A 71691-nucleotide genomic window follows, 5' to 3' on the forward strand; every position below is an offset into this window, starting at 1 on the left:
CACAGTCCTGGGATGCAGGTGCTTGTCCTGGTGTCCCAAAGACTATCTTTTAATTACTTAATTTCAAAATCTTTTAAAATATTAATTTTAAAATAACTTTGGCCCAATCACAAACAGGATGGGATCCCCAGGCCTCCCCCCCATCCTGTACCAAAGCAAGAAGTTGGTGTCTGTGATCCCTCTACCCCAGACGCAGCTCAGATACCCGGCAGAATTCAAACCAGAAGCTACAGGTAAAATCCAACACACCCAAAGGGAACCAGAATGGGTCTGGACTAGCACAAGCCTCAGCTTCTCCAGCTGGGTCTGTGTTTGTGTGATTTATGTGCTCACATTTTCATCATGAAAGGATGGGGAAAGCCCAGGAAGGTGCTCGACTCCTCTTGTGCAATCCCTTTTCACAAGAACTCCTGAACCAGCTGTGGCAGATTAACCAAAACCTTCTTTCTTTGCAGAAATATCCTCAGCCTATGGGGCAGGAGGGGAAATCGATTGCAAAATGCAGGAAGTGGGATTACTCTGAGCTGTATTGTGTGGCCTCCTTTGCTGCTTCAGCCACTTCTTCAGCCCATGGCAGGGGTGGCCAGTCAACCCTGGGACATCTCTGGACTCCTGACAGGAGTGGTTACAAGACAGGGTGCTCCTCTGACCGAAACATGACACAACCACAAGTTCAAAACTCAACAGCTAAGAGACTTTAACACCTCAGTGTTAACTGAAATCACAGGAGAAATGTGGGTGCAGCAGGTCTCACTTGAGTTTCATTCTGCCTTCCAACATCACAGGTTTTGTTGGCTTTAGCAAATGCTGTCCCAGATGCAGGAGGAGGTATTTGCAAACACCCACCAACACAGGCTCCCCATAACCAGTGGGAAGCTTGTATCCCTCAGTATAACTTTTCTCTCTATAGCTGTGGTAAGGGACTAGGCTAATTCCCCCCCTCAGGCTACAGGTAGCTCTGGTGCTATAAAGGCCGCACTCAGAGCATCCTGTCAGGTTCCTCTCCAGGTCACCATTCTCCAGGAGCTCTCAGCAGAAGACTTTGATGCCTTTTACTGAAGCAGCGTACAACAGCCTGACAAAGCACTATGCCCTTCACCCAGAAAGCACCATCCAAGAACGTGATACACATGAGTGCAGGACTCCTGTATGATTTAAAGATGCGCACGCAGTGAATGGTGGTACTTGTGCATGGCACTGTACTAGCTCCTCTACTCAACCTGGACAACAAATCGCATCCAGCACCATATCAGACACCGTGAAGTTCTGTATCAGCACATCAGAGGTGCGTGCCCATCGCTACCACACCATGTAAACACCCTCACAGAGCCAGTACTGCCCAGCAAGTTAATCCATAAGCAGTATTTTGCATCTTCCCTGTAGGGACTGAGCCCTCGGCAAAGCCCTGGTGATGTGCCTGTCACCAGTCCCAGTTCAGACAGCACCTGGCAGCACCAAAACACAGCAAAAGATGCCACTGGTTTCATTTGCTCCCGGTAAAAACGCAGCAGTCAGAAAAGGCCTTTCCTGCAGTGAGGTTCACCAGCTGGAAACACCACAGGCAGGTTTTCCCCAGACTGAGCATGTTGGCCTTGGACAATCCATAAACCACCAACTCCAAGAAGCAACCCAACAGATCACCCTTGTCCTCCCCTCCCAAGTCTACACACAGTTCATAGCGACCTGTTGTCCAGAGGGCATTGTCACCAAGTCTGTGCTAGTCTGCTGTGGATTTCAGCCCCAGAGCTGGGTGGCCATGGCAAAGGGGCTTGCTAACTCACCTGCTGCTTATGTCAGCTTCCACTGGACCATTCTTGGGTAGTAGCAGCCCAGCTCCAAGGAGGAAATGAGAAGGCAATCACCTGAGGGCATGTATTAGCTCACGCTTAATTGTCAACGAAGTGCTGGGCCCGCAGCTGTAGCAATGTAAGCTCTAATTCCTGCAGAACAACCTAGGGAGGCACCTCCCTGGCTTTGTGCTGCTTCTGGAGCCCAGCATCAGGTCCTGTGTGACACTGCTCCACCTCCTGCAGGTGCTCAGAAGGCAGCTGGGGAGTGTGAGATGCGGGAACCTGAAGCTTGGGAGCCCCCGAGGTTCAGTTCTCTGGTTATACACTGAGGTAACCCCCAGCAACCCACCCAGCCCTGTGCTGCTTCGGAGGGGTTCGTCAGGGTACCTGCAGTGTGGAGGACCCAGCACCTAGCAGAGCTTTACAGCACTCTGCAAGCACACCCTGCCCAGTGCAGGGGTGTTTCTATCTGAAGTTGCTTAAATGATGCCAGAGTACTTCAAGTATAGTCACCTAAATCCACCGAGGTCAACCTCTGGTGTCTGGAACTGTTTCCTGAAATACCTGCTGCTTTGTCACAGAGGGGACTGTAAAGCTCAGTGGATGAGTCATTGTGGAGTGCTGGATCGGGATGGCCACAGAGGCAGTAAGAACATCAAACTGCACTGTGCTTGCTTCAGGCCACGTAGCAGTCAACACAAGTGGGTGGCAGCTGCAGAGACCAAATTCCAGCCTTGCTGCTCAGCACAGGCTTATTTGTGTTTAGTAACGGTCCCACATACTGATTTCTGACACCTTCTGCTACCTCTAAGGAAGTTTGGGGATCGCCTCTTTCAGGAATTGCTTCCATGTCTCACACCAAGACACTTCAGGGCAAATGCTGCAGCAGGTTAGCAGTGCCCAGCACCTGGCAGGAGGTAAGTCAACCCAGGTGGTGGCAGTAGGTCTTGATGGAACTAAAATTCTACTCATTAGGGGGCTAAGAAACATGGTGAGCTTAACAGGAACCATCCCAGCGCAAGCTCTGTGAAACACAGAAGAGGGAGAATAATTTCTGTGGCAAATACAGCTCACAGTCCATTGCCTTGTGTAGGTCCTGAGCTTCTACTCTAGAGAATACAGCTCTTAGCTAAAGGGAAGGAAATAATAATGTACATTGGGAACAGCAAGAGATTTCATTATGGAACTGAAAGCAAAAATAAAAGCCTTGTTTTTATTCTGTACATCTCAAACAAAGGCAGCATCAGAGCTTTTTACTATCAGGTGTTGGATTGATGATATTCTACTCTGCTTAATGAAAATCAAGCTGGTTTTCAGGCTTTGATTTTTAATACTTATCCCATTTGCTTTTTCAGTTATTTCATATTAGATCTCCTTAATATGAGGTATTTCTTTTGAAACATGGCTTCTGTGAAGTGTCTTCCAAATGAGATCCGGCAGAAGGGTATGCTCTGAGACACAACAAAACTGAAGAATATGGGAATCAGCCATCAAAACTGAATTTTTCCTTTATCTGGGCTTGCTGCATTCAGTGAACAACAGAATTGAGCCCCAGGGCACAAACCCACAGGCTACAGTTTCACATTAAAAACCCAACTCGTTTTATCAAAACCCTAAATTTCAGAGTTAGAACTGATCAATTCAAAGTGTTTCTACAGGATGGAGCCTGAAGACTTGATTTCAGAGCTCTGAGGTCGGAACCTTTTGCCATTAGCTTCAGTGGTCAGACTGAGCCTGTACTGAAAATAACTCTTCACCAACACACCTCACTTAACAGCTTTTGGTACCAGATAGTGCTTTACACTGAGTGTCTCGAATGACCAAAGGCAGAACTCATCTATATATAAATCTCTTAAAACTATGATCAATGGACCAGGGAACCAGACCAGCAAAGGAGAAGCCAATACAGAAAATAATGAAGTTCTGGTTTTTCTCTTAAAACCCACCACATTCTAAGAATCAAGTATCACCACAAAACCAGAATGAAAAATGTTTCTTCTCCCTCCTGCATTAAGCTTTCCATTAAGTCTTTAGCCAAAAAGACTCATGCCTAACCCTCATTGTTGGAGCTCCATCTAAAACCTAGCACCAGTTCTCTCCAGAGAACACCTCTGAAATAGGAAAAGGTGTAATCCATCACAGCTCAGCTTGACCTTATCTGCAGAGCAGCCAAGAGTGTGTGCTGGGTGGGATTTTTCACCATCAACACTCTGGTTGAGCCAAGAAATGTTTCCAAAGGCTGATGCTGGGACCGCTGGGCAGGGACCAGCACTGATTAAAGCCTGGTCACTCTGTTCCCAACTCTGCCACTGACATTACATAAACTGGGGCAAGTCAGTTCCCATGGGCATCCAAGCCAAACTAGCGCTTGTAGGCTCTCTATGGGAACTAATACTACACACCCCTGATTACAGCTAAATCAAACAAATGAAGTTCTTCAGGACCTCCTGAACCATTCGGTATAGGCTGTTACCCTATTAGGTCTGTTTTCACATGTATGAGTGCTGAGAAAAGGAACTGGAACAGGGTAATGATGTCACACACACACTTTTGGAGCACTCAGTGTTCTCAGAAGTGTAAATAACACCATGAAACACCACATGGGATACGTCAACTGCTTTAATAATAATAATAATAAATTTATTAAGTGGCAAGAAACCACTCTGCTTTGTAAACCGATTTTATTCAATCACAGTCCCTCTATTGTTTTCCTCATTTAACATGAATACATCCTGCAACTTGTATGTGAAAGATATGCGTAGAGAGATGTTCTGGACCACTCTCGCCGATTTTACTGGTCAGAAAAACATTAAACATGCGAAACAGCACCGTATTTTCCATAGGTCTTTCTCATTACATCTCTTTTGTTCTAAGCTAAATTGTCACTGAATAAGCCAAGTCTACAGAAGTTTTTCTCCTTGTCCTGTGTTCAGAGATGTAGTGAGGCCTGCGGGAACATCTGATAAAACCTCACATTTAATAAGTAATTCAGAAGGCTTCTTAAGCAATAGCTGCAGTTGCTTCTTCAGACTAGCGAGAGCTTCTCATGCATTAATGCACTTAGTTAGGTTTTGTGAGGAGCTCAGAGAATGTATCCTTTTCCTGATACAGTTAGTTGAGAATGGACTCTGCGCCACTGATACTGTTCAGCAACTGTGTGCACCAATAATTTAAAAAAACCACAAGTAATCAGGCTGTTTTTATCAGAAACAAGTAATAAATCTTATCGTAACAGTAAAAAAAAAAGGACATGGCAATTTCTGATGTGTGACATTTTCATTGCTTTAGAATGAATCAGTGCAAAGTGAGGTAACCCACGCACCCCGTCACTTAGGGCTGGGGCGCATTAAACCAGGCGCCGCCGTTTGGAATCCCTCTCCATATCTTCAGTGTGAGATTCTCCATTGCACCCAAGAGGGGACACCATGTTCAGCAAAGGGTCTTCAGATGCCCCTCCAAACAGGGACAGCAACAAAGCCACGCCATAGCCAGTAGCTCGTTCACCCTAGGAATAAAAAATAAACCCAAACAATTCACACCTCAGATTGTAGAATCTGAACCTAGCTTTGGTTTACCTCTTGCTCAGCAAGAGCAGTGATGGTGCAGGGCCACAGACAGTACTCAGGGTCCCTGGCAGGCTTGCTCCCATTCTGCTTCTGCATCCTTACTGCTACTGGAGTCTGTCCTGCTCAGATTCAATCAACATCTTGGTTGAGTCACGTGAGAACAGAGCTCCCACTGTCTCAAGGGCAGATTTATGCTAGCACTGCTCAGGGCTGGGAATGCTCCCTCCAGCAGAAGCACGGATTTGCAGTACAAGCTAAGTATGTCTGTTTTTAAAAGGGGGGGGAGTAAACTGGCTTGGCTTTTAGGAAAAAAGAATATACACAAGTTCCATCAAAGGGAGGAGGGAAGCCCTCAAGAGGAAACAAACTTTTTCTCTGCTGCAGGTCAGCAGGCAGGATGATCAGCTCTGGTCAATCATCTTAACAAAACAATGTGGGTGTAAATGGAAGGGTAGGATTATTGCCACAGGCAGAAAGCAGGCATGCTGTTGTAGTTTACAATGATAATGATGTTGCTGATCAAAGCAACCATTAGAATACTTTAAAATCAAAATAAAAAATAGGACCAGATCAAGGAACCAAAACAAAGAAATTCCCAATCCAGATGAAAGGTCAAGGCTTTTCAAAAGAACTCTTCACCCAATTCTCTTTGAATTTGATGGCACAGAATTCAGAGTATCAGCAGGCCTGTACAGTTTCCTTTACCTAGTTTGCCTGCTCAGGAAAGGATCAGAAGTCACAGGAACATACTCACTGCATGAACAGGGGCAGCAATGTCTATATGGACCCAGACCCCAGGCCAGTCAAAGCCAATGTGAGAAGCAATGAAGAGCCCAGCACAGGAGCTTGGAGTATTGTCTCGATCCTGCAGAAATAATAAGAATACAGTTGGTCTTGCAAGAAAAGGAAATGTCAAGGTCTTTTATTCTTGCCTATTCCATCTTATAGAAAACAGTTGTGCAGATCAAGTTCAAACCTTAATGAACAGCCCTAAAACACAGTCTTGAAAAACAACCACGATGTACATCATTTGACTTCATCCCTGGTAGCAGCCAATAACAGTTATTTTGCAAAGCTCCTTTCTGCAGTGTTTTTGAAACTTAACTCTCAAACGCAGCAAAAGCAGCTGCAGCAATCCCCAAGGCCCCCGTCCTCAAATTTCCTGATTTCGGCATTCCCAGTTACAGCCCCTGCTGGTTATACATGATCTGAGGAATACCAGAACTTAAACCATCTCCATTCAGGAATTTAGCATTCACTTTAGGGCCATGCTTGAATGCAAGCAGCCTGAAGATTAAACAAGCCACCCTGTTTAAAACTGACACTAAATATCAGTGTAGTAACATACAGCCTGCAAAACCCCCAGGTAAAAGACCCTGAAGACCATAATGGCCCATTTCTATGAATACATCCCACATGAAAAGCTTTCAGCCAGTTACCGACAGGTCAGCACATTATCTAGAAACACACATTTTCATGTAACAAATGAAATTTAAAAGAAAACAAATCTTACTGCCACAGAGTTTTTCATATCAGCTACAGCAGAGGTAAATTCACTGAAGTGGAGCTCAGGGCAATATACAAGAGGATGGACCAAGTCTCCACAGTTCCTGCCAGCTTTAACACAAGCTTTCTCCCACTCTTCATTATTGGTAAGGACAGCAGCATGATACTTTCCTGTAGCAATTCCCTAGTGAAACAAGAAAATAATCAGGAAGGATTCACCTTAACTGTGCTGGGTACAATAACTCTGTACTGCTCTCTCTCAGCACTAACAGCTGCTTTCCATCTAACAAAACCACCAAGAAAAAAGTGTCTCAAAACTATTCCACAAGAAGTTAGCGTTAACAAGTGTGGACAAAGACATTGCAGCTACTCTGATTCTTTTAACATCTCTGTAAATCCATTCTGCAGGGAAACAGTCTGCATTTGTCTGGCCTATCCAAACCACTGTTCCACAAAAATGTTTCTTTACAGTTACTGAGCAAGCAAACCCTGTCACTTTACAGAGGATACCCCAGCAATGTGTGTCAATCACACAAACAGTTTGAATTTAACATCCTCACTCCTTGGAAAAATTCCTTCCTTCCAAATATACAAAACACAGAAGCCACCATCACATCACTGTTCCAGCAGGGTAATGATGAGAGATTTTCAAAAGGATTGATATTTACACCAATGTAGGCAACATCCATGCTTCTAAAATTTGCCACCATTTCTCCTCCTGATATGAAGATCAATTTATTTTCTAGAAAATTAAGCTACAAGAATCACTGCCCATCAACACAGCCTATAAAACAGGAATAGATTTTAAACAACAACAGCATTAATTTTGTACACTTGCATCATTCTGAGCATGACTTACAACATAAGCCGTTTTATGGACAAGAAAATTCCTGATGACTATCATCAAATCAGTTCTGCTGATTATAAAGCTACTGACTTGCAAACATTGAGCACTGAATCGCTTACATCAGCTGCCAGTGTCATCAGGAAAATACAACTTTCAGTATGCAAAAGCAAAAAAACTGCATGAAGAACGAAAAACCTCCTGCTTGAGTAATGCAGCTATAAATGTCACACACTCATGGCCTATGTCACGTGCACAGAGGATTAGTTTCCTAGGGTTGCTGCTGGCAACTTTCTCTTGCACAAGTTTAGGAACCCACCATCAAGCACAACAGTTCACAACACCTACTTTCCCCCAAAGACTAGAAGGACAGAGGCAAAGAAGTGTATAATGTACAGGCAGCAGAAGGATGCACCCTGTCTGTTAGCAGTTCTGGATCAGTACCTGAGCTCCAGTAAGAGTGGCCATATCAAGAATGATATCAGCTCCAAGATCTTTGCATGCGTAAGCCACTCCATCAGCCAGTATCAGTCTACCTTCTGCATCAGTGTTATTGATTTCCACAGTTCTAGGAAGAAGAGAGGACATTTAATACAACAGTGCTTCAGGCTGGAAGTTAACTCATTTGTCTGGACTAGAATACTGGATGAAAAAGCAGGCTCAAACTTGATGTGCTTTCCTATTTGGCTCTGCAATTCTGGATGGCTCCTTATTCCCCAGCTGCAAGCATCCAGACAGAGCACACATGGAAAATAGTTTTAATAGCACTGTCCTCATGGTCAGGTCTTATTTGTTAGGCCTGTATAATGCCTACCATGTTGAGCTGGGATTTTATGAACTATTGCCATACAAAGAGGTATCATACTCTGCTTAGAACAAGGAGACGGTGGCAGTCTGCCTCTGTGACCATATAGAGTACAGATGGGGACAGAGAAAACACCTAAACCTGAGTGCTTTAAGAAAACTTCAGCTCATAATATGCTTTTTGATGTGTATTTACATACCCAACAGAAAACTCTAAGCACACTTGCATTAACTCACTACTATGGCTGTCTGAAATACTATTATCACTATTCAGGGAAGCAGATGAGGGACAGGCTCACAATCTGCATGGCATTCACACTAACAGAACCAAATCTGGCATTTCCTCTCAATGTTTCTGTGGAAAGGGTAGATACAATCTTACTTTCCAGAGTAAAGAACATGAATGTCATCAGGTCTTGTTGCACGTGGTCCAACTGCATTCTCAGCCAAACAAAAAACAGCATGAAGATTGTCTTTAAAACCCTGTAACAATCATAGGAAAGAAAGAGCTTTTGATTCACATCAAGCTAATTTATTTGGACTGAAATCAATGACGGATCATGACTTCTTGACAGCAATGCCACTAATTACATGTGTAATTGGGAAATCTATGAGGAACATCTTGTACCTTGAAGCTGAGGCCATGAGCTATAGAAAGAAAGCAAGGAGGTAACATCTAATACTGGTTTTAAGAGTTCTCGCTGAAGACTGAATAAAAGCTATATGCATGTGAAAGATAAATGGGGCAGTGACCTAGAAAAGCGCTTGCTAATTAAGTAGTGATCGGTACAACCTTCTCTCAGTGGCAAGGTATCCAAATTAAAACATCTTTTATATGAAATGTGCAGGTGCAACTGGAGAGAGTTGTTTAGTTAAACTGGATTCCCCGGGAAGAACGTGTTCAGCTCTTTACAGCCAGCTCCAGTAAGATCTTTCCCTGAGCTCACCAGGAAACTGCCAAGCTCACCAAAACCAAACCCTAAATCACTGAAGTAACAGTACTCCTGGTGTGAAAACCAGCAGAATGCATCTCCAGTGATGCAATGCTTCAATCACCTGATTTTAACACAACTCTAACACTGACTCACAACAGAGATCACAACACATCCGCACTGTGTGACTCCAACTTTCACAGCCACATAGGAAAGACCCAGCAACAGATGCTTTTAATGTGACAATTAAAAGGCTTGTGAGAGGACATTACACAGCCAGTGAGGATGCTTGGGATTAATTTGTAAACCCTAATTTTTCCACTGTTTTTATTTAGTCTCCAATAACAACAAAGATACACCTGGGGCCATTTGAGAAACTGAGCTCCTTGCCATAATTTCTGCCATGCTGGGGAAGAGCCTACAGCAATAGTGGAAACTTATGGAAATAATAAATCCTAATATGCAGCCATTTGTGTACTGTATACTTTCCCTAAAAAAAACAACCCCAGGTGAACAGATTCCATCTGTGAGAATTTTCTTGGAAAGTAATTTTGATTGTGGCAATCCTGGAATGTGGTAGAAACAACATATCTCTGTGGATCTCCCACCTGCACATAGTTCACTGCCCTTCAGCATCCATCCTGCACCACAGGTCAGATACATGCTACCAGATCTATCCTTTATCTTCCCATGTAAAGCCTGGCTAAAACTGGGATAGTTAGCCTTAAAACCATCAAATTCCTGAGGAAACCAGGATCAGTTTTACTGTTAATCTCTTGATAAAAGTCCGTAGCTGAAGAAATATGGACTTGCTGAATCAGTGCATGTTGTGAAGTCTAAAGGGTAAATGCATCAATCAAAACCTTTCAAAATAACAGGCAGCTTCTAGAAGCCAGTGGGCAAACAGCACTGTTGATGAGATACCCTTCCATCTATGACCTTTTGCTCTTCCAAAACAGTTTGTGCAGCAAAAACCTTACTCTGTTCACAATCTCTCACTGGGCTGCACCAAGTTTTCCTCCTCCAAGTAGGAGACGTGGTTAATCTATTGTCAAAAAAAAAAAAAGAAAACCTGCTTCCAGTATGAGCTGCCTTGTCCTGAATCCCTTCTGTCCATAGCTTTTCAAAGCAGGATTCACTGTCTTAACGTGAGGCTCAACAAGGATTTTGAAAACTCTTAAGTGAATGTTTTTCTCTTCTCCCTTGTGTTGGAAAGTTCACAATGGATAAAATGGATCTTTCTAGGAAAAAATCACTTGCTTCATTTTGCTGTCCAAAGCCTTTTAAAATCACGTTGTAAAACTGTTGAACAGCATTTAAGCAGATACTTTCTGAATTTGGTTAACAACCTCTGCCCCTCTTCCCACTCAGCCTTCTATCCCACATTTCCAGCTCCAGTCTCTGTGACAAAGCATAACAAATCTCTTCTAGATTTATACTGCTAAGAGCATTAAAAGAAGTCTTGAACCAGTATCATTGACAAATTCTTGCCACTGCTTATCTGAATACATTTTCTGCCTGGATTTCATTAACAGGCCTTACCCGAGGTTGTAAAATTAAGCAGTGATAGAATTCTTTTGTTTTTACATATAAAGGAACAGATTTCTTGTGAAGTCTGACGGTCTGTCTTACTAAGGCTCAGTTTGTCCAAACATATCACTGCCAGTTTGTTCGTTGTTCCAGTAATTGCATGTGAAATGACAGATCACTTACTTTCTCACCTACTGATTGTGGATGCAACTTCTCTCAGTGCAGACAACTGCACACAAAACTACTCTGGAAGCAAGAACTGAATCACTGAAAGAACATACTACATCCATGGCTTTCCCAGACCCTCCCAAAGCACTGGCCAAGTTCTAGCTCCTGTCCCTTGCAAACACATGACCTAACTTTCTGAAGGATGTGGTTATGGAAAACAGTTTTGCTTAAGATGCAGCTCACAAATCTGTTTTCAATTTGAAGTCCCTGCAGATAACTGTGAAGTTTACAACCTTTCCACATCAAACATGCTGCTAGGGCCAAGGCACAGAGCTAAACTGTTGAGAAATGGGAATCTGGCACTGACCATCCCCTGGACAAAGCTTCCATCAGATCTATGCATTAATCTGCAGCAGTAAATGTTCTTTGAACTTTGGATACTCCTTGGAGGCAACAGCTGCTCTGTCAGCAGGTTTCAGTCACCGGATTTGTGGAGAGGGCAGAGTTTTATTGGCAGCAGCCACTTCTTTTCCCCAGCTCATATTGTTAAAGCACAACATGCTTTTTTTAAATTCTTCTTATTTCAATACCTGGCTTCTTCTCAGCTCCTATACTATTTTCTGACCACAGGAGCAAACCAACAAGCAGCTCCCCAAGAGCTGCCACTTCCCCAGCAGGTTAATATTAGAACTGGCACAGGATTTGGAATATGGACAGACTTTATATCCCAGAGTCACTCATCCCTTTCTTTGCAAAGGTGTTGACAGCTGCCCCAAATCCCACAGTTTAAACAAAATCAGCCCTGGATAACTCAAGCATAAATCTGACTCAAGGAACTAGAAACCACGGAGGCTGCAGAACAAACCCTGACATTTTAGAAAGACTCCTAAAAAAAAATAAATTGCACTCAAGGAATTTCTCACAATTCTCAAGATCCCAGTAAAGATCTAAAGTATTTTCCTGAAAGAGGGGCTCAAGATCACTAATAGCAGTCGCAGGTCAGAACTCCAGGATTAGACTGGCCTCTATATCCAGGAATGTATCCAAAAGCCAGACTACTCCCTGGCAATGCTGGGATAACATGATATCAATTAACACATTTTACTTACTTGCTTTACAGTGGCTTTGAAGGCACCCAAAATAGCAGCTGCTCCACCACAGTCTCGTTTCATTCCAGGCATCGTAGTCTGTTTAAAGACAACCAGAGGTTTGTAGTTCTTTTATTCTTTAAAAGAGAATTTCACAGCAATGCCTGCTAAAAACTATCACGTTTCTGATGCTTATGTACCTCTGGTTTTGACAGCGCTCAGCTGCAGCAGAAACACAGAACATGTGCATCTGCTTATTGTTGGCTTTTGCCTTAGAACTGGAAAATACTAAACCTCTGCTGCTAATTTGTTAGAAAAGAAAAAGGTTGTTTACAACATTCACACTGAGGCCAACTCAAGTGGGTTTTGGATCCATGTTCAAAATCAGGAATTAAAAAAACTTTGTTTCTAGCTTTCTCCTATCAGTGGGCAATACTTACAAGAGCAAAATACCAGGTAATTATTTAACTGCTCTGCAAGTGTTCCTTGAATCCTATTTGGTCTTCTCCCTAATAATTTGTGTCCATATGGATGAAAGTAAATCAAGTTTTTACCCAAATAAACATGCTTTGGTTTCCTACAGACATCAACTGAATCATTTCCATCAGAAAATAGCACCATAAGCAAAGACAGCAGAAGAACAAGTGCTTATGTACCTTTCCCTTAATGCTGAGTCCTCCAGTGTCATACACAATACCTTTGCCCACCCATGCAATGGTCTGCGTAGCACCATCTGGAGTGTGACTGAGAACTGCCAGGGCTGGAGGATGCAGAGCTGCCTTGCCTACTCCGTAGATACCTGGAAAACATGGAATTAAACCATTTGTGGGGAAGAAAAACTGCAGGGAGCAATCTGTGCCCATTTTCTTGGAATGCTATGGCCAATAAAACTGTTTCAGAAATGTACAAATAAAACATTACAATGGAGATGGCAAAACATTGCAATTAACTGCTAGGAAACAAAGCTTAAGTTCCAACAAGACATACCTCCAAAGCCTCTTTCTTTCAGCTCCTCATCTCGAATAATGGTAGGAGTAATCCCAAGATCCTTGCCAACTTTTTTGATTTCCTTAATCAATAAAAGAAAAAAGATATTGTCAGTCAGTTATCAGAAGGACACATTTGTGTCTTTCCATATATATAGATACCCCCTTAAGGGTTTTGTGTGATTTTTGCATGCATATGCATACAAACACTCACAATTCTGGGAGTGGTGCTGGTTTTCCAGCCTAATTCCTAATGGCCTAATTCCACTAAGACATCCTTCATTTACTATGGCATGAAACAGAAATTTGACCTTTAAGCTCTGCCAATGAAATAAATCTTTAGAGGTAAAGGCCAGCTGTTCACTCTATTGGATCATGATGCCATAGGACAGGAATATTTTCCAGATCTTCATGATAAAACTCATTTGGAAACATGTCAACTTTTGTCCTATAACTTCAGAAACTCTAATCGCCATCAGGCTTAACGCAACATTATCATTGGCAAAGAAGCCAGTGTCATGATCAAATCAAGAACTCATGTCTTCTGACTCTTAGTGCCTTAACCCAAGTGTACACTCAGCCTCCTTCCAACTTAGCAAAGTTCTATGAAATATTAAAGGCCAAAGAAATGGCCTCTGCATCCTTGGGTAGGTTCTTTGATGTGCTTCCCACTGCTGACATACAGGTTTTGCTAAGAGATAACAACACTAGTTCTTGATTACTGCAGTCTAGACTTACAATTAGTAACTCTTACTCATCAGGTGTTATTACGTACCTCCAGAAAGTTATCTGTGTTCATCTCATTGCATGGGGTGTCCACAATTCGAGCAGCCAGCCTGACTCCTTCTGTAGCACTTGCCAGACACTATAAAAATAAGTAAGGACACGTGAGAACTAGCCTTGGTTTGGCTGGTTTTCTACATAGCTTTGCATGTAGTCCTATGCAGCGTACACCAGATGTGTGGCTCCTCTGGATCACATTAATGCTTAACTGCAACCAATCATAGGCAGCTGTATGGTATTAAATAATGTCAACTATGCTAACCATTATTTTTGTATGTGTTACAATTAAGCTATATTCCCCTGTGCTATAATTTCTAAGCAACTGTATTCTTTCCCACAGCAAAATGATATTGCAAAATTAGACGCATTCTCCACTATCAACGGGTGATCAAGAAGGCAATGTGAAGTGGAGAAAAGAAAGATAAGAGGAAGATAATTCAGGAAGTCACAATGATCTTGTAGGCTGCTAGGGCTGGAAACCTGCAGAGATTATGTAATCTACAATATGCAAAACAGCAGTTTACTCACGGCAGGCAGAGCGGCTGAGTGCAATAAAGATTACTGCCATAAGACACTGTACATGGCAGACCCTTGGGGAATGTGGAATATTTCATATTTGTGTAAAACGTGCATGCATCTCATGTGTTTCCTCATTCCTGTGGCAAAATGAACTGACCCCAACCTGGACAGAGTAAAAACCTATCTAGGCAAGAGTGGACAGAACTGTAACAGTTGACAGTGAGCAGGAAGAGGCCATGTCCTTAAAGAAGGAGTCTCCTGGCAGAAAGGCCAATGAGGGCACCAGACACTAACCTTCAACTTTTAACTCCTGTGAATCAATCACTTGAAACAAGACTAGGTGGTAGGAAACTTTGTTCAAGCTTTCCAGTAGCCACACCATACTGAAGACCACACACAGCTGATGGGAGAGTCAAGATAGCTTTTGAAGGAATCTCATATGTTGGGTAGTCATTTGTGCTGAGGTATTTGAAGTTTGGCTTGGCCAGACTGGTGTAAGAACTCCGTACAAGCTGTCTCTCAGCAGATTCAGACACTGGATTGCTTTGGAATAGTGCCCGATTGCCTACAATTACTTTTGATTGCTTTACTTCCCCTAAAGGCATAAGGGCCTCCTTGGGAGGCAAGTTAGCTTTGGGGAAGAGTGATTCACCATTAGGGCCATGCAGGTAAATGGAGGTTACCTACACGCTTACCCAAAAGCCAAGTCTGAGGGAAACAATAGGACTTACAGAAATATGCTGTGCCTGGGTTTGGCTTCCAGGGTACTCAAAAGAACATGGATAATGACAGCCTTTATAAGTGCCTTATAAAACTATGATAATCCCAATAGTCCGCATCGTAAAATACCCTGGACAATGCAGTAGGTGCAAAATACAGCAGCATGCTGAGGGAGAGGTTTTTTTAGCTAAAAAAAAAAAAAAAGGTCCTACCACATGCTTCTTCATCCATGCTGTACATTAGTTGTCTGGTGCTGGTTGAATTTAAAGGGTGAACACTTATCTTGGAGGAAGCCAGTAATAGTTTTGGCATTGACATCAAGGGCAAGAACAGGAGGCAGAAATAATTTCAGCTTTGTTTTTTAAGTTATAAATAACCCAAATGGTTTGGAATCTACCTATCCAAAGGAACTGGTTTTGACACCAGCTATGGTTTTCTTGATTTGAGGCACGGAAAAACTGAGTGACCAACAGCTGTACTCATAGCACCTCTGTCACCTTCCTGAAAACTATCTGGCATCATTTGCTGTAGCTAAATCAGTTCATAGAGTAAGGACAAAGTACGGAGGAAAAAATACTGAAACAAACAAAAAAATACCCTAAGGCTGCAATTCTGTGAATTTCAGATGCAGCAAAACTGCATCCTTTGCCAAATCCATGCCAGAATTTGTAAGGAATTTGTATAACCTCACCACTGACTGATCAGCTAAGTGAATATCCATCTTTACTGAAACACAGAACGTGGAGCACTGAACAGGAGGAGGTTGCCCAACACCTTATGTGCAAACCTTGGAATAGCTTTTAAGTCAGGATCTTGGAGAGGAATGACTTAGCATACTAGAAGTTACCTGATGTGGAGTTTCCTCTTTGTAATAGGTGCAAGGGAAACAGTCTTTGATTATCTGCTACGGAAAGGTGACTTAAATTATTTAACTGTTATGTATAGTTCATCTCTAAGCTATATAATTTTTTAGGGTCTTGTTTTTTGCTACAGCTCTGCTAGAAAAACTCAGCCAGAGTTATATCAGATAGAAATAGCAGAGGCCATATGTGCTTCCATAATAAGCAAGTTTTAGTGACTTCACTGTGATATTCACCTTTACAGCTACAAACAAATTTTGCCCGGGTAAAAGAAACTGAGAAGCCCACACACCAAAAGCAATGTAACATTAAAAGTTAAAAATACACTATCTGCATCTATGATAAACATGACAAGGGAGACATTGTCTTTGAGCTATTTGTTTGGTGTTTTCCATCCCTGAAATCTAAATTTTAAGTAACATCCTGAGCCTTTTCTGCAGTAACATATTCAATTCATGTTCAATCAGCTGTGAGCTGGTCAATTTCAAGGAACTTTGATCTAGGATAGTTTATTAGTTTAGATACAACACCTATTTGTATGCAGCCTGAGACATATATTTGTGCATGCAACAAACAGAAAAAAAAAACCAAATAAAAGATATTTCAAGGAATAATGGAAAAAAAAAAATTACGGAAAAGACCAAAAAATCTTACTTTAAGTGTTGCCACTTCTATTGGTCCATTGTTTTGTCCAACCAGGAAAAACTCTACTGTTACAGTTTTCTTCTCTGTGCGTCTTGATGCACTGGACCGATGCGTGAACAATGGGAACGCCCTGGCCAATGCACAAGCAGAAGCGAAGACTTCAGACCGTTCACAGACCATCTGAAACACAAGCCAGAATACAAACAAGTCAGACACCATCATGGATGTGGAAGACTCCATTTAAAAGGACCTGTGGTATTACTGGTAAAAGGGTGAATAAAAAACTGAGGTGGGTGGGAAATAACTGATATCTGAATCAAGGCATATGTTATGTTTTGCATGGATGGAGGGGAAGTACAACCAGTACCACACCAAACTGATTCTGCTCATTTCCTGTATGGAATTACACTGCTGGACTTGGCTGTGTAGGAATTAGTACATCCTTGTAAGAGTGCTGGACTGCTTTAGTTACACTAGTACAACTAACATAGATTAGCCTACAGATCAAGACAACAAAAACCAGCCTGGGAACCATCAATATGTGTTCATAAAACAAATGAAACAGAGGAAAATTATATGAGAATGTGGCTAAGATTAATCCAAAAGCTTTTAACCATGTACAACATTTTCCTGGAGTTCTTTACAGAAATTACCAATGGAAAGCAGTTATAGGTAAATATCTTCAAAGTTAACTATAGGGGAAAAAATTACTAAGTAGAGTTGTTACTCTTCCAAATAAGTTTTCCAAGTGAAAGGTATAATTACACATTTTGTTACTGACTGTAAGAGTCTTCTCTAACAACCTCAGAATCTGAATTAATCTGGAAAAGCCATAGAAAAAAATAATAAACTCATCAGGCTCATAGAGAAGATGACCAAAACAGTCCAAGAGCTTGTCCTGCAAACGACTCACACTGGAGCATTGGTTTGCATTAAGACTTTTAAAACTCACTGAATAACATAAAAAGGCACCATAAATGGGTTGCACAGTATGGATAAAGCATCCTACACGCAGGCTATGCCAACCTTCTAAACCATGTGCTAACATCATACACCCTAGTTTGAAAAAAGCCACTACTGGTTTCCTTTGCATGGCCGCTTCTAGTTGAAAACATTCCATACACATCCAGCCTTAATTCCCTCCAACTGCCTGAGCATGCATAAGCTGTTATAGTTAGCTCTTGTTTACGTGTCAGTGCAAAACCACTTATAAATGTCAGTATAATTATATCTGTAAAACTTGTCCACCTCCAGTCTCCTTGGAGACAGCTTAAAATCATGAGAAGTTGAAAAAACACTTGACTAGACATTGCACCAGAAGCATTTTCAAGCAGCCACTTACTACAATACATCTGTTGACACCTCCTGGAAGGCAATTTCTAACCAGGCGGGTGATGAACTGCGCCGCAGATGGACTGTTGTGCCGGCTGACCCTGGAAGGCAGAGCAGCCACAGTGGCGTAATTCAGGTAGAGAGGACAGCTGTCGGTGGGGTTTGGATTCAGAGTGCTTAAAGCAGATTGCCATATCTGAGGAGATAAAAAAGGAGTTTGAAGACAAAGAATTGCATCAGACTTTTCTTCCCCTCTCATTCCCACTGTATTCTGAAACTCTTTACAGGATTTTAAGTATTGGAACAAAGAAATTGTGTGCAAGCTTTTAAATGCAATAACCTCTTGAGTAAAACAAAACAAGGAAATACGACAAACCCGTTTATTAACCAAAAATCACAAATGCGCTTTCCACTGCAACCGTCTCTTACAAGCCACAGGAGCTAAAATGTAAAACCACACTATTTAATGCAAAGGCTGCTTCAGAATTTCAAACTGAGAAAATTTCACTAGTGATAAATATATGACTGATTTCCTAGTCTTCATTTACTGCTTCACACAGTAATTTAATTAAAAACAAATACATAATAAAGAGGCTAAATACTGTTGTGAGAGACCAGGGAGCGCAGAACAGCCTCACACACACACAGCGGCCCAGAAGCCGCGATGTAGCCTGTTTGTGCTGCCACCAGCCACCTGAGCCCCCAGCAGCACCGCCACCCCGCAGGGCTGGCTCGGCCTCCCGCTCCCGGAGAACCGCAACCGGCAACGCCGCCAACTGCGGGGGAGCGGAGCCGCGGTGCCTCACCCACGGCTGGGGAGCAACTGCACGGGTCCCGCCGCAACAACAGGCTCCGGCCGCTGCCCGCCGCCGCTTCCAAGCCCGGCCCGCTGAGCCGCGACCGGCTCATGTCACTATTTGCCCGTTAAGGGCCGTTCCGAGGGGCTTTCACAGGGCAAACCCTGGGGCTCTGGGGCTCAGGGCCGGCCCCTCGCCGACAGGCCCGGCGCCGCGCAAGCACCCGCAGGCCGGGAGAGCCCCCGCCTGCCCCGCACCACGCGGCCGCTCGGGGCCGGAGGGCGCGGCCTCGAGGGACCCAGGGGGCAGTGCCGGGCGGGGGCCGCGCTCCCTCCGCGTTGGGGCCGCCGTATCAAGGGGGTGAAGGCGGGGACGGGGCCACCGCACTCCCGCCGGGCCCGGCCTCACCTCCTCGGTGACCCGCGGCTGCAGCTTGCCCCGCAGCTGGGCCCAGGGCAGGCGGTGCAGGTTGTGGAGCTGGCCCAGGACGAGCAGCGGGCGGCTCTGCGGGTCCGCCTCGCCCGCACTGGCCTGGAACTCCAGCTGCACGTTCGCCATCTTCCTGCCCCCGGACCGACCCTGCTCGGCGCGGCTCGGCCCGGCCTGACCGCGCGGCTCCGCCCCAGCGCCCGGCGCCGGCTCCGCGGGGCGGGCACCACAGCGGCGAGGGCGGCCCCTGGCGGCAGCGTCGGGTATCGCAGGCGGGCAGCGCCTAGGGACGGGCTGGGCGCGGGACCCGGATGAGGCGGAGGGAGCGGGCGCGGCCCTGGGAAGCGGGGAGTACCCAGACCGCTGTGTAACCGGCCCCTCCCAGCGGGGCTCTCCCGCACTGTGCTGGGAGATCTGCTCTGGGGAAAGGCTTCCTGCCAGGCCTTCATGTTTGAGCCGGGTTTCGGAGAACGCACGGGTAGATCGGGGTTACAGAGGAAAAGGGTAATAACACCCGGTCATGCTCCTGAGCAAGGCGCTCGTCCTGCTGCAGGCATCAAACCGTACGGAGAGGGAAAGGTCCGAGTACTAACTAACCCAGCTATCTCAGGTTGGACAGCACTTTGAGCAACCTGCTTTAGCCAAAGGTGTCCCTGCCCGTGGCAGGGGGTTGGAACTGGATGAGCTTTAAGGTCCTTTCCAACTCAAAACTGGCCTATGAAAGTCTATACTTGTCCTTCATAATACCATTTTGGGATGGAAAGTCTGCATCTTGTAAGTGTGAAGAAGTTACAAAGGGATAACAACGGAAAAAGCTAAATTCCCCTTTTTTGTTTCTCATGAAGTTAAATATCAGACGAAACATACACCAAAAAAAAAAAAAAATTAGAGAAACAGGAGAAATTCTGCTCAAGCCAACAGCTTTATAGGTTATTCCCACCAGGTGAGGAGCCAGATTCTCGGCAGATGCTCTACCATTGCTGTTGTGTTCCTTTGTAAGGAATCGGAGGTTAAATACAATCCAAGAAGACTCCAGTAACCATGGAGAGGCCACAATCTGCAGGACAGAGTGCACCAGCTTTCCCTGCAGCAGCTCACGGAGGTGCTTCCGAGGAGGACAGCAGCGCAGTCAGTAGGTTCAGGCAGCTCCAGTGACACCCGAGTAGTCAGCAGCCACTAGTAAAGCCCAACGCTCCTCACTTGCAGCAGCTTTCATGGCCCAATGGCAGACAGTACCCCTGCTGCAGCACACCACGTGGAGATACTCTTACAAAGCACAGCATAAGGGTTTCATTGAGCTGAGGACAGGTATTTAGACTGACCCACAAGCGAGACCCCTGCAATGATTTAGAAGCCTGTTGCAGTTTGATTTTTTTTTTTCCCCTCAATATAATCAGCTTCAATAAAATCCCAGCTCAGGTCACACAGGACAATTTACAACCGAGTTTAATCTCGTCTGATGCATATTAAAAATGCACATCCTCTTACAGAATTTGTATAGAAAATATGCAGCCAGTTACTTCAGTGGTGTTAAGATACCATGGGCATAAATCATGCATCTTCAACAATGCAAGCTACATCGTGCTACAGAAAGTGACTATTTTTTTCTGCAAAGATATCCTATGTCACTGCCAGTTTCATTTAGTCATAAAGAACTAAATGGAAGCATTAACATCACATAAGTATGTTTCAGTCTATACCTTTTTAAAAAAATGAGTATTTGCTCAGTTGGGCTGGAAGTGTTTTATTACTTCTCTGAATTCATTAGCCATGATAAAATGTCAAAAGCACCAGTCAAGACAGAAATAAATAACACGTTAAGGAGAAAGTTGCAAATACAGTATATTAAATTATAGCAATATGCTGCTTCACACCAACCGATGTATACAGCACACAAGGGAAACAGTAGTTTTACTCATGATCATTGAAAAGATCCATTACCAGAACAGGGGAGCTGCACACCCAACTACAAGCATCCTTCTGTCTTTTACCAACTTCTTAATTTAATCAGTGGTTTCAACTGGCAGTTTAGGAAGTCCAACATCCCCTTTGTCTAGAGGTAACAAGAGTGGTACAAAGCTTTTCACGAAAAGCCAAGGCTTTCACATCTTTGTAGTCTTCCTTTCAGGTTCATTCCTACACCGTCAGTTTAAAGCCTCATCTTAAGTCCTCCTTAATAAAATAAACTCAGGGCAAGCAACATATACATTTATATTATAGTATTATAAAACTGCATTTGAGGGGCTTTGAGCAGAGCATCTCTGCAAGTTTATGGGGAGCACTCTATCAATCAGAAAATGAAGGAAGTTACAGCCCCTTTGGGGAAGAAAAAAAATCCCTACAGAAAAGCTATATTAAAAATGATAAGGCCTCTACAATTGCACACCACTTCAGGCCTGAATTAAATCAGGAGTGTTATATTACTTTGATGTGGCCCTAATTTCAATTTTATGGCCTACAGTAAAGTTTTCCACTGAAAAAAAATAGTGAAAAAACCCCCAAATTCTCTACTGAAGGCCTAGTAACGTGTCACTTGCATGACACCTCTCACAGTCAGTAAAAGACCATAAACATGTCCTCTTTCAGGCAGACATGTGAAAGAAAATCTTCTGTCAGGAAAAATGGATGCAATATAATATGTAGCAAAGTCAGTTCTTATATAAAACCCGTAACAAACAGGACAGATGCACTGTAAAATAAACAGCTTATACAACAACTAAAATCTGATACCCATTATGGTGGGTCAGGTTGGGATTCTCTTTTCAGCTTTCTACTCCATTTTTAGGTTTAACTTCAACACTGCTTTAATGTAATGTCTGTACTTTAAAGTAAAAAAAGGTACATGAAAAAAAAATATCTGATCATTCTGGTGAGGAAGAACCTTCCATGATTACTCAAGCTCAGAAAATGTTTTAATTAACTAAATGTGTTAAATTATGCCACTGATTAGATCTCGTTATTTAAAAGATCAAGTACTGCTCTGATTCTCAGTAATGGTATAGTATCTAAATTAAGATCACAGGGGCTGGATTACACTCTGGTAGCTAAAAGCTTTCTGTTTTAGCTGTCTATGCAGTTCTCTGGAGTTTTTGAGTCTGGAAGAAAGGAGATTAAAGTCAAACATTTTTGTGCCTTAGCATATTTTTCATCTAGATCCATTTTTGTTATCTAGTCCTCTGGCTCAGTAACATGGTTTATATTTGAAGCCTGTAACAATTGTGACATAAGAATACAGCAGACAACACGTTTTTGTTCACAGTAACACACTAATTACTGTACTCACTGGTAAGCTTCAATTTTGTAATTATTTTTAAGTACTGGATTTCCAAATAGCTCTGCATAAAGCACCAAATTCTTTGTGTGGGAGCACCAAATTTCCTGACTTTTTCCATATAAACCTCACAAACACCTCACAGACCACCAAACTTGTACTTTAAAGAATTCTACAGAAACATTGCACAGACTTTGCACCACAAGGGCTTATACATTCAAAGGCAGCTTTCTGGAGTGCAGGCCCATCCATTCACATTGGGGAAGAAAGTTCACAGAAACTCCAAAAATGAGAAAATGAAATGATACCTAGTGTGACTTGACACCAATAAGAACAACAATAAGGACAATTACTAGAACAAACAAAATTAAAATAACAAGCATCTTCCGATTCTTCTTTTGATATTGCTCTGCCTATAGAAACAGAAAAGAAAGAGTTAATACCTAGATTTCTGCAAAGCTATGAAGTTCACTAAACAAGAGCCTTGGAAGGAAAGTGCATGTATCTCAGAATTGTTCTTTGGCAACCTGACACATCTTACAATGTCTATTGCAAGCAACTCTCACAAAGTAACTCTGGTCTGCACTGAAGGCTCCAGGGAAGGTAAGTGTACACTAAAGTCACATTTATCTGTCTCAAAGAGGAGGCTGTATAAAGAAAAATGCATCCTCATGTTGGTTAAGCAAATTCTTCTCAGCAGCACTAGAGAGGGCCCTGTGCCTCCACAGGACACCTGAGCTACACAGAAGGGTGATACTTCACTTGGAAGAACACCTGGTATGTGAAAGTCTGGAGAGTAAAAACTGGAAAGGTGTTTTAGATCGTTTTTCTGGTATAGATTCCAGTATATTTGAAGCACATGAAAATTCACAACAAAACTTCATTCTTTAATAGGCATTTCTGTTGTACCTGATGCAGCTGTGCACTTTCATTTAATTTCAATTAGAACTGAAAGCTTTCTTTTTTTATTTTATTCTCAGTTTTCTGCTTCATTCCTTCTTTCTTCTAATCACATCTTCTCCCTTCCCTCTTTTTTTCAGGGGAATTAAAAGGAGGCAATGTGGAGAAAACTCTCCAAAAGCTAAATGAAAGTCTGCTAATAGACGCTAAACAAAACTTGCATGTAATTATTTTTAAATTAACAAACCTTCAAAATTTAAAGGCAAAAAATAGTAATTCTTCTCCTTTATAGTCCCTAGAAAGTAAATATTTATGATCAGATCTGCTAAAGAGGTTTTGACCTGGGACTGTGTAACACTCAACCTCTGTGATTATTTACTTAATTAAGGCTGTAAGCATCAAAGCCTGAAAAATTATCACAACTGATTCCAATTTTCCTGTGAAGCAGGAACTGGTAACTAGTGATTTATTATCACCAGCCTTCTGCAGTGAGTTAATACTGTTCCTGTGGAAATGCTGTCTCAGTAGTTTGTAGTAATTATGCCAATCAAATCAGAAAAGAGAAATGACATTAGAACTATATCCTGGGTTCAGCAGTAGTAGTCAATTTTCTCCTTAGTAGCTGGTTCACTGCTGTGGTTTTGACTTTAGTCTGGGAACGGTGCTAAAGAAAGCGTTGCTTTTTGCTTCTTATTCAGTATGTTCAAGACACTGAATCAGAATAAAGCTACCTACAGTATTACAAACAGCAAGCTATCTGTGTTTGATATTACTATTCAGACCTCTCTGTGTGTCTTCCATGACAGGTGAAGAAATGGCTATGCTGTACTGAAAACAGGTATATATTGCATCAGAATCCCTACTCTAGTCAGTCAACAGTCCACTCAGGGGCTTGCTGATGATTCATCAACTACCACTAACTAGAACAGAATTGGTTCCAACTAATTCATTTATTTCCAGTTCAGTTTGTGCAAATTGATTGCAATTACTTTAAGCTTTACTCACCAGTGGTCAATGCCTTATTTTAGTGATCTCCAGTCTACTTTTATCTATAATAAGAATAAACCTATAACCAATTTATTCCACTTTTCCTGAAATGGTACTTTTTGGCTCTCCATATATTAAAAGTCTATGATAATATGAAGAAGTTGAGTGTGTAGTAATAAGGTGTCCATGTTTCTAAAACAGAGTGTTTCACTTAAGAGGTTTTTGCATAAATCTCTTACTCAGTGTCCAGCAAAGGAAGGACTGAACTGAGCTGACAAGTCAGGACTTAGCTTAAAATCAAAACAAAAAAGCCAACAAAGCAAAACAACCACACGACTGTCTGTTCTGCTGCCAATTCAGACTTTTCAGATGTTCATCGTAAGAACTTCACATTAAAAGCATAAGGCCAGACCTAATTTCTAACATGTGACAGATGGTAAGAGAAAACATTAAAAAGTATTCTTGATGCTCAAATTATTGAGATAATGTTTTCAAAGGAGTATGTATCAACTCACTGAGATCTAAATGAGGTACCCAATAACCAGTCTTATTTCACAAGTGCTGGGCTCTCCAAATAGAAAAGGAATTTCAGACACAACCATCCAGGTCAGCAATACAAACATCAAAGCACACCACTTGGATGCCCAGAAAGTTATTTCAGAAATTAACACTTAGCATCAAGCACAACATTAACAGAAGCTACATAAAAAGCTCCTACTACAGTGCAGCTGGACATTTTATACAGCACAGCAACCATTTCTGAAAGGGATGATGTCCAGTTGAAAAATAACTGAATAACTTAATGGCTATTAAATTATAAAATATTATTAGGTATGCAAGGCAGCTTAAGTATTCTGTGAGCTTACCTTATGTAGTTGTTTTAGACCCTCTTCAGTTTTCATACATGACTGTTCAACATTGTAGTCAATTCTATCTAGAACTGTTCCCTGAATAAAATGAAGAGAATGAGCACCAAACTGAACCTAAATGAACTTCATAAAGTGATTTTTATTATGAGCAGCAGAGTCATTAACAACGCTCACAGAAAACAGCTAATGATCTGTGTAAACTACAAACTTTTATGGGGGGTCTTCTAGCTTGGTCTTCATTAAACAAACTCCTTGCTCAAAGCCTAACTGGCAGCTCTGTCACCATCTCACATCTCTTCCCTTAATCACCTTACTTCGAGTTCAGGTGCGAGAAATATGCAACAGAACTTCTGCATTCTATTTTTTTAGCTTACCAACTATAACCAGTTGAATTTTTATCTATGTATTTATTTTCATTAACTCTTTTGGCAGATTTCAAGCAAAGAAAATCTTAGCCTGAAGAGGTAAATTCAGAAAAGCGAGAAGCATATGAAAACAGGATGTTACAACAGGAAGAGTCCAGAAACCTTAACACTATGAGAAAGCTCTTACTTCTTACTAACACTGTGATTTCAATGTACCTGTTCTACTATCATTGCTCCCAAGTCCCTAAATATTTCATTGAGATCGGAGATTGACTGTACAATCTGACGGATTTCTCGTTCCCGCTCTTCCACCATTAATGTGTTTTGCTCCACCAGTGCTAGCTGGTCATCTGTAAAACCCTGTTGAAATAAAAGATTTGTATGTTGAACTAACATTAACAGCATGAAAACACTAGAAATCATTATGAGGATTGTCAGATTTTGTAACACAACAGTCCTTTTGGAATATCCTTAGCAGACCCATATCTAAGAAAAAAAATGTATTTTGAAGATAGTTTTGGGGTCACTAAAAGAACACGGACAGCTATTTATAGCTTGAGCAGAGAAAATACATATCTTGCATCCTGCCCAAACACATGAACAACTTTTTAAAATACAATCTGTCCTAAAGCAGTGTTTTTACTAGAGTACAAAACCAATACATGCAAGTGTCTAGTATTTACAGAATACCTCCTGATTGATCTGGGTTAGAGAGTCCCATTATGCCAAAGTGTAAAGACACAGCAGCAATTCTGATTCCTCAGTCATTTTGTCTCCCAATGCCATTCAAAACTGAACATAATCCTTCCCCCATAACTCTTATTTAGAAATAGGTGAAAAATCTCTTATACACAAGATTAGCTGAAAAACTGCCTTGATTTTTTCAGTAAGTTTTCAGTTAAATATTAAGCATTATAGTTAATAGTATTTTGCGGCACTATTAGATAGGACACAATAGAACAGATCCTACCATTGCTTAGAAATGCAATCCCCAAACTCTACAACAAAGTAAACCAAAGTGGGTCTGGTACAGTTCCACAACACAGCAACTTAACTGTGCAGAAATAAATCACTACACCATTATTTGCAACAACGTGTAATACTGAAAATCATTGGTTACACTTGAAAGTTCACTTTAAAGAATGTCACCTTCCATCCAAACTCAGAATCACACACTTTTCTAGCAAATACCCTTGCATCTGACCAGAAAGATGGTATGATAAAGGACATCACTGTATTTACAGACCTTCTATTGTCTGTCAGTCAGGTAAGGAGAATTCAGTAGTCAAACTGAGCTCCCTCACACTGCAGCACTGAGGCTGACAGCACAATCACAACAGCAATACTAATTAGAAAAATGTGTCACAGAAATCTGCAGAAACAGAATTTCCATGTAGCTTGCTGCTCGTGACATACTATTTTGATATTTTCATACTATGATTAAAGGTACATTAAAAAGTTTCTTTGTATTGAACTTGTGTTGTAACAACTTACTCTATCATAAAGTGTATCATCCTCCCCATCATCCATCAGTGGGACTGAGGTGTCGAAGAAGTGTTTGGATCTTTCTTCTCTACTCTTCATGCCTGTAAAAGACAAACTATGTTTGAACATAATATTTACACACACTAAAATCAAGAGTAAGATCTGGAGCACCAGACAGAAAAGCACAAGAAAGAAAAACGTGGCTAATAAATGACAAATAGCAGTATCTAAATTTTAACTGTAACACAGGCTTACAACAAACCACAGCAAATTCAACCCAACTTATAAGTATTAAATCAGTGATTTTAAGTCATTGCTTTTTATGAAGTTCAAAAAATTAAGTTAAAAGCCTTCACGTATGATCACTCGAGGCTGTTTTCTAACACATTCTCTTAGGAACATCCCTTGTCTGAATTGTGATCTTAAGTTCTTCCTCCCATGGTATAAATGGCACAGGTGGATATACTTTATCAGTATTAAATTTGAACATTAAATTTTTGTGGGTTTCTCCCAAGATTACTTTAATCTTACTTAGTTGAAAACAGAATTGCACACAATTTTAGAGTTTTTAACAGAGAATATTCCACTTCCAATCTCTTTATGGATACAGTTTTTTAATTTATCTTTAACTACCTTTTGAAACTTTATCTATCACAGACTGCCAATCAACAGCAGATATGGTGTCTGTTGACCACTGCCTGCTTCACCAGTGTAACAGAAGTAGCTTTGCGACCACAGTTTGAGAAGCAACCATGCATTAAAAGTGTGGATGGATGAAATATACCGGGTTTGATATACTTAACTATGAAGTTTCTCCTTTAGCAATATGAAATAGAGGCAGAATAAAGCAGTTTGAACATGGGCTGTGAACCGGAAACTCCCAGATTCTAACCCCCACTGTAATAAACTTCTGGTAATCCTGTGTGCATCATTTAACCTTCTGTCATTCAGTTTTCCCCAACCAAGAAAATCAGCACACCTTAGCTAGTGGTTTCCACAGAAGATGCCCATGTATTTTACCGTATCTCATATATTACTGTATCTCTTATGCTTACGTTTGAGATAGTCAGACTGTGCATGCCTGAAGTTGGTGGATAGGTCCTGAAGGGACTGTGCTAAGGAAGACACTACATTCCTGAGAACACGTGCTTCTTGTTCTGTACAACTACGCGACCTGCTCTGCAAGACCTGGACTGCTCTCTGACATCTGTGAAATAACTGAGAAAACAATTCCATTAGTAAAACACACACAATAACACACACAATAACACACACTTTAAGTATCACATTGCAAAAGTTCAAAATGGAAGAGTAATGTTTTGATTCCTAGATTTTAAGAATAGTTTTCTTACTGCTCAGTGCTATGTTTAAGAAGTATGGAAATACAGAACATAAATGAACAGACAACCTAAAGCTAACAGGGTAGTAGAGTAACACAACTACTTCTGCCCAGAGACATTTGCATATGTATGTATTTCTCTGAGATATCTGAAAAGGTGATTTGGTTAAGTCTCCCAGTCCTATTCCAAGTAAAAGAACAGGTCAGTAAAAGAACAGGGAGGTTAAGTGACTTGTTGAGTAGTTTACTGAGACAGTGAGTGTAGAACCAAGCACAGAGCCCAGGAATTCTGGCTCACTTTAATACTGATTATAAAAGAAATGCTTTACTCAGAGGGAACCACTGCCTCATCAAGATGTACTGCAGATATGTCAGGCTGTAGGTTCAGAACTGAAAGCACTCTGTACCTGTGTGATCTCTTGGGTTGTTATTTCTATTGCCCGTTCTTCTTCACTGCTGTCATCCAGTGTTGGTCTGTTTAGATGTTTATCATGAAGACTGGCTAATTCTTTCATCTTCTGTTTAACCCTGGCGATATCATACTGAATCTAAACCAGAAAAATCAACAATGAAGTGACTTGGCTGATATTTCATAGGAAAAGGTTCTGACAAATGCTAGACAAAAACAATGACAAGAAGTCTGTATCACATAAAAAGCAGACCAAAGATCATTAAAAAAACCTAAACACATAAAAAACTGACTTAGTAGTAACTGAATACACTGATATGCTGTGAGAATATATGAATTTGCTACTTTTTAAACCTACTCTTACTAATCTTAAGGCAAGACTGCTGTTTTCAAATATGCTTCATTAAATCGAAATAGTATTTTTATCATTATATAATGATAAAATTATAATGATCCCCTCAATGGGGTCAAACAAAAAGTCTACTGGAAGGGCTAATTTTTCTGTATGCTTTTAAGATTCAAACTGAGAATCACTTTGCTTTGCTAAGGAACTGAGAAACTTCCTGCAGTCTCAAGGCTAAATGCTCAGCATATTTATTCTAATGGTCCCAATGTATTGTTAATACTGGGCTCCACTGATGATGCACACCCAATCTGCTGGAATTTCTGACCCTAATCTCCCTTTATTCCATTTGCATTCTATGGTTCAAGATAATCAGACACAGCTTGCCTGATATTTTCCTCTAAACAAATGTGTCAGTTTAGAAAACACACTGATTCCAATCTTGCTTCTAATACTACTTTATCATAGAATTTACAGCATTAAGAATGTAACTGACAATGCTAATATAACCCTACATGAGAAATCAAACTCTGTTGGATTTGCCACACAACTTACTTCATCTGCTCCGTCAACCCATTTGGGAGGTAAACGTTTTGTTACTCCGATTGCTGCTTCGGGATCTAAACTTATTCCTGATACCAGTGCCATGCGATCATCAGCAAGCTGCAGAAGGTAAGAAAAGACAGCAAATTAATTGTACTTAAATTAGATCCAAGTCCTTGAGCACTAGGAAAAAATGCACATATGCCTTCCCATAAAAATTAACCTCAAAAATCTGTGCATGATGCAGGTATGACCAAGCTCTACATCTCTTGGTTTGTCCCTCTATGCCTACATCCTCCCACTTCCTACAGGATCTGAAAGAGGAAAGTTTATCTTAGACTAAGTTCTCAGTAAATTTTCAAGGAGAAAACATGGTACTGCAGTGAGAATTCAAGTAATTCTGATGTTGCTACACTAGATAATGATTAACAGCCAAGGGATCTCTAATCAGTGGTGTATACTGGGCCAGGCAAGTTTGAAAATCTCACTTGGGAAAACCTCCAAATAAAAACATTTATTATATCTCCAAGACAGAAAAACAGTATCCCATGATTGTTCTCAACCAATGCTGCATTTAGACAGACATTCACCTATGAGGCAGCTGAGGAACAAACACTCTTGCAAACTGACATACAACTAAAATTGTTCAATTATTTACTGGAAGTTAATAGCCAAGGCAGTGATGAATCCGCACTTCCCTATGATACATGCTTGCTACTGCAGCTATATGGCCTGAGGCAAAGAAACGTGCAGGAAGATAGGTGGATAATTCTCCAAGAAATTCCAGAGGTTGTCAGAGAGTAAATAAGACAATGTGCCTTATACATCCATCTTATACACAGCTTTCAACAGAGCTACAGGAAGGCTGGAGATGGGGAAGGAGTAAAAGAAACCCTTTATCCCAAGTAACAGCCATAATTTGAATAACTGAGGTACAACAAATCACGTGTTTACACAATTGCAGACTGATGCACACTGATGTACAGCAGTTACAGATGGGTGTATTTTTTTGAATATTAAAAGCAATTCTTTCTTGAAAGCCCATTTTCACCCCTGACCTTTTTTCCTGAGCAACACTTTGTACAATGTACGTATAGCATAAAAAATAGTTAATAGCGGCATTGTACAAAGTCACTATATCCACTATATAAACAGTAAGCCAGACTAGTAAGCCATACATGTATCTGTTAATGTAATATTACAAAACTGTTTTCTCTATGCAGCCTTGTTCATCTACTGTACGCAGAGACACTTCATCCTATATAATGAAATTTAATAAACTGGAAGACTAAAGAAAGGAACATTTTGGCTTGATGTACACTTGATGCACTATGTCAAAATACAATGCGAAAAACAATACCTCATCCAGCTCCTGAAGTGATTTGTGGATCCCATCAGCCCCATCCAGTTAGACAGCAAAAGGTAAAAGGGAAAAAAAAGAGACATAGGGCAGATATAGGGTATGGTCATTTGGGAAAATACTGATTTATTTAAGCATGATGGTTTACCAAGAACAAAACAAACTGGCTTTTAAAACATGACAATTCAATAAATACATCATGGTACTGTACTTTTTAAGTCAGCATTTTGCTTGATGCACTAAGTTTTAAAGAAAGTATTTGAGTTGCTTGGTAAACAGAAAGCACATAAGGGATCAAGTTAAGAGTTTGGTTTGTATTCCAAAGTAACTGCATAGTGAAGTTTCTAGTTACTAATATTTCAGGTAGAAAAACTGCAATAGGACATACTGAAGTGTGACAGGAAGGGCAATTTGACTGCAGTACTCAACATCCACTGGTGAGTTAAAAGGTTTGGTTATGATTGGAGGAGGCACATACAAGCTTTTGTAAGACATTTATTGACAAACACCCCAGTTATAACTGGATAAAACAGACAGCAAAAGACAAAAAGCGAAAGCAAATGTAGTATATGTTCACTTATGGACATACTTTGATTATGCGCTAATTTCAGGTAACATTAATCCAAATACATGTGAAAAAATACAAAAGGCAACTTCTCCATTCATCAGTCTTTGTACTATATGTGTATGTTGTATGTTTGAGCAATAGGGTATTTCACTAAAAGATTAACAAAGCAAGCATGCCAGATCTAGAACAAGGACAAAATTATTGTGGTTAAACAAAGCAGCAGGCTTCAACTAATGATCTCTTTTATCCTACACCAAGCTTTTGAAATGGGACTGTACAGTTAAGAATGATTATCTGAGCTTAAGTAGTGGTTGACTGTCCGCACTAGAATGTATCTTCCAGGGCAGAATGCAGACAGCTCTCATAGTACAGGATTTCTTCAGAAGAAGCCTGGAGACCAAACTAAGATAAGCCAAAGCATATGAACTAGAATTTGCAACACTGCCCTGCTGGCATGAAGCAGCTCTGCTCTGGGGATACCACCCAAGAGAAAAGAGTGGTAAGCACCACCAAAACCAGTGATAAGCACCTTAGAAATGTGGAAAGTGAATAGCTCCCGCTGCCATTTTTAACTTCTTGCTAAAATAGTACACTTGTAAGTAACTACAGAACTCCCAACTGTCCACCAGGATCAAGACTGAGCCATTGACTAGCTTCATCCCCTGCACAAGGGCGTTAATTTCCAATCACCGCTACCTTTCCTTACATCTGAATGAGCATCCTAGAAAATGGCTTCAATCATTATTAATGAACACTGCAAATAAACGTTTTATGTAAGTCCCAAGTGTTACTGCACTCGCTGTTGTGAAAAAGTGTAGTTTCAGGGCTCAGTAGTCTGTATGCAAGTTTAGCACTAACTTTACTCAGTGTATTTTAAAAAATCCAAGGATCTAAAGAACTGACGTTGCTACTGGCAAAAAAACATGTTAAGAAGTAAATGCAGTGCCAAATTAAACATGTATAATACACATTACTATTGACATCTCCTGCTCTGCAAATGCAATTTAATACGTAGCTTGTTAGTCACAGGTGTAGAGTTAACAATGAACAAAGACCATTCAAAAGCAATTCATCAGTTGAAATAAAATTTGCAGCACAAAGTACTGCTTTTTCTAACAAAAATGGATTAATGCAAAGTAATTTAGAATGATGAGACTGCCAGCAGATATATACTGGTGCCTATTACAGATAAATGGTACGTTTGAATGGAAAGTGTAAAAAACCCAGCAGAACTGAGCAGTCCATCACAGGCTGACTGGCTCAAACCTTAGAAGAAGCTGCATAAGCCGCCTCTGAACAAATGGCTTTTTGAAGTTTCTGTAATGAGGATTTACTCTAGAACCTCCTGACTCCCCTCTCTCACAGAGGACTTTCAGTATTACTTGTATTTGGGGGCAGGAAATAAAAAGGACAACGAACATCAGAGCAAATTATGGAAAAATTCAAGCAATGGGAATAATCTACACTAGTGTATTTAAAAGTGCCCACGCTGAAGTGAATAGAAGAGTTCTGGTCTATAAAATAACTTCGATTTTTTTCTTTGTGGAAAGGAGACTTCAGAAAGTGCAATGAACAAAAAACCTCATGTCAATGCTAACATGAAGTTATTAGAACAATAACTGTTTATTATTCATAAGGTGAATTTGTGCTCAGCACAAAGATCTCTTCTATTCATTTTACATGAAGGGTATAACGAGGTGGGGAGAGAGGGAAGGGGAGGGGGGGGAGGTAGCGAGGACGGTGGGGTTCTGAGGAGAGGGCTCAGAGGAGGCGCTGGGGAGACCCGGGACGGGCCGGGGGGAAGGCTGGGGGCAGACGGGAGGAGTGGGCACAGGGTACGACTGCCTGGCAGCCCTAGCGCAGCGGGGTACAGAAGGATGAAGGGAGGAGACTCACCGCAGCAGCCATGCTACGTGAACTCAGAGGGCTGGAGGAGCCGTAACTACTCACTTGCTCGGCCAGCAGCTGCCGGCTCTGCACCGCGTTGTTCCGCAACAACAAGAACGCGTCCGTTAGACGCCGGGTGGCCATGGCCTATCGCCCCGGGGCCCCGCGGCCGCTCTGCGCCTCGCTGCCGGGCCCCCGGCCCTAGCTCAGCCCGGGGCCCGCGGGCCGTCTGCGGCCGCTCCCGGCGAGGCCCCGGGGGTGGCTCAGAGCACCGGGCCCCGCCGGCCGCCGGCCCCATCCATCCCCCCCGGATCCGACCGCAGCCCCAGCAGCGGCGCGGCTCACTTCCGCGTTGTGCATCGCTCGACGTCTTCCGGACCGCCCGTTGGCTGCCGCCGCCGCTCCGCCCGGGCCCGCCGGCCGCCGCACAGGCGTTCCGGCCCTCCTGCGGTCCGGGCAGACACCACCACCCACCTCTAACCCAAACAGTGGCGAGCCCCGCTTAGGGCTGACTGACCCTAGAGCTTGGCAGGGGCATGTGGGGCACGTGTGCTTTATGTTGGTGATGAGAGCCAGGAGACGGCATCCTCCGTGTCTCCACACATGTCCTGGGCTGGAGCTCTGCCTCTCCTGGGGGTAAACTTGCTCAAACGGCTTCATGCTTCCATAGCTTTTCCGGTTAAGTCGCTCCATCTTACTGCTGTGGAGCATCCTCAATTGATCCTCAAAAGGCACAAGTCTGGTTCAAAGCAGAATACAGTAGCATGACCATTTTGCTTTGGTATCTTTTATTTTTGTTGATATTGTGAACGTTGCCACACCTTCCCCAAATTTCCTTTGCTTCCAGTGAATTTTCTGTTTTCCAAAAACCTCTCGCAGCTTTTTTGTGTTGCTGACTCCAACCACTCAAAAATCGGGGTGTTCCCTGAAAACGAACAAGCCACTAAAAATCATGTTGGGTCTGGCTTCCTGAAGGAGGCTTTTTGATAAGGTGCACTGAAGTGATCTTCCCCCCTGATGCTGTGAAAACAGCAGCGGCCACTGCCCGGCACAGCCAGGGCAGCTGCTGCACGCTGGCCATCAGGTAGGAGCAGTGCCTGCAATCACATCCACTCTGCTTGGAAATGTTACCTCATTTTAGCTGAGCCGCTGGGCAGACTCACACTGTGAAAAAAGAATTCCTTTGCTGTTATAAGACATTTGGGCAGTTTTCTTAAGCAGCCCTTCTGCCTTAGCAGGAGAGACCCCCCCAAACCAGAATGTAGCAAGGAAATGAGCTCCATTCATACACGGGCTAATGCATGCATTTCATTTTCCGTGGTCTGGGGAAATCTGTTTTCATTTTGGCTGCCTGACAAATGCTTTACAAATACATGTGCATACTCCATTTCTTCATGCTAATTTTTAATCTAGTGTAACAGGTTTTTATACTATGGGAACAGTTTCAGCTAATGAGCTTCCAGCCTGCTCTTGCACTGCTGCCATGGCTTAGGCCAAGAGGAATTTCTCCTGCTGTCAGAGGGCCTCGTGATCTTTTAGCTCTGGATTCACACTCTGGAAAAACTGGTTGGAATATCTCACACAGTTGGATGGAGAACACAATCCCAATGGAAAGCCTGATGTGCTGGAAGTTGGTAAACAGCAGAAATAAACAACTTTTGCTTCCTGATTTCTGACAGCTTAAAAAGGTTTGAATGTTGGGCAGGCTTGGAATTTAATCTATAAAAAGTATCTGGGACTTGTACACGGTGAATAACCACTTCAAAGTGGATATTAGGAACAAGCAATGGGAATAGAAGGAATGGAAAAAAAGATTAATCAAAGAAAATGATGTCTTAGAAGTTAGGAAGTGTAGGAGTAAGGTGAAATGTGCCAGAAGTAAGGCTGAGTTAGACCTTGCAAAAGAAATTAAAACAAATAGCAAAATGTTCTTCAGTTGTCCATAGCAAGAGATGAAGGAGAGAATGGGTAGAAGTGATGAAGGGGGGAGAGGCAGGACACAAATGAATGCATAATATATAGTGGAAATGTACACAGAGGAAATTAATATGTGGAGATAGAAATTATCTCACCCAAGTGGAACAAAGCACAAAGATCATAATGTGATGATAATTTGGACTGTGGGATTGTTATAGGTCTCTTTCAACTGACATATTCCAATTTCTGACCCAGACATCGAACAGCACTGGCCTATCAGGATTCTGTTTGGCTGTATAACAGCATCCCTGCTCCCTGCAGGAGCAGCCCAACACAATTGAGAGCAGGAAAAATTGTTCCAGTGTTTAAAAAGAGGAAAAATAATCAAAGGGTAATCCAAGTAAAATGTGAGACTTCTGGATAAATTTAGCAGGAAATAATAATACCAGACACAATGGCAGATAGAAATGGGCTAAAATACACTTACTGAAGGTGGGTAGTGCTGGATTAATCTGATGACTTTGAAAGGTAACTAGTTTCCAAACAGAAGAAAGCTAGTAGATCTCTTCTGTCTGATAATTAATACATGTAGGCTGGAAATGAGAAGAAAATGTTTAACCTTCAGAGGAATGAAGTCCTCTTATATCTTTCTTATAGGCGTGACAAAGTGAAACAAATGCATTATAAGGTAGTGCTCAATCTGTTCATGAAAAGGATCGTATTTTCCCCTCCTGAGACAGCGTATGTCCCTAAATATATCTTTTTAAGCACATGCTGTTAATTTTTTGGACTGTTGTTTCTTGATGGTGAAGCTCACTGCCATGGGTTTGGAGTTTCTGTCTTCCTGCCTTTAAAATGCCTGCTCTTTTCTGCTGTCCCTAAGCAGTGGGATAGCAATGTTGCCTGCATTTGCACATTCCTGCACCCACTGCCTCCCACAGCCAGGGTCTGATCCAAAATGATGGGAACTTTCCAGTTACCACTGTGGCATTTAGATTAGGCTTCTGGAGGAAGACAACAGCTTTTAAATTGTGTTCTCAAACTCCTGTCTCACAGTCCAGACCCTGTATCACTACTGTTTAGCTGCCCAAGCTAAGTCAAGGGCAAACAGAGCTTATGCTTCAGTGCTCAGATGAAAATCAATTTCCATGACATTTTATCTTGAGTAATTGAGTAGATACACGGAGGAGGTGAAATATTGTGGTTTTCTGAAAGCTTCTGATTGCTCAGAAGGCTGAACAATCAGCTTGTGCCAAAGGCTGCATTAATGAACCATTAAGTACATTTTGCCCTGGAAAATCCCACCATCCTTTGGCAGCTGGGACACTTGGCTGCCAGAAAAAGTTCTTCTGCAGGAAAGCTTCTAGAGGAAAAAATCAGCCAAGTGGCAGGGTTAGCCCTGTCATTTGTAGAGGTGCATTCTGCATGGAAATTGAGGGGCTCTTGATGAAATAGACCATATTATTGCCTTTATCCCGTAGCAGAAGATTTTCAGGCTTCAGGGCTGTCAAACTCTCTGTTTCCAGAACTCACTGAACCAGGATTTATTTGGCCAGTGAACCGGGAGTTTCCCGAGCTTTGGCAGTGGGTGTGATTCTGACAGCCTCTCTGTAGGTGGTGCTGCAAGGCAGGGAGATGTTAGGAAGGCTTACCTCTGCCTTTTTTAAAAGGCAGTCCCTTGGTTTCTTTCTTAACCAGCTCTTGATATTCCAACTTCCTTAAAAGAAAACCAGACACAGTTGCCCATAATTTCTTTATTTTGATGAGCCACAATGTGAATGCACCCATTGGAAATATAAGCAGAGGAGAGCTGTTATTTTCTCTGGGTTCAAACTGTTGATGTTGTGTGCTCTCCCTAGAGCTCTCCCTAGAAAACTTCAGTCGAACAAACTGACTTTTCATATTGACCTAACTTTACCAAAATAACAGCAGATTGTAGAATCTAGTGAATTAGAGAAGAATACCTGAAAAAGAATATTAAGTTGGTCATGCAGAGGCCCTAAGTAATCGATGTTTAAATTACACAGAAATTCACATCTCCAAGTGGGCGCTGTCCTCTTTTACTCTACACTTAAATGTTGCCTTGGTCTTCTGCACACTGAAAATGGTAGAATGGATCCTGCAAACTTGTCTATACTCTTCCTCTGCTACTGCAATGCAATCAAACAAGGTGAATCAAGCCTTACTTCAAGCTGGGGAGGCAGCGAAGACTGTTGTGTCTGCCTGGAGGGTTGGAAGGAATATTTTACTCAAAATTCAGCTGTAAAAGTTTGACGTTTACAGGCAGATGTACCACATACGTGATTAGACAGTCAACCTTGTTCAAAGGCAGATGTGAGAGTTACAGTCTATGAGCTTGTACCCCAGTCTTGTGACAGGCTAATAATGCCCATGGTACTTAAACAATGGAACAACGCTGTCATCTAATATTGTGCAAAATTCCTCTCCTCAGCTGTGCACTATATTAAATCTTCCATGTCACCATGGTGTTAGGTCACCTCTGCAGCAAAGATAAAAGCTTGCTCATTGTAGGCATTTATATCTCTGCTTATCCTAATACCTCTCCAGTAGTCACGTGAAGATATTCTGTATTTAAATTGATGTGCCAAACATAAAAAATTGTTACAGGTATCTTTCTTTTAAGATCTAAAGGTTTTAGATCAAGATGGGATACCTGTCATGGATGTATGTTTTAGCTGAGTGAAAGGTGGGGGGCTGGATATACACCAGTCGTTAGATGTTCATCCACAGAAATAGCACTGTGAATCCAAGATGCTTCTGTCCCCTAGTTGTTTGCTATTGACTACAGCAATGATGTTACCCTGCAATTTAGCCAGCACAGTACGCTCTGTGACGGCTTCTCATGTGCTTTAGTGCAAGCCGATCAGTTTAGTTACTCATATAGCAGCTTTGCTTGCGAGGTCAAGCCACTGCAGCTGACGCGCTGGAGTGGAGGGGAGTTAGCATGAAGCCACTCTGCAAGCCCACATTCAAGGGTCGAACTGTACCATGTGTGGAGTAAGATAGGAGGTAAATGTGTTGTTTGCATATTGTGGCAGAGTCCCTCAGTACTTCAAGTACACCCATACATGAAAAGATTGTAATCAAAATAAGTAGACAAGGGATGTATTATTATTCCTCTTTTATAGATGGGGAACCAAGCCATGAAGAGATTCAGTGAGCAGTTCCCCTGCAGACATGCATAATGTAAGAGCTGGCAATAAAACACAGGATTCATCATTACTGCCGTTTTACAGATGGAAAACCCAAGTCACAGGACAACAGTGGCTCGCTCAAGGTCACGCAGGGTATTTATAGCAAACCCAGGACCTGAATCTGGAGCTGCTGAGTGCTGGTCAGCATTTCCCAATGGAATCATGGATAAGGAGATTAATGTCAATAGTTTCTCCAAAAGCAGCAGAATTTCAGAAGGAGAAGGAAGACTGTTCCAGAAAAAGATGCCTGTGCTTGTTTAGAAAAGAAGCTTAGACTCCAGTATGCCCAGCAACTCATACCTGTTTTCTTGTTACCCTTATTAGTGGCAGTATTTCATTTACGGAAGGTTTTATCTCTTTAAATCAGGCGTGTTTTTTTCAACTAATAAAATTAGAGAAGGCAATTCAGAAAGATCTGTTACAGTAGATCATGGTCTGACATTCATTCCAGCAATAACAACTGGTATCAAAGCAAGATCTTGTTTCATAAACGTAGGAAACAAGTCAGGCTAATAAAGACATGAATTGGTTTTGGCACATTACAATGTAAAAATAATCAATGAAATAGTGAAAAAAAATCTAGTCAGAAAGTCTGCATAATGAGTATTATCTTGCATAGACGTAGTCTGACTCTGCTTTATAATGAATAGCATTTAGCCATAAATCATTCTGAAACAAGAGGGAAAGAAGGAATGACCCTTTTCAATGCCATTTGGAAGCAGCAGAGGGCACATAAGAGCAGATTCCTGTTGCAAGAATCTTCACCTATTTTTTGGCCTACATCTTCCTGTAGCGTACCTGTAAATACGGATTTTCTTACTGAACTTGTGCCAAGTGGCAAGCAAATGAGTATCCTCTGCGGAAGAAATCTTAGATTTCCAGACTGGTTTTCTGTTGCTTAGGCCTGCTGCCTGCAGCTGATGTATTGTGCCAAGATACTGCTCTACATGGTGTTTATTGCTATTCTCAGAGGCGCTTACAAATGGGAAATGCTAGAATCTGAGATAAGTACAAAGGTGATGTAAGAGCATAAGGAAGGAAAGTAGACTAAGCAAAAAAAAGAAGTTTGTTAGTGGAAGCAGGCGGGAGGTGGGGTCAGAGCTGCAGTTGAGGATGGCCACTAGGGGATGATGAAATCCCCTTTCTGCTTTCAATAGTATCACAGGAAAAAAGAAAACTGAAAAAAAGAGCAAACCATACATCTGAAATCAAAACAAGGGGATGCAGGAACAGCAGAACAGAAAGGAACTGCTCTTGTTTCTTTCTTTTAGTTCCTGTTGCTCAGACAAAAGAATTACAGTGTCTCCAGAAACACTTTTACCACATCTATCAACTTCCACGTCACAGAACAAGGCCTCACAGGAATATGTCCTATTGTTCCCAGTTTGAAGAAACTGAGGCAAATGAGCGTGATGCTGATTTGACAAGGTCCTGGTTTCAGTCTGGGTAAAGTTAATTTTCTTCCCAGTAGCTGGGACAGTGCTTGTGGTTTGGATTTAGGATGAGAATAACGCTGATAAAACATTGATGGTTTAGTTGTTGCCAAGCAGGGCTCATGCTAAGTTAAGGACTTTTCAGCTTCTCATGCTGCCCTGCCAGTGAGGGGTGCCCAAGGAGGTGGGAGGGGACACAGCCAGGACAGCACACCCCAACTGACCCAGGGGATATTCCAGGCCATATAATGTCATGCTGAACAAAAGAACTTAGGGGATTCTCCTCAGGGACTGGCTGGACATCGGTCAGTGGGTGGTGAGCAATTGCATTGTGCATCACTTGCTTTGTATAGTCTTTTACTGTTATTATTTTCCCTTCCTTTTCTGTTCCATTAAAGTGTCTTATCTCAACCCATGAGTTTTACCTTTTATCCGGTTCTCTCCCCATCCCAGTGGAGGGTATTGAGCAAATGGCTGAGTGGGGTTTCATTGCCTGCCAGGCTAAATCACAACAGACAATCAGTTTTTCTCCCAGCTATCCTTGTTTGATCCCTCTGAAGACATGGATGTCCAAACTTGGATGACTCATGCAGCCCAGACTCAACTAGTTTACCTCCCCCTGATGTCCCAGTGGCTGGCTTTAATCCAGGACCCTTCAGCTGCTGCTTGTGGGCTCCAGCTGGTCTGCAGTGGGTGACTATCCCTTTAATCAACCATGCCCTGAATTCCCCACTCACCCTGATTGCTGGGACAGTATCGTCCAACCCACTATGAATGATGGCAGCAGTGGTCAGGGTGGGCAGAGATTTATTTTGGTGTGCCACCTCCATGCTGCTATGTATAGGTTGATCTGGGAGGCTCTGCAGTCTCCAGGGTGTATGGCTCCATCTATGTGCTCTGCTGTCCTTGTTGCGTCCCTGCTGGGAAAGGTGGTCCAGGGACCTTCAGCTGTGCTTTGCAGGGCTGGTCACATATTCTCATGCTTGGAGTGCATCCACCATTGACCACAGAGGACCTGGGATTCTTGGAGCCCTGAGCCAAGCTGCAGGAAAAAAAGAGGCCCATGTCCAAATTGTTGTACCTGAGGGCGGGCTGGATCCAGCCTGTGCCAGTCCATGCTGGCTGGCCACCTATTTTCCTTACATGAGAATGTCCACCCTCGCCTCTTTTTACTGCATCCCTCTTAAAATCCGTAGAAGAGGCCATAGGAACCACTCAGCCAGCAGGAAACACTGAGTGCAAGGACCATGGTCTGATTTAGGGTTCCTGAATCTGGGTTATCCTTGGTGCGTCAATGTCTCAGCTAACAGCAGTGGCTTTCCCCACCACTGCAAACAAGACCATGTGAGAGACCAGAAGGTGTTCAGTAGCAGAAGGCCAAGGTAATAGTCCAAATGCTGACCTGCTTTCCCTGAAACATAACTGTGGAAGATGGCGAGCTGGGAGAAGTGAATGGGACATAACTTGGCTCCGTGTGTTTTTTTTGAGGTATCCTGTCTAAGTAGGCTCAGCAGCTTTGCCTATCCCCATTGCGGTTTCCTGACCAAAGATGAGGTGTGAGGAACTGAACCGCGTTCCCTGGGAAGAGCTGATAGAGCCTCCCCTGCTTCTCCCCCTCTTCTGGTGCTTCAAACCAAAACAGCTGCAAACTTCTTGTGGCTGGAGATGTGCTGAGTGGCCTGGCAGGAGTTCAGGGAGAGGTAAAGGAATCCCACCCACCAGTAGCAAGGGCTCTGTGCCACCACCAGCCCTTGTGTGCCCTAAATCCTGGCTTCCTGGAAGTTGCTATCTCCACAAATACCAGCTGGCCAGCAAGAGAAAGTGACTTGCATCACTGGTCTGTGTTGTACCGTGTGAAATACGAGGTGACACACAACACACTGGCAGTAGGCAAAGGCGTTGTCTGCTGATGTGGTGACACGCTTGAGGCAGAACTGGAGAATTCGATCCCTTCCTGCCCGCGGTCTCCCAGGCGCTGTGGTGAGGCGCTTGACTCTCTGTGCTTGGGGATGGCGAGGGAAAGCGAAACACAGGGGCCAGCACCATCTGCACTGCAGGAACTCAGACGTGCCAGGTTGGCAAGTGCCCGCAAGGCTGTTGGGTTTGCTGAGCTTGGGTTCTAGCACAGCTGGATTATCCCGGCTGAGCACAACCCAGCCAGGTTTGTCCCTGGTGAAGCTTAAGGGAGGTGAAGAATGCTGAGCTGCTTTTCGCAGTGTTATATCAGAGACAGCTTTGGCCAACAGCTAGTCTGGCTCCAGATCCAGCTCAGAAAGTCTCCCTGCTGCACTGATTGCCAGTTCCCCCATCCTCCTCCCCACAGGAGCAGGATTCATTCCTATTGAACTGAAGAATGACAGAGCTGCATTTGTGCTTGATTCTCCTGATGTGCGGTCCAGGCATGACAGAGACCTGTGAACACTTTTCTGTGCTCTCTGCATTTGATTCTTTACCTTTATCTCCCTTATTTCTGTTTCCAAATAACTCTTCTCTTTTTTTTAAAGCAAGATGGCAGCTGTGTCACAGAGCTCAAAGCCCTGGAAGAGGCGAATTCATGCTCTTCTGTAGCTTCATTGTTGGTTTCAATTTTCATGGCCCCAGTACCAGAATGATGTTGTCTATAGAGCAACCATGAAGCTATATCACTGTGGTGAGTGCTGATAGTCGTAGACTCAGAACTACGTATCTAATCCACGCGTGGTCTGGCAGCAGAGCAAGCACATGTGGGTGGCAGCAGACGCAAACTGCTGATGGGTGAGAGGAGGAATCTCCCTTTTGCTGGGGTCTGTTATCATAGAATCATAGAATAGTTAGGGTTGGAAAGGACCTGGAGATCATCCAGTTCCAACCCCCTGCCATGGGCAGACACCTCACAGTAAACCATGTCACCCAAGGCTCTATCCAACCTGGCCTTGAACACTGCCAGGGATGGAGCATTCACAACTTCTTTGGGCAACCCATTCCAGTGCCTCACCACCCTTACAGTAATGAACTTCATCCTTCTATCCAGTCTAAACGTCCCCTGTTTAAGTTTGAACCTGTTACCCCTGTCCTGTCACTACAGTCCCTAATGAAGAGTCCATCCCCAGCATCCCTATAGGCCCCCTTCAGATACTGGAAGGCTGCTATGAGGTCTCCACGCAGCCTTCTCTTCTCCAGGCTGAACAGCCCCAACTTTCGCAGCCTGTCTTCATACAGGAGGTGGTACACTCTCCTGATCATCCTTGTGGACTCCTCTGGACTTGTTCCAACAGTTCCATGTCCTGTTTATGTTGAGAACACCAGAACTGCACACAATACTCCAAGTGAGGTCTCATGAGAGCAGAGGGGCAGGATCACCTCCTTCGACCTGCTGGTCACGCTCCTTTTGATGCAGCCCAGGATACGGTTGGCTTTCTGGGCTGCAAGCGCACACTGAAGCCGGCTCATGTTCATTTTCTCATCAACCAACACCCCCAAGTCCTTTTCCGCAGGGCTGCTCTGAATCTCTTCTCTGCCCAGCCTGTAGCTGTGCCTGGGATTGCTCCAACCCAGGTGTTATGAACCACATCTTGGTGTGATGCCTCCTGTAGCTCAGAGCAGTCCTGCAGACACCTGCCTCCCTCCAAGTGCCACTGAGGAGTCCCTGTTCCTAACTTGACCAGGAGCTGGGCAATCACCTTTGGCTTCCAATGCAAACTTTGTAAAACCAATGTCAAAGCCAGCCCAACAAAGCCACACAATGAATACTAATTTATGTTAGTTCTAGCACAGCACTTGCACAGGGAAATGAGAATCTCTGACAAGTCTGCAGCGCTCCCTTGGGTGGATGAGTAGACAGACACTCATCCAGAAGGGTTTCTGGCTGTTTATATAGCACAAGTGTCTTGAAACAGATCTGTTTGCTCTGAAGAGCAAAGGATTAATGAATAACGTGCAATTAAAGCCTGCATGGGAGGTAGCGAGTAAGAACAGTTCCTGCTCTGCTCCCCTTCCAGAGTTGGTTTCAGGTGCACGTTAAGGAGTGCTTGTTTAAACTAACACCTCTCTGTTCTTTAGAACAGTGTTCTCATCAGGGCTTTAGAAAGGCAACTACACAATACGCTCCTCAAAGCGCATGGGCCAGCCATCCACAAGGTGCCTCGACAAGCACACACTTGGCAGGCAGCAGTGATGGCAACTGAAGGGCTGGGGGTTGATGCTTGCAGCCATCCCCTGCTCGAAGGAAAAGGTTTTCTCCTGGGGAGGTTTGTGCCTGAGCCTCCAGAGACACAAGTCCAACACCCTGCCCAGTGATCTGTGCTGACACACGTTTCCTGGGTGACCTCCAGCGAGCTGCTTGGGACTCCCTCAGACAAACTGTGCCAAATCTTCCCGGGGTGGCGAAGATACAAGCCTCTGTTTTCATAATGGAAGGGGAGAGAGGCACAAATGTCTGCCAGGCCCTCAGCCTCTCCTCTGCAATTCCCAGTCTGCTGTATTACCTTACACTGATGATTTAATTTATGGCAATGAACTGCAAACAGCAGTGGCTGCGAGCTGTGATTTCTGTGATAGCTGCCGGGTTGTGACAGCAGCTTCCAGTGGAGGAGCAGTGATCACCTCTGGTGCCACTACCCTGGACCAACGCTCAGCCTGACTGATCTTTTCCCACCCTGTGCGCCCCCTCTGCTGCATATCCAGGTCCCCCACAAGAAAGGCTGCATTAAAACACTGGTTTTGGGCTCCTTTGAATATGATTCACTCATCCTGGGTTTGGCAATTCAGGCTTACGCTGGTGCTGTGAGAGAGAAGGAAGAAGGGATTATCTTATGAAAGAAAAATAAACCATGCTGCTGCTGACTACAGAGTGGAGCAAACCCCAGGGACTGGTTTTCCTTTGGAGCCAGGTTCCCCAGCCAAGCTTATTTCCCAAATGGTGAACCCATGGACATGAACTTTGTTTCTATTTTGCTGGTGGGAAAACCCTGGCACAGGGAGGCTGAGTGATGATGAGCAATGGAGAGGCAAACCTTTGGCTAAGTCAGTGGTACAAATAACGTCTCCAGTCTGAGCCCTCACCAGCAGATCAAGACCTCCGTATCACTAGAAGAATGTGCGGCAGTATTCAGTGCACATATTGCTCTCCCTCAAAGGAGCAGAAGTGTGCACATCATTAAGAGGAAATATTTTATGCTGATCATTCCCACATGCCCGCTCTGTATCTGCCTAGGTTCTCAAGCAGCACCCATTCTGCACATAATGTCGTGCATTTACGTCTCACAAGAAAGATCAGATCTTCTCAGGCTAAGTAATTGTTTTCTGGCCCCTGATAAAACCATTTTACCGAGATGAATAACTTGTGTGGGTTTATGCTTCCTTTCCCTGAAATACCATTAGATGAACATCAAGTGCTTTTGTATTTATTTGAGGGAATTTCCTTTTGGACTCTGCAGGCAGAGAAAAAAATGGGGATAAGAAGGGAGCTGGGACTGTATGCCACTAACTAAATTGCAGTGCCTCAGTGAGAGCTGAAGAAAATGGCTTGCTGCCTCATTTATATCCATTGGAGGTGCCATAAGCTGCAGACTAGGATAAGTTACCTTGTCTGAAGGACTGAAATATCACATCAAAGCATCCTGTGGATCAAAGGTGAAAGCAACAGGCATTCCTGGCTGACTCATCTTTCAGACCTTTCTCTCTCTTTAGTTTCAACTTTAAATCTGATAATGCAGCCTGAATGCAGCCTTCATTCCTCAAGGCACAGGATGTATGAAGCATGTATTCCCTTGTTAGTGGGCTTCATGTGGCATAGGATTTCCAGGGCTTAGTTCTCAGGCACCAGTGGTGGAAAAGATCTATCGCTCTGAAGGAGGCAGAGCAGGACTGATGGAGTCAGCGCAGCAGTGCAGAGGCTCTCCTGTCCCAGGTACAGCACAGGGTGCAAATTTACAAAGAGCTGCTCAACAGTTAAGTACTAGCATTAATGTGTAACATGAAGTGCTCAGGACCTCCCAGAGAATCAAATCTGTGATGCAAGACTTTATATGAAGACAGACTAAAGCATCTGGGGTTGGAACTAGATGATCTTAAAGTCCTTTCCAACCCTAACTGTTCTATGGTTCTATGATTCTATGATTTAATCTGTGGGGGTTGCAGAGAACACACTGAAATACACAGGGCACATCTTCTGAAACACAGGTCCCAGCGGTACTTGGAAGCACACTGGAAATTTTTATGTTAAATGAAGTAAATGTAACAGAAAATTACTTCAGGGACTCAGAAAAAAGGCTTTCACCCCACAGATGCGTGACTTTTGTCACACAAAAGACAGTAGGAGGCAGATGAAGCTGTGTTGCTCAGTGTCTATAAAAATCTGGATGTTAACTTTTCTGTGCTGTAGTTTCCTCCTGCACTAATACTTGTCAAAGAGGATCAGAGTCATCTCAGCATGAAGGAAAGGCCCCATGACCTGAAAAAAGTTGATTTTGACATTTTATGTCCTTTAGACCTATTCATCTATGTCAGTAAACTCTTATTGAGTCTGTAGTGAAAGTCTGGGTGGAAGTCTCCCCTCAGATAGATGTCCTCAGCTGCACATCCATTGCTGAAGTTTGGTGACAGAATCAATACACGTGCTTGTGTGAGATTTGTGGAGATGTTTTCTTAGGGATTCAGAGCTTTGTACTAGTATGTAGGGCCTTAGCAAGTAGCTTTTTAAATCTAGACTCAGCTATATCTGTGGGTTCATATAATATGAAATCTTGCCTTATGTTCAAGCTGAACTGGATTCTTTTATGTCAGGGTCGATCTCCAAGGTTTATAAAGCCATTGAGACTGGCAGCAAGATGAACAAAGCGATTGTATAGCTGTTTCCCCTACTCCAGTCTGCAAAAGGAAAACACTGTGAGTCATTAGCCAGAGAAATTGTGTTTTCTTCAGCAGGAAGCTTTGCAGATTCTCTGCTCCCAGATCTCGTTACACTCTTCCACCCCACCATTCTGGAAAAACTCCCACAGAAAGACAGGCAGATATTTTAATCAAGAAATGGTCCTTATTTCCATTAGCAACAGCTGTTTTCCTTTTAATTTAATTCTCCATTCTGGAGTCTGTTTATGAAAGCTGCCATTAATTATGTTTTTCATCAGTCAATGCTCAGAGATGTCTAATGGCCCAGCACACCTAATTAGTCCTTCATGTATGATAGTGTTTCAGCAAGTCTATAGTTAGTGTATAGGGCTGATATCTGTGGTGTAGTGGAGTTGTGAGTGGGGCTGTGCACTCTCCTGGTGTGTGTCAGATAGATAGTGTTACAGCTGTGTTCCTCTGCCAACATGTGGCGGGCTGGGGGCTGCAGTTACTGGGGTGTGATAACAGCTAGTGCCAGAAGTGGCTTCTAATGTCACTCTGAGCATGCTAGCAATAGGGTGAAGAATTCAAGCTGCCTTTGGAAGCTCTTTGAAGACACGGAGTGCAGAGACTGAATTACAGCTACTTTTTATTTTTGTTTCAGATGATGCACTTGGTAAGTGTTAGTGATGGCTAAATGGGCTGTGCCTGGCTGCTTTTCTTTAGCTTCTCCTGTGCAGAATCCTGCTGGTCATCCTTGCCTAGGTATTCCTAGATGATCCATTTGTCTGAAGCTACAGAAATGACTATTTGTGATGCAAGAAGTGTTGCTCTCTTTAATGTCACTGTGGAGACACTGACATGACTCAACCTCACTAACCTACTGATGCGTCTGGGTTTAGGCAAGTCTTTGGCTAGGTATAGCAGAAAGCTTGGCACAACTGTCCAGAAACTATGGGCACAAAAAACCAACTCATCTTTATTCAACAAGATGCTCAAGTAGGTTGATTGAATTCTTCACATACCTTAAGTGTGGAGTTAGAACATCAGGCTCGGTTGGAACTTGGCCTTCATTTTGAAGGTGTTTGCAGCTGCAAAGAACAGTATTTATTGGCAGGTAGCCTTAGGTAAGAAACATTTCAAATCCTCCAGTACACAGATAGCTTTGAAAATCATTCACATCTGTCACTACTGTCTATTGAAACCCAATCAGCCCGTGTGCAGAGAGCTGGCTCTGTTCCCTTGCCCAGGCTGTCACCTGCAGAGTTCATGGCATTGTGGAAAATTACATGCACTGAGTAGTGGCATGTTTTGTTTATCTCAGTAGAAAAGTGGCAAACAACCAGCTCAGGATTTGTAGTCATGCACTGCATAAAGCAGTCAGTCACCTTCAGCCTTTCCTTTGCCTGAAGCAGTTCAATGCCCATGATCATTCTTTGCTCACTTCATTTGCTTTTGCTGTGAGCCCCATGAGACGCTGCAGGAAAGAAAAACTGATGTAGCAGCATCTGCTGTATACAATAACAATGTACTGCAGTAAAACCACTTGGCTGTGTTTGAATAATGAGAGATGATATGCTAATGTTATACCTGATGCTGAAGGTAGTTCTCTGTCCTGTCAAGTCACATCAGACTTATGCAGAGGTTCTTCAGTGAGTATTCAACTGGCCAGTTTCTGACTGTGTGATCTCACTAAACACAAAACCTTTTGACTGCAGGAGGAATGAATCTGCCATGCTGCTAAACAGACAGAGGCCTCTTCACAAGGCATCTGCTTCCAAAGAAAATGAGATTTGCTTTGATTTTCATGGCCTGTTGATGGATGAGAGCAGCACCACAAGGAATCATGCAGGATTGAGTCAGAAACAGGTTAAAGGTGGATAAAAAAGCATCCTAGTTGCTGTCACTTGAGAAGAGAGTGAGAAAATGCAGGTGACCAGTTAAATAATATGTCCTGTCCCAAAACCTCCAGCTCTCATGCTGTGAAGGGATATAACTGCAGACATAATAGGTTTTAGACACAGAATAACTCTGCATTTAGTATTACTCTAACTTAACACATTTTTTTGGATGGGGGAAGGAAGGCATGTGTCCTACTGTTGTTCACTGTTCAGTCACCTCTTTGCTGGTTGTTTGATCACCTCAACTTTGAGCTCTTATCTGAAATATCTTAACTGGAAAGTGCTGGGTTTACAGAGCGCTTGCAATGGTGATACAAGAAATGTTCTAGCAGGGTGTTATGGGCCTGCTGTCAAGCCCTTCACTGGAAACCCAGAGTAATTCCAGCGCAGCTGATAGGTTACTGTCGTGTAGGTGAAGGCAGTGTTCATCTCTTGGATGTCACCTTTTGGCCTCTTCTGTTGGCAAATGAACCTGATGTAATATTGCAAAAACACATCCTTTGAGTGAAAGTGATAAGACAGTCAAATGTTTGACTTTAGCCAGAGAATTTAAAACTCAGAGTCCTTTGAAGATTGCCGAGTTCTGTGCTGTGTTAGTCGTCCATATCTGTCTAAGAAAACACTCATTTCATCACAGCTGATGACACGAATTCAGACTTGTGAGCAAATGGCTAGGTTGAGTTAAATCACCTCGCTATCTGCTAATGGCATTTTTGCCTTTGCTTGATGATGAAGGTTATCTTGCTGTTTGGAAATCATAACCTACAACTGTTAGACGGCATTATCTGCAGACTTGGGTGAGATAATTTAATGAAAAATCCAGGGAATCTGGAGATTATTGGCTTCCATTCACATGAAGCTGAAATGCTTCAAGACTCCGGCCGCCTTCACACACCATGTGCCTCCTGCTATACAGTGGGGAAGGAACAGCAGCTGGCAGATGATGGATAGCCATGCCACAGCCCGCTGTAAGGCTGGGAGTGACATCACTGATAGAAAGGGGAGCAGCTTGAGCTGTTTATAAAACTGCAGTTGGGAAGTTTGCCCCAGACTGCATTAGCCTCTGTTCGCTGCCTACCCGGCTTTTCCCCACTCAAATTCCAAGCTCCTTCAAGGGAAACAAACATCTGCAGAGACACAATGTTAATTGTTGTACTTAGCGCTGCTGTTTACATTTTTGGTGCAGTCGAGTCAAAGCATGTCAAGGCTCTCCTGATGGCTAAAACAAGCCAGAAATCTTGCTCTGGCTGAAATAACAAGAGGTTGGATTCTGATCTCTTGTACCAAGGCATTTTGCATTGGCCCCAGAGAATGGAAATCAGCATCTGGAGAAATCAGAGGGTGCAAAGAAAAGTAGCAGAGAGGCTTGTAAGAGGGTGAATGTGATAGAGTCACCAGGGAAGCATTACGAGGTTAATGCAGTTTTCCATTATCTGAAAACAGTTGGGTATTACACTGCATTTGTAGGCTTAGAAAGGCTGGCTTCCACAGGTTCTGCTCCCATCAAAATCCAGCCTAATGGCTTCTTATCAGGCGTGATGAATCGCTCCTGTGCCTACACTTTGGTCCCTAATTTCCACTTTTTTTGCATCTGCTTAAAGTCCTTTTTAATTTTAACATGTACAGCAGCCTCTGAGCCAAGTGTGGCCCTGGTGTTCACTGTCATCCTGGTGATTACTGTGCTTGCCAGCTCCCTTTAGGATGCAATTTCAATGGGGTGTGACTTTCACAATACTTTTTTCTTGTTGTTGCTCGAGCCGCTCCAGGAAGGAGCTGTTAAACACGAGTCTCAGCAGGATCCATCATGACTGAGGACAGAACAGAATGTAATGAAACAGAGTGAATACGTGTCTCGCTGAGCAGGATATGTTCTCTTAGTTATATGGTTGATAAAGCTTTGGCTGTGGTTCAAAAAGGTGTTCGGCTTTCATCTCTCTGTCTTCCTTCTTCCACTCCCCTAAATATTAATGGCTGCACTCATACCTCCCATATTCATGGCTACTTTAATTGTTTACAGACTTTTTTAATGAAGGATTTGACCTTTTGCCTTTGCAGTTATACAAACCTTTCTCTGTCTTCACAGTGATGCCCCCTTCATCACAGTTTGTCCTCAGCTTCCCTGTGCCCTGGCTGGCTCAGTCTGATGCAGTGCCAGGGAACAGACACTAAATCACTGTAGTCAGAAGTACTGTGGTGCAGTTTTCTTGCTGAAGAGGAGGGATGGCGCCGCACTGTGCTCTGCTCAGTCTGTGACCCCGACTGCACAAAGCTGCATGCAGGCAGCAGCGTATTGGTGTCACTAGTGCCAGGTCGCTTGATGACTGGTGGGTTTGGCACCCTGGGCTTGCTGTTTGAAATCACACTTGCTCTGTTATTCTCCTTTGGCTTGGGTGAGTGCAACAGGGCTGTGTGAGGAGCTAAGGTTGTGTGGGAAGCATGTGGCAGCACTGGGAACTGAAGTCACATCTCCTGAGTCTCCACCCCATTCATTAACCACAAGATCAATTTCTCTCTCTAATTGAATCGAAGGAGAGCAGCCTTTTCTACCTTATTTACATGCTGCGAGAGCAGAGGTGAGTCTGTGAGAAAGTAACGTGGGAAAGGAAAGTTAGCAGGATTGGGAAGGGCCAGGTGGCTGTGGGATGAAGGTTTGGGGTGTGCAGGTTTAACCCTGAGCATCTCTGTAAGTGCAGCTTAGCAGCTGGGCTCCTCAATCATGAGGAAATGACAGAGGATCCAGGAGCGCAATGACTGTCTATCCAGATGTATATCCATGCCAGGATGAGAGGGAGGATGTGTATTCCCTTTAATGCAGACTGCTTCTTCCTGCCACCAATTGCTCCCTCCATGGGATCCCATTGTCTAGAGACAGATTTCACATGAATAGCAGCATGAATAGTAGCAGCTGGGAGTAAAGAAAAAGCAAAATCAATCACACTGTTCAGCTTTGGTTGTGTTGCTGTGCTATGTTTCTGTATCAGCCAACCTCTGATCATGAAATTCTCTTTTATCACATTTTTGGCTGTGTTTGCTCTGTAAAATTATGATGCTTGAATTAGGGCCTGTGTTTATGAAAAGAGACAAGAATGATGAATACTAATGTGAGCATGAATTAAACAGTATTTTTAATCCTATGGCAATTAATTAAATCAGGGCAGTGACGAATAAGAGCTTAGATGCCCAGTTAGGTGCTGTTGCACAGGCAACTGAAGAAAGGAAAAAAGTTAATGTGATGTAACGTGATTTGGACCAGGCCCTTAAGAGGGGAGAGCCTTTCTGCTCCAAGGAATTATTAATTGGACTGATATCAGAACAGGAATTTACTCCAGTGTCAGGCCAGCCTGCCCTCTTGGTCTGGAGAGACTTGGGTTCCCATCCTCTCCAGAAAAGACTGAATATATACAACACAGTTGTAAAAAGCTGTGGATAAAATAATGTTAGTTAAGTGCTAACATCACTGATAGTTGGTAGCTGTGAAGGATTGCATTAGTGATGAAATATAATGTTTATTTTCCCTCTAGGTTAAGCATGTTTAGGGTTACCCCAAATGTGCAGGGAGATGAACTGGGTGATGATCCACTGTGCCCCTAGTTCTGGAAGGGACCAGACAGCAGAGTAAGTCTGTGAGCAGCCTCTCCTCCTGGTTCCGTATGTGCTCAGGGCAGAAGGGACTCTGAGTATTTCCTTTTTCTAGGCCCATCTCACACCACCCATCTCCACCCTGGGGGCTAATATGCTCCAAAAGCAATTGCAGAGGCTGGAGGGCAGCGATGCTGGTGGAGCTGGGGCAGATGTCAGTGAGGAGGGACAGAGCTGGACCGGAGGCACTGGAAGCCATGGCTGAAGTGCGCTGGCAAAGGCGAGTGCAGGGGCCCCGCAGTGGGATGGCTGCTGCTGCAAGTGAAGTCCTCTGTCAGAGCCAGGGCTGCGGGCAGGCGTAGTGCCTGGCAAGGTTCAGGCTGGCCCTGTGCACAGAGATTAGTCCTTCAGCACTAACTTTACCCGCAAAGTATTCAGGAAAATAAAAGGAAACCATGCTTACGTTTGGGCTTTAATGGCTGGCTTTTTGCATCTCTCTTTCTTATTCTTGGTCATGAAAGCAGTCAGCCTGCCTAGCAATTTAGATCTGAATTCTTTAACCTGGAAAGCATTTTGTGTAGTGTAACGTCTCCCAGCCTAAGACCAAGTCAAGTACCATGCATCAATGACCTTCATTTTCCAGGCTGGTAATTCTCGCTTACCAGAATGAAGAACAAAGGCACTGAATAAGTAAAAGGAATGGGGGGGAGGGAGGGGGGAACCCAAATGGAATGGACACATTGGCTGAAACATCCCATTTCTTGAAAAACTGATTTTGAGGTATCTGTCAAAGCAATCCCTGTATTTCTTATGACTATTATATCACACGGCCTTGGCGTGGTTTTCTGGTATTTTGTGAGGACCACCCAGAAGCGGGCCAGGTTTGGTTACTGGATTTACTAAACAGAACAAGAAACACAGAGCTCCTGCCTGCTGTTCAAAAATAATATCGCAAGGGAAGCAAACCACAGTGAGACCACAGGGAGGTGAAGCCCATTTTCCACTTGCTGAGGGAACTGCCCTCGCTTGCTGCAGAATGCAGTCTCCATATGCCGGGAATGATTCCCAAAAGCACTCCATCCTTGCCGAGTATGCTTCCTTTCAGAAGCTGCATCCACAGGGATGTAGGGCAAGGAAGTGGCTCTGAACAGGATACTCTAGGGTGTTTTCTCTGTGCAGTGAGGTGGAGAGAACAGCCTGTAAGAGAAAACACCAAATGGTGTTGGACTGGAATAGAGAAAGCTTGTTTCTCCCTGTCAGTGTTTCTCAAATTATGGATCCTGGACCACCCAATGGTGGAAGAGATCTTTCTGGGGTGTAGCACATGGCAGAAAGGCTGCTCCTGTGCCACAAGTAGCTCTGCACTCACATTGCTGTTGGTCCCCTGCTCCCTTCCTGCCTCGACTAGTGGGATGAGGAAGAGGAAGACCATGTGCTGATGGAGGAAATTTGCCTTTCCCTAAGAAGCCATTGAATTAGCATGGAGAAAATAGGGGAGCAAAAGGATAGGTATCCTGCAGTGACTGGGATTTTAGGAGAGCTGTAGAAAGCCAGGCTTCTCTTTGTGATCTGCAGGAAGAAACCTTATCAGAAAAATATGTAGTGGTGAACTAAACACGGCAGATGATTGTTTCAGAAACAGAGGTAACTCACCATACTGAGGCCTTGAGGATGTTTGAATACCGAAAGAGAGAGGCATTGGCTGTATGTGAAGCTTTTACTTGTAACCTAAGCAAAAAAAGGACATCAGGATTCCCTAGCAATAGTGTCCAAACAGTGGCTTAGCAGATGGCATGCAGGCAGATGGGCTATGGTGGTGGAACAAACCCTGAGGGATCTGAAGGAGTCAGTGGGTCACTGATCATGTAGTGCAAGTGACAAAGTTTCACCCATCCTTTGAGGGTATCCTACATAAAACACCACGGTATTAAATCGTGTATACCAATAAAAGTATAGTACTGCTACACTTCTGCTGTATGCTGTGGCTCAGTGACTGAAGCTAAAGCTATAACCAACAGGCCAGACAGATCTGGACTACTGCAGGTAGTGATCTCTGTGATTCTTGCCTACATTAAGACCTACAACATTTTGCAGTATCAGAAATCCCTGCTTTCACTGTTGCTAGATGCTGGTATGGATGGGAAGGAAGAAGGCAATGGAAACCTTTAGCTCTCCATACACTGACTAAATGACTCCTTTTTGCAGCTTATTTTGCAGGTATTTAAAGGGTTAATAAGAAAAGCTTCCTCCCATGACCTTTCATATCCCTAATGTGTTTGTTGATTTCTTGTTCTCCTAGGCATGATTTTTTGTTTAGGAATGAAATGTGCTTACTCACTGATATGCATTTATTACATAGACACCATGTTTGGGTACACCATCCATCAGTGCAAATGTCACACTGTGTAAAAGCCCTGTATCCAGAGTGACAGCTGAGTTAGTGCTTGTGTTGTGGAGCAGCCCCCTTGCCAAGTTTCTGCAGCTGGACGGTTTTAAAGAGAACTCATTTATGAATAGATCCACCAGCAAAGCATCTGCGGCTGCACGTTGCTCTTGTGGAAGCTGCCAGCTTCTGTGGGCCACTGGCCTTCTCACAGGGGACACTGAGGCGAGGCAGTGGCCCACGGCCAGGGAAGGGCCATGGAAGGGGTTGTGATCAAAAGCTATTCTCAGCTGGCCGATTTTTGACTTCTGCAAAATGACTCATTGCTCTCCGTTCTGCTAAATAGATTCGCAAGGTGCTGGTGCTAATTCTGCTGCTGAGCTACGGGCAGAGCAGAGAATGGCACAAGAGCTCATCAGTGCCATTTCTTATCTTGGGTGGAGCTCAGTTTGGAGGAGCAATCTTTGGTTGCTTATTTAGGCTTATTAATTTCGCAGCATGTTATTTGCAACTTCTGCCTTTATTCTGCTCTACAGACATCTATTTTTTTATAATGATTTGGAGTTTTCATGGCAACATCTATTTTTTTTTTATATTCTGCTGTACAGACATCTATTTTTTTTAATAACGATTTAAAGTTTTCATGGCAACAGCCATGAAAGCCAATGGCAGTCATACAAGTCAAACTTCAAGCAACACTTTGCAAAATACACAGCAATCTATTTTAGTGCACCACATCATTAATTAGAAGAGACAGACTGGGCAGGTTTGGAAAATATGATCTCTAGTGTTCAATTTTTAAAAAGGCTTCTGAAATGGCCACTGAAATTCTCTGCATTTCCTACGCATAGAAGAAAATACAGCTAGGAAAATTAGGCCATATATTGATTACTCTCAGAATTGAAATAAATTATTTAGATTAGTTACCAGCGGAGTCTGTTGGTGATGGTTCTCCTGCCTATAGGCTTATTAACTTAATGTGGTAATAATGGGAGAAACAGAGAGAGGGATTAATGGCATAGGAATACTGAAAATCCAAAAATAGCTTCTGAATTTATCCCTGTAATTTTTGTGCTTACAGCAATGAGGGATTTTGATTTCCATCCATATGATTTATAAGACACAGGCATTGTGCATGACTGCAATCATTTCCTTAACTCACGTGCTGAGATGTGAGCACTTCAGTATACCTGCATGTCACCAGTCAGTTCTAGCAGTGACTGTAGTTACATAGTGGTGACAATGTGTTGGGCTCACACGTTTAAAGGCTAGGTTGATGTCTATTTAAAACCTGTGCTTTTACAAATAAATGCGAATCCTATTTTTAGGAATTTAGAAGCTCAGTTTTCTCCAGTTATACTCCTTTTTTTTCTTACCTTTATTTTTTTTTTTGTAAAATTTTTAAGTGAACATTTGCTGCTTAAATTTTTTTCACTTGGAAGTGGTTGGTGGGAGACTTCTAAAAGGTACCAAAATGCCAACATTACCTCTGTTTACAGTGAAAATCTAATACAAAAATCCAGATTGTGCCTGGAAATTTCTAATCTTTATTTTAAAAGTTAAAAAATAACATGTTTCCTAAAATTGTATTTGATCCAACTCCCATTTTTCCCTTGGAAATGCTCTCAGTGAAAAGACTCTAACCACCCTGATTTATTTTTAAAGCAGCAATGATCACTGCAGTAGGGTGTAATTATCTTTAGTTCCAAGATCTTTGATCACAGTGTGTTCATGTCTAAATCTGAGCTAGGATCTAGATATCTTTTTTATGCCTTAGGCTATAATTTGCAGGGTTTCTTTGACAAAAGAATTTCTTTTTATAAGATGCGCACACACAAGAGCAGCACCATGTTTCCCCTCACTATGTGGGAGTATGCAGCCTTATTAAAATGTATTGTGATTCCCTTTAGTGGGTAGGCAACAGGAAGAGGTCATGTATTTCAGTCCAGCATCAGGTGAGCATCACATATGCAAGGTCAATGACTGTGTTGTAGAACCCCATGTGCTATGGGAGTAATTTGATTCTTGCATAAAGAATAATATAGACATAAAAGTGGGAATTTAAAGAGAGGAGTAGTAGTCTAAGAGCAGTGCCACAGGATTGACTTGAGATGTCTATCCACTGCTGGGATAGACATCTACCTATATTTGTTTAACTGCACATCTCATTTGAGTTTGCAAAACATATGAGGCTGTGTATGACATAACTAGATAAATTGCAGAAATAATTGCACAAATGGTCCAGTTAATCAGCCACTCTTTGCAAAGGACATTGGTTTATCTACAGGAGCGTTATTGCTGTATCCTGTTCAGCTTTAACTTGAGTCCCTAAAATAGACAGCTCATCCTGCCAGACTCCCACAGAGGGAGAGCGGAGCTCCTCCAGAGGAGAGGACAGGGCACTCCCTGCCTGTTGGATCCACACCTCCATCAATTCTGCATAGCTGCTCAGGAGTCGAAACGAACCTTTGCTCTTGTCAGGTCAACTGGCAAACCCACAACACTCCCTGTGAAAAACTGCTTATTTAATGCAATTGAGACTGGGATTTCTAGGTCTCAATAAGGACTCCAGATTTCTCTGACCTATTAGGTACATCTGTGCTGCCACATATCAGCTAACAGACTGTAACATGAAAACCTTCATTTTTGAGTTTCCAAATTTGATTATAGTAATTCCATATTAAAGTTTACTTTTCTGAGTAAATAACTTAAGCGTGGCTAATGCATCTTTTCATCATTACCATTATTGTGATGATGGATGATGAAAGCAGCCATGTTCCTGAATTGTTAAGCTTTGGAAAAAAGGAAGCAAGTTTTAGATGTGTGGTGTGTTTTCATGTTAAATCTATATAATCAAGATTGCACAGCCTCAAAGCTTGCCATCCTCTACTAGGCAAAAGGATTTAATTTCTGCTGAGATCTTAAATCATCGTCTGTTTATAGAAAGATGTCAGCTGACAGAAGCAGTGAGAGGTAAATGGGAGTATGCTGGATGCTATCAGTACTGATGGAGAAGGCACAATAAATTTACTTCCAGCAAGAAGGAAATTGTGCTGTTGGTGAAACAGTATTATCTTGCCTCTTCCAATATGTTTTCACCTGATGGATCAGGGAAGAAAACATCAGAATCAGTGCACAACATATTTCCCCTCTGAGTGAAAGTGACTTTATATCAGAAACACGTGCTCGAAATGTCTTTTGCATTCCTGCTAATTTCCCAGATCCAGCAATGGCATATGCTCCTTATCTAATCTTGATTGCTGCATTAAAGCAATACATGCTATTCTACTTTATCCTTTGTGAAACTTCAGACATGGTTTCCATTTTCTTTGCACTTCACTAAGGTAGCATATAACTGCTTGTAAAATGTTAACATCTGTGAAGGGAAAAATAATAAAAGGAAAGGAATTAATCAAAGTCTTGAGATTTATGGGCTAAATCTTTGCACTTTGGGTCCAGATAGTAGCTTGCTTTATCTGCTGAGGCAGCAGAAAGCAGCCAAAGCACTGCCCGGGCAGAGTAACAGAGGATTCTTCTGCACAGGAGCCCTGGGGCAGAGCGGAGCTGCCCTGGCTGGCTCTGCTTGTCCGCTGTGCCTCCCTTCGCACAAGTGACAGCACGTAGTTTTTAGCCAGCTCCTGTATTGGGCCAGCAGCTGGCTGTAGCTGGGGAGTGCAGCTGCAGCCCCATGTTCATCCTGAAGTATGCTGGAAACAGTTTCTGCCCAACTTTTGCTCAGCTTTGGGGAAACAGGAGCAGAGCTTACAGCATGAACGTGGTGCAGCTGAGAGCAGAGCCAGGCTTTGTGATGATGGCTGTCTTTTACCTGCAAGCTTCGATGAACTGAATATGCCTCCCTCAGCACAGCAGGGATCATTTGGCTTGCTATAACCATCCTTTTGATGCAAAAGAAATGGGTAAACATGGATACCGAGAGCAGAATTATTGACCTGCTGAGGCCAATGTGACCTGTGGAATCATAGGGATGAAAACAGCTACATATGGAGAGGTTAGGATGCAGGGGCTCATTTATCTACAGGCAACCCTGCAGCTTTGCAGTCTGGCTTTACTGTTACTGCAATGCCAGCAGAGAATTGTGAGCCTTGCCTGTGATGTTGTCACCTGTCCTGATGTATCTAAGAAGATAATTAAAAGCTCAAATCATTGGTGCCTGAAAGAAATGTGGTCCTGACATGCAGTGTGTGTATGTTCATCTCAACTCTTCCCCTGAGGCTTGCAGTGCTCACTGAGATAGCAGTGCTGTGGGAACCTCTTCCTTCCTCATGGGCAGCTGGGAGGATTTACCTCTGGTATAAACAATTAGTACAGAAAGGATAAAACTTCCTAATGGAGAATGAGGCCTCAGGAAAAGCCAGAACTTGAACAAATCTGAACTTGTGGTTGAGGTGTGTGAGGAGGAGGGGATGGGGCTATCTTCATTTGAACTTTTTTCTAAATTTCAACAATCACATTTGCAAAACCTACCCCTCATTTTTCTTGTCCTTCATTCACAGAGATTACTGCAGCTGCAGGCAGAGCAGGAACACCATGTACTCAGATGGCTGGGCTGTTTCTGGTGAGGTAAAAAGGAGACTCTTATAAGCCTGGTTTGAAAGCTTGAAGGCATGGACTTCAACCAAGGGTATGATGGAAGTCCATAGACTTTCACTGAGGGTCACTTGACCATGTCTCCTCCTTCACCATGTCCCAGCCAAGACTTTTGCCTGTATGGTGTTTGGGAATGTAGCAATGTTGTATGACCATAGCAACGCTCATGAAAGCCTGGTGGCACAGAGAGAAGTGGGAAACCCTTTGAGGTCTCCAAGAGCTAAAACTAGAATTGCCTTTTGATGACAGCATGGTTTAGTCATCAAATCTTGGCTCTTTCGACACAAGACTGGCAGGATGAATTGCTCTGCCGCATACAGAAATTTAGTTATACATTGATGTATTACTGGAAGACACTTCATAGTCCCTCTGCCGTTGACTGTTACTGTTACTATCATTATGATTACTGTTGTTATTATGTCTTCCAGGGGATTAACAAGAAATTAATATTTGAAATGGAAAAGTCAAAGTTCTTGGAAATGTTTTACTATTCACAGATTACCCTCACTTTTGTGGTTTCACAAGTACCACTGGTACTTTAGCAGCCATACTGTTACAGTCTGTTAGAAACATCCACTCAGGCTGGATACCCATTACTGGAAATGATAGTGGGTGTCTGGAACGGAAATTGCATGTTCTTTTGAAAGTTTCAGCTGTCACTATATGTTACTTGCAGCATTAATATTGCAAATTGGAATACAATGTAGAAACATAAAAGGATTTACTACTATAGAAAGGGATGTGTTACGTGATGTAGTGCTGTGATATTAGACAAGATGACATTTCATGAATAAAACAAAAGATATTACAGCATTCCTTATAAAGGGAGAAAAGGGCTTGAAGTCAGTCATGTTTACAGGGTGACTCTCTGAGGAGTATTTCAAATGCTCAGAATTTAATGATGGCTCTTAAAAATCTAATTATACACTGACTAAAATGAATAAAATCCACAGGAGCAAAGATAGGAACTAATGAAATAAGATCAGTGCAGGTAATACAGACGAAAAGCAGCATTTATGTTAACATTTAAAAATTATAATAAAACACCATCTAAAGCACACTTGAAAGAAAAACAATGACACAGACTAATAAAGATACTTCTCCTCTTAGATTAAACATGTCCAAATGTTTGTTCAGTACACTGCAGAGAGGGAGCAGAAAACAGCTACTCTTGATTTTTCAGGATGGCTATTTGCTCTATAGTGTTTCTGAGCCACCTCAGGGGTGCTGGCCATTCAGACAGAGGAGAGGCACAACCAGCAGAGCCTCTCTTGGCCACCCCCTCTCTTTCAACACGTCCCAGGCAAGCCTTTTGCCTGCGTGGTGCTTGGGAACGGCGATATGCAAGCCCTTATGTCAACTACTCCCTTTCTTTGTGCTGCTGGAGGACAACCTTGCCAGAGCAGACACCGTGATCCATTCTATAGATCTAGATAGAGGTGGTCACTGTGGCTGTGGCTAGTCTGGAGCTGTCCTTAGGATGTCTCCTAAATCCCCAAAACTTGCATACTTTATTATCCCTATATGCAGGTTGGATTCAACCTGAAAGGCCTAGAAATCCCATCTGCCCTGATAAGCAGTTAATGTGTCCTGCTAGGAAAGATTTCTGGCTGACACTACTGACATGGCATCAGCGCAGCAGCAGACAGGGCAGAAGAAAGCTGCAAAACATGGAGCAGGCATGGAGCTCTGGGCCCCATGTGCACTCTGAGTGTGCTGCTCAGTGCAGAGAGCACATCAAATTCTCCCCTTCTCAAGCTCCCAGTGGGCTCACCCCAGAGCTGACCCAGGTTGCTACAGCAGCAAAGGAGTGCAGGTGAACAGCAGAGCTGGCTTTCAGCTTAGCCTGGAGGTATACTTTTGCATAGATGCAACCACTGTCCTTATTTGCCACTTTCTGTGCAGTACTGTGCAAATGTAGTGTGTTATTCTGCCCATTATTGTGTTACCAAAAAATCATGGTTCTTCACTGAGGGAATATTCTCATGGCTAAGTTCAGACTTGAGAGTATTTTGGCTCTAAGACTTTCACTAGTGTTGACATGGAATAATTCCCCCCTTATTAATCTCTGGACTTTTGCATATGGAAAATATTAAATGTGGTAGATTGCCTGGGCTTTCCATTATTTATTATTTGTTTAGCAAAATTTACTCACATTTCTCTGAAGCCACCCATTCAGTCACGGACTTCGGATTTGCACAGTAAAATTTGCACGTGGTGTCCAGTGGCACACAAGGCTAAGCACATATCCCTTTGCACAACCACTAGCTCATTGCTGATATTTGATTGCTGTTATTGTTAGCAGATCCCACTGTGAAATTACCTTCATTATTAATAAGCAATATCATAAGCATAGCCAATTTTCAGCATTATCTGCATCTGAACTCTAATATCAGGACAACACTGTTCAGCTGACATCTTTCCCTCTTGTGTCCTTCTTTGCTAATTAGCTGAGGATTTACTACCCTGAAAATAATTGGCATTACCACAGACAGCACGTCCGAGGCAGGCTCTAACCTTCATAGCTGCCATCCTCCATGCAAATCACGGCACTAGGCTGAGTAGACTGTATTCTAGGACACATGTACCAGACAAATGAATCATGCACACCAAATTCGTGTGCTTAATTAGAAGTTGATGTAGGTTCATTTGCAAAGACAAACTGCATTGTGTTTTAGCACCCCTGCTTTTATTATCAGCTCATAATCCATGATATTTGAGTTCACTGCACTGAATTGCTTTGAGAACGTTTGTTGGGCCTGCAAATATTTCTCATGCTTATACTATATGCCTAAGTGACCCCATGGCAATTGGTGTTATCCAGCAGTAAATGCTATGAGGACTGGTGGTAGCAATATGATTAATATGATCAGTAGCACATGTTTACAAACTGGGATTTCTCCAGTCTCCTCTGCTATTAGTGGGTTTTGGGGATGGATGCATTGAGAGTGACTAAAGCAGCAGTGGCTGTAGAAGCCCTCAGGCTTTGGCATCAGAAAAATTCCGTATGGCCTCGAGTTCCACTTTGGAAGCTTACTGCCATTGAAACGTAATTAATGAGACATATGCTAATTTCTGGTCTTGAGGTTCACTTTAACCATGTTCTGCATTTAAAAACGTTGAGACAATGAACACTTGATGTTGCAGAAGGGTGCCAAAAATGTAAGTTTCGAGCATTCCTCCTCCTGGTTTGTTTTGACAGGCATTTCATTTTCTGAAGCTGCAGTTAGAGCAATAAAAACAAAATTCACCACAGAAAAACAAACACCAGCTCCCCTTCCAGAAAAACTGTTATATTTTTCAAATGCTGGAAAAACGTATGGGTAGAGCCCATTGAATTTCCACAGGAGGTAAAGCTCATTAGCAAACACATGAAAGACAGCGAGCAGATTATTGCGAGCAAGATATTTGTACAGTTACTCCAGTAACACTTTATTTAAAGTTTCTGGTTGCTGGCACTTAGACAGTATGTGTGACCTTGGTTAGGGAATGGTTACTGCTGAAAAACAGACACTCTAAGAACCCTTACAGCCAGCAAGAGAGCTGGAGGGATGGAGTTCAGTGAAAAGGAGGGAAACCTGACATTTCTCTTTTTATTCCACAACAGTTCATCTATTTAAGGAGGTATACGGAAGAGGAAAAGCATCCCTGGAGTGCGAAAAGGAGGGCCTGAATGGAGCATGCCCAGGATTGTGTGCTGCTAATGGGGAGGATCTCCGATTTGCCCCCCAGTCAAAGGGGATTTGTGCTAAGCCAAAGGATGCCGGTCACTGTGTGCCTAAGGAGCACAGAGGAGCTTTCTGTTATAACTTCCTGTTCTTTGTTTAAGAAAATACATTAACTAGAGGAAGAAAGTTCTCCCTACAACCCTGTATTACTATTTCCTTTAATTCCATCAAAATGACTTCTTCCCAACCCAGCCTCCCCAGCCAGATGCTCTCTGCAGCCTGTGGAGTGTTCAAAACCCCTTCATCTTTGCTGCTGTTAACGTTTTGCAGATTTCAGTGAGATTCCCGGGCTGTGTGTATAGAAGTACAGTTTAGGCAGTGACAAATAGAAAGCACATGCTTATTAAAGCTACATTACACAACTCTGTGCAGCTTTAATGTCATCTGCTCCTAAAACAACAAACCTGTGCTTGTTCTGTCTGTGTGTGTGTGTCTTGAAAGAGGAAGGTAGGTCTGAGGTTATGATGACTCATGAGGACAAGCTGCTGTATAGATTTGGGTCCACACTGAATATGCCAGTACCTCTATTAGGTCGAGGACACATGGGGGTTCAATCATCATCTGATTAATAGGCACATGTATCGTTCATACCTGTCAGGCTCTAGGCAGAACAGCCTCTGGCTTGTCTAAACACATAACAATGCCCTCACCGTGAAAAATGAGGCAGAAATGCAAGATGCTGGGCTGGGCTGACAGCGGGTGCTTGCTTGGTTTACTTGCTAATGCTATACAAAAACCTACATGCTCGAGCCCTGGGTTAAGCTGGGTTCAGACAGGCAAGCCCAGGTTCTGCAGATCAGGTTCTCTCTAATCAATGTTTCCTTCTACAGTGAGCAGTATCCCAGTGGTTGGTGGATCTTGCCCAGATCCACTTCCACGACAGAGTGGGCAATAGAGATCAACGCTGTGGTCGTAGATCCTCATCTGCTTTCACCCCTGATGTAAGGGAGAGCTGCTGGGAGAGAGTGTGGCTTTGGACCTTCCTCCTCACTTCTGCTTCTTCCCCCACGCTATCTTGGTCAGTGCCCAGCAGTCCTTGAATATTTCCAGCCATCTAACTTTGTTTTACTTAGAGTCTGAGGCAGGCTTCACAAGCCGAACTTGTAATCTTTCTGGTTTGAGTCCCTGCGTGCTCAGCAGCACATAGCACATCGTTGGTATGCAACACTGGTAGCATTTGACTGAGACAAATGTTCTCTATGTGAACTCAGAGTCTGTGTCTTATTTAATTTTGTCATTTTCAATTAAACTTTGCCTGTCCTTCCATTACGAGTCCTGTTTAGTGCTAATATTTAATATACATGAACTTCAAAGTGGTTTTCTTATTTCAGCCACGTCACACATTCTTTCAAGGATAAAAATAATGTTTGAGTTTAGCTTCTTGATTTCTTCTGTACCTTTTGTCTCTACAGAAATGTTGACAGTTCAGTTCAATTAGCATCATATCAGTATTTTCATATATTTGCAGTGGGAAGGGAGGAGGACAGAAAACCAGCCACCGAAGGCAGAGCATGCTGCTACGGGTAAAACTAATAGAAGGCAAGTGAAATAACATGGGCTATTATCACAGGGGTTTTTTCAAAAATGCTTTCTGAAGTTATCTGTATATTTTCAGTTTCCCACAGTGATACACTTCAAGTTTTTAAAACAACACAAACATTTCCCTTGGCTAAGAGCCTCGTGTAAAGAATAAAAATTATCAACACAACTGGATGGCTTAAAAAGACAAGGTATTGTCCCTGAGGAGAGGTAGAGAATGTAAAAGTGATCTGTACAGGCACAATCCTATTCATGTGTGGCCAGCAAAAACAAACTAGTTGAGTCAGTTATCCCTTTAAAATGGAGAGCTTTTTCTTTACCTGTCCATCATCTCTCTGGGATGCACACGTACCATCTAACTGGAGTACTTTAAGTACAATTCATATTTGTTCTGTGTCTTGTAGGTGCTTTCTCAGTAATGACATGACATTTATTCATTACTCTCCTTCAAGAATTAATAAAAAGTTCATGATCCACGGGCAGAAAGTTGTGAGGAGGTTATCTGGACTGTACAACCCCCAAACGGTTTTTTTTCATAGTTTGTAGACTATTGCATTCATACAGGTCATTGAAATCTTTTTTTTCCATCTCTGTTATTTGTTCTTCAGCCTTTTTGTGAAAAGCAGCAAAGTTCAAACTTCTGGCACACTGAATTCTTTGGCAGCTTTTGAAAGCTGCCCGGAAACCACAGTGAAAGCTTCCATAATCAGATAATGACTGATATACAGTGCGTGTCGATAGAAGTGTTTGAAAATAAAATGCATGGTGCTATAAAATGGGTTTACTAGATAGTAAATAACATTTCAAATATGCAAGAGGATCACATTCCAGTCCTGCTTTCTCTCTGCTGCCTCCTTTCCCTCCAGGATCTGCTATACTTGTGGGAAGTCCAGTGCAGACTCAAGCAGTTGTAACTTTGGGGAATATCTGCGCCAACTCCATAAAGATATAATTTAGGTGTCCCTGTTGGCTGGCTGGTCTGCCTGTGTGGCTTTCACAGCTGATGAGAAGAGACAGACCCTCCAAAACCCAACAGAAGGCAGGAGCCTCTCTCAGGTTACCCGTCACCCTCATCAGCAGACTCTCACTGAGCAATGAAAAAACCCAAAAGACCAGCAGCTACCCTGTCCTGAGTGGGAGGGGAGGCTATCCAAACCCTTGTGTCATGCTGTGGTCCACTGCTTGCTGTTGCCTTCCTCTGTGCACTTATACCTAGTAAACCAGCAAAGGAGAGAGGATGACAGCGTTGCATTTATAGTGCATGTCCCCACTGGGTGACGGGCTGGCTTTTCCCACCTGCATGCCCAGCTATCATCTGCCTCTCCATCTGCAGGTTGTCTTTTCCCCAGCATTTCAGCCCTAAACTCTCTAGGGGCTGAATTCATGTTCCGTGTTCACCCCAGGCCAAGCATAATACGCATGGCCTGTAGCTTAATTTGTGTGTGCTGCCTCATTTTGCAATGAGCCTGGAGGCAACCTGTTGCATCGAGACCATTTAACAGAAGCTGGGGGAGGGAGAGGACACAGAAAGTGCTGTAGCTCAGCCTTGGCACCAGGGTGCATGAAGCTGGTGCATGGGTGCCCAGTCCACTTGATCCTCTAGTACCTCTTCAGCTGTTGGCTCTGATAAATATGAAATGATCTGAGAGAGCTTAGTCCTAATGAGAGATGAGTGCATGGAGTTACTGTCAAAGGTCTTGAGAGGCTGTTTTGCTGCCAGAAAGTGAAAAATACCCAGTATACACTATACAAAAGCAATGACTGATTAAAATGAAGCTGAGTGTGACCCTGCTAATGAAAAGAACTTGTTTGCACAGAATTATAGACAAGTGAATGACCAGTTAGGGGAAAATATTATTTGCCTGGGAAAGCTTAACATTTGAATAAGGAAAAAAGGCTGCTGTTTATCTGTAGCAGATCACTGTGCCCTGTTGAAAACACTGCAATGAATTATTCTCTCCATCTCTCTGAAGCTGCTCTTTTTAAGATCAGGCAAAAGGGAATCAAATGTGTAATTGTCTCACACATAATCTTTAATCTCAGTTTCAGCACAAATTCGTAGCAGTCCTCAACAAAGAAAGAGAGAAATGCAATTGTTTGGAATGAATGTTTGGTCATCTTTGAACACAGAGACTATAGAACACTGTTCATGTCTTGGGCAGAGGATTCTTGTGACTTCTGACTTGTTGACAAAACTGACTTTAAATGGTTTAAATGAAAATTTATGGGGTCATCTTAGAGACTGGAGCATAAGAAAAGAAAGAACAAATTGTGTGGGATTTTTGCATAGAGATGCAAGGAATGACTGTTAAGTGCTTACATGCACTCATTTCTGCCTACACTCCATGGCAAATCAATTGAAGTTAATGAGAATACCCTGAGCTTTAAAATAGGAACATACTTAACTATGTTCCTGAGGCATGAAATGGCTGCCCATTGCTGGCTCGGTTTTGGTAATGCTGAAGTCTGCCTACTTGATGCATTTTGCCCTCTTACTGTGAAATTACATGTGGTTTGCAAGAGAATTTTGTGAGTGCCTCTGAATGCAAAATCCACCTTGTAGATATGCGGAGGAAAGGCTCTGTGTAAATGTCAGCCTTTATTATTGTTGCGAATTTCCGGCTTCTGTTATTAAGACATTTTATACAGATCTTTGCGTGTCTCTGTTTTGCCTTTGGATTAAATGCCTGCCACAGATCTCTCTGGCATCCCATGGAGGGGATTGCCTTAACTTGGTGCTCTTCTAGCCTTTCCTTCTGTTCAGGAAATAAAGCTCCTTTAAAAAAATGACCTCATGAAAATGGAGCAAACTCTGAGCTCTTTGTTTTTCTCAGGTCTAACCTCCAGGAAGACTACAGATTCATTTATTCTATAAAACGCAGAGAAGTAAATCTTCAGCATAACGTGTGGGGAATTAGCCACTTAACTCCCATTAACATTAATGGGAATTGAATATTTATTTGCCCCACAGCACATAAATCTTCACCTTGTAACTTCTACAGTTTCTAACTAAAATGTTGCCATTGTTCTAAGGATCCTGGTTATCCTGCTGGACTGTTTACTAGGATGTCAGCTTATGGGAGATATATTGGATGTTTCAGTCCTTTCCCTTCAAGTAAGCTGTAAAATGCATTGGGGTTCTGTAATGTGAACTTTCTGAAACCTCTGTGTGATAAGCTCGAATGATTCAAACCTCCTCTGCTTGGTGCTGGTCCCATCATTCCTGCTGGGAGTTGGAATCATTTGACATGAATAAACTGTTGTGACTGATAGACTGTTGGTCTGCCCCCAGGGTGATGGATGGATGGACTGAGGCTGTCAGTGCTCTGCCATGGGTCTCTACCTTTTCCAGAATCTATATTTCTTCCTTTCTTCCTTGAAACCTGTACTCTCATTGTAAGAGAATTACACTCTCAGCTCTTTCTTCTTTACTTAAAGTCAAGATCAGGTAAATAAATCAAGGCCCATATAATGCTGCTTTAAGGAGAATGTTTGTTTCTTCTCTGGAGGGAAGTGAATGGGCCACAGCTCAGCAAGACCTATTGAATGCTTCACAATTGTAATGTGTATTTACCTGTAAGACACTGAGATGCTCTCAGGATTGATGAACCAATGAACCCTAACAAATACATGAATATAAAAGCTACCAGTCACTGGCTGAAATCCAGGCTCTGTTATACTCCATGATAAAACTTCCCATGACTTCAGTACACCAGGTTTAACTAGCTCATGAAATGACTTTTCCCTAAAGCACTCCATAGAAAGCTATTGCTCTTCTGTGTGGCTTATTTGAACTGCTCTGAGGAAGTTAATAAATCCTCCAAATTTCTGGTTAAAAATAAATAAGTAACAATGGAAGCAGAAAGGCTCCATCTTACCTTCTATCAATTTATGAAGTATTGTAGAAATTAAGCCTTCCTCTGCACCTAAGTGGATTGGCCAAAAAGTAAAGGGCTTAAACTAGATCTAGAGAGTTTCAGTCAAGACATCAGGAAAAGCTTCCCAAGGGTAAGGGTTGAGAAGCACAGCTGCAGGCTGCTGTCTCTAAGAGCAGGCTAGATAAATTGTGAGGAAGGACTTAGGTGGTCTAGTCTAGGCTAGACAGGCAAAGAGGAAGAGAAGGGCTGTTACTTTAGACACTACCTTCCAGCTCTGTCATCCTGCTGGAGCAAGAAGGGATCCATTGATTTTCAAGATTGTTACATTGAGCCTGTTTAGTTCTGTAAGACTTTTCAATGACCTAAGAAACCCTTTTCCAGTGCCATCCTTCAAATTGCAGAGAATCTGAATGCGGGGCAGAAATTACTGTGCAATGTGGTGTTAAGAGACAAGAAACTTCAGGCTGTGACTGACCCATGGCTGAACTCGTGGTGAGAGTCCTACTAAACAATAAAACCATTGCAAAGAAGAAAATACATGAAAACCCAATCCCCAGGTACACAATTCCTATGTGAGCATGATTTTCCCCCATTCTGTGTTGCTGTGATCTTGGGGAGTTGCATGCCATGTTACACATGCCATGTAACAGAGAACCTGCCTGCCTTCCTGTTCTCAGCATTTTCGAGCGACTTAAGCACATGCAAGCATCACACACACCAGCAACACAGGATCTCTTCTCTTCTGGGCTTTTTACAGACAGCCCTTAACTGAGCTAAGTGTCTGAGCTGTGCATAATGCCTTTTTTAATAGCGTACTGAACCTATGGCTTTTATTATCCTGAGCAGCTTGCTCACTGCACCTGTCAGGTTCCTCCTGAGACTGAAATGAGAGCAGTTTCTGCGTCTGTTTTCACAGTTCTGAAGCAGAGACAGGGATTTGTCAGGAAACCATTAGGCAATAATACACCATTTGTTGTGGATCCATTTTCTTTCCTGAAGCCAAAGTATTTGTTTTCAAGGTTCAGGGAATAGGATTCTTGTGCAACTTATGCCAATATAAATGCACAGGAACCCTCCAGGCAATTAGTAGAGACTTTGCTGCACACTGATTCACACACATGAGAACCATGGGTATCTCTGGAGCTTTCAAGCCACAAACACTGGACGCACAGTTAGGCTCAGGAACGTGAGACCTAAGACATACTAAAACATCAAATTGTTGCTATTATTAGGTATTTAAAGCATCACAATCAGAAACAATTGGCAAACAATCAATCCCATATGCAACATGCTAATGTCATGTTAAGCACCGACCCAGGAGACAGCTTTAATTTCAGGCTTAGCTCCTGTGAAATATATTTACCAGGAAGTCTTTACTCAGATATTTTTGTTTGTTTTCTCAAATGTGGCACCATTCATCATAAACCTTAAAAAATATCAAGCTAATATTAACTGTGAACATATACTAGTGATGTATGCCTCATTGCACCTTACATTTGGTGTATTACTTCCTGAATGATAAATTAGCAAACTACACTATACTGGGTATCAGTTACTGAAACTTAAGTATCTCAGACAGAAATTGCTTAACAATTTTCAGTATCTTCCTTCAAGACAGACGGATAGGAAATGAGCAAAGGGGGAAAAAGAGCAAAAAACCAGATAGGAAATTGCAATTACACAATGTTGAGTCAAGTATTTCCTGTGGAAAAGAACATGGTGTCTTTAAATCATATAAAGATAAGATTCCCGTTAATTGTTTTGCCCATTGTCTACATTACGGTCCACTAATCCTGGTCACAAAGGCTCCATCCAGCACAGTGGTCATAGTTTCAATAGGTCATGATCCATTTGCACAATCCATTTTCTTGGACAGAAGGATTCATTTATTGGAGGCTGCCTCTGGGCAGTGGTGGAATCACTGTCCCTGGAAGTGTTCAGAAAACACGCAGATGAGGCCTTTAGTGACATGGTTTAGTGGTGGACTTGGCGGTCCTAAGGTAAAGGTTGGACTTGATGATTTTAAAGGTCATTTCCAACCTGGTTGATTCTATGATTCTGTGATTCTATACTCCAGGTGGACTAAACCACCAGAGCATCCCTCTGGAGCCGTCCAGCTTGCCTGGCTGCACTGCTCTAGCCTGACTGGGCATAAACAAGCTGATTAAGTCCTAGCTGACAGTGGCATGTCCATAGCAGTTACACAGTAATGTAGGAGTCTGGTTATGCCATTGGGCAACATCACTGAGCTAGTCAGAATGATGTATGTTCAACCAGTGGAGAAACAAATGCAAATATCAGATATAACTGTATTTATCTCTTTCTTTTATTTTCCCCAGGTGCTGGAAGAGTTTCCAGCAACAGATAAAATCATTTTCACAAAATGTAAATGCAGTGTTTGTTCCAGAGCTTGTTAGGTCCTGAAATCTCTAGGTGGGGTTGGAAAAATGACATTCTCAGCTCTTCGCCAGCAGCGAAGCTATTAGAGCCTTTATAAATGTTATCCACTTCAGTGCTGCTGTTTGTGCCATATACCCAACAGCAAATGCAAGCATCATCAGGATCCAACAGGCTCCCAAGGATAAGCCCAACAATTCAACTAAAAATACATATAATTAAGCCATAAAATGAAAAATGTCTGTAAGATTATCATCCTTGCAGCTAGTTGGAATGTACTTGGGAAATATTTTTATAGTTAGTTGCAAATATGTTTTACATGGAGAGAATGTTGCCAAAATAACACAAAATAGATTTATGAAATAAAAAATGAAAATGGAAAAAGATAAAATAAAAATGGAAATAACTTTTTCACATGGCTAGACAAGTTGCTTGTAAATATTCTTTCCTTCTGTTGGAATCAACTATTTGGTGTCTGGCCTAAGGCTGTGTTTTGTAACCTGTCAGACTGCGACCTGTAAGAGTGGTTGCCAAACATCAGAAGAGTGACCCATTTTTAGTTTATTAATCCTTCATTCTTATGATGTTTTAATAATTCATGACCTTTATCATAATCCATCCTCTCCTAAAATTTCCATTTCTGGGATACTCATGAACTTCTTCAGACTGACTATCAGGTGT

The 71691-nt window shown here is 42.8% G+C and overlaps 2 protein-coding genes across 7 annotated transcripts; both read right to left on the bottom strand.

The window, feature by feature from the left end:
• Positions 1 to 4391: 4391 nt before the first annotated feature.
• NPEPL1 (aminopeptidase like 1) lies at positions 4392 to 19530 on the bottom strand. 2 transcript variants are annotated; one of them, XM_061375618.1, is made up of 12 exons: positions 19279 to 19530; positions 18084 to 18269; positions 16751 to 16921; positions 13990 to 14079; positions 13216 to 13297; positions 12885 to 13027; positions 12250 to 12327; positions 8893 to 8993; positions 8151 to 8274; positions 6870 to 7046; positions 6111 to 6221; positions 4392 to 5295 (listed from the first exon to the last, which is right to left on the bottom strand). In XM_061375618.1, exons 1-12 carry the CDS (start codon positions 19426 to 19428, stop codon positions 5137 to 5139), a joined length of 1572 nt encoding a protein of 523 aa, XP_061231602.1. In that variant the 5' UTR covers positions 19429 to 19530; the 3' UTR covers positions 4392 to 5136. The 2 variants fall into 2 exon arrangements, with proteins under 2 accessions (XP_061231602.1, XP_061231604.1); XM_061375620.1 differs by lacking the exons at positions 8151 to 8274; positions 8893 to 8993.
• A 1497-nt stretch (positions 19531 to 21027) lies between these two features.
• On the bottom strand, positions 21028 to 33908 carry STX16 (syntaxin 16). 5 transcript variants are annotated; one of them, XM_061375518.1, is made up of 9 exons: positions 33635 to 33897; positions 31171 to 31182; positions 29823 to 29930; positions 28923 to 29063; positions 28232 to 28394; positions 27186 to 27277; positions 25908 to 26051; positions 25324 to 25404; positions 21028 to 22983 (listed from the first exon to the last, which is right to left on the bottom strand). In XM_061375518.1, the coding sequence occupies exons 1-9, from the start codon at positions 33767 to 33769 to the stop codon at positions 22879 to 22881; spliced, it is 981 nt and encodes a 326-aa protein (XP_061231502.1). In that variant the 5' UTR covers positions 33770 to 33897; the 3' UTR covers positions 21028 to 22878. The 5 variants fall into 5 exon arrangements, with proteins under 5 accessions (XP_061231502.1, XP_061231507.1, XP_061231505.1 ...); XM_061375521.1 differs by lacking the exon at positions 21028 to 22983 and adding an exon at positions 23265 to 23676 and having other exon boundaries at positions 31171 to 31214; positions 33688 to 33908; XM_061375523.1 differs by lacking the exon at positions 31171 to 31182 and having other exon boundaries at positions 33689 to 33888.
• Between the last annotated feature and the right edge of the window lie 37783 nt (positions 33909 to 71691).

Source organism: Neopsephotus bourkii, unplaced genomic scaffold (genome assembly GCF_033783945.1).
Source record: "Neopsephotus bourkii isolate Nb327-2 ecotype Australia unplaced genomic scaffold, CSIRO-AGI_Nbou_v1 NB_1663, whole genome shotgun sequence".
In the NCBI taxonomy this organism is placed as follows: Eukaryota; Metazoa; Chordata; class Aves; order Psittaciformes; family Psittacidae; genus Neopsephotus; species Neopsephotus bourkii.

Excerpts from the sequence above, each read along its gene's own strand:
- STX16 (XM_061375518.1), bottom strand. The coding sequence starts at position 33,769 with ATGGCCACCCGGCGTCTAACGGACGCGTTCTTGTTGTTGCGGAACAAC. Across the intron at positions 28,395-28,922 it reads CAACCCAAGAGATCACACAG|TTATTTCACAGATGTCAGAG; the intron begins GTACAGAGTGCT and ends TTGTTTTCTCAG. Across the intron at positions 22,984-25,323 it reads GTCTAAAACAACTACATAAG|GCAGAGCAATATCAAAAGAA; the intron begins GTAAGCTCACAG and ends CTGTTTCTATAG.
- NPEPL1 (XM_061375618.1), bottom strand. The coding sequence starts at position 19,428 with ATGGCGAACGTGCAGCTGGAGTTCCAGGCCAGTGCGGGCGAGGCGGAC. Across the intron at positions 16,922-18,083 it reads GTGTCAACAGATGTATTGTA|ATGGTCTGTGAACGGTCTGA; the intron begins GTAAGTGGCTGC and ends CTTGTGTTTCAG. Across the intron at positions 13,298-13,989 it reads ACACAGATAACTTTCTGGAG|GAAATCAAAAAAGTTGGCAA; the intron begins GTACGTAATAAC and ends TTATTGATTAAG.